The sequence below is a fragment of the Strix aluco genome, chromosome 4 (genome assembly GCF_031877795.1).
Source record: "Strix aluco isolate bStrAlu1 chromosome 4, bStrAlu1.hap1, whole genome shotgun sequence".
Classification (NCBI taxonomy): domain Eukaryota; kingdom Metazoa; phylum Chordata; class Aves; order Strigiformes; family Strigidae; genus Strix; species Strix aluco.
Genome location: NC_133934.1, coordinates 121,860,531 through 121,919,199, shown reverse-complemented (window position 1 = coordinate 121,919,199; position 58,669 = coordinate 121,860,531). Strand labels below are relative to the sequence as shown.

General features: G+C 39.6%; 1 protein-coding gene across 1 annotated transcript; it reads right to left on the bottom strand.

The window, feature by feature from the left end:
- Window positions 1-7,855: 7,855 nt before the first annotated feature.
- ADSS1 (adenylosuccinate synthase 1) lies at window positions 7,856-38,762 on the bottom strand. Its single transcript, XM_074820889.1, has 13 exons — window positions 38,515-38,762; window positions 24,142-24,244; window positions 22,646-22,708; window positions 21,819-21,869; window positions 21,412-21,478; window positions 20,145-20,252; window positions 19,707-19,788; window positions 18,623-18,749; window positions 17,273-17,427; window positions 15,953-16,077; window positions 13,880-13,977; window positions 12,602-12,751; window positions 7,856-11,202 (listed from the first exon to the last, which is right to left on the bottom strand). Exons 1-13 carry the CDS (start codon window positions 38,695-38,697, stop codon window positions 11,150-11,152), a joined length of 1,365 nt encoding a protein of 454 aa, XP_074676990.1. The 5' UTR covers window positions 38,698-38,762; the 3' UTR covers window positions 7,856-11,149.
- Between the last annotated feature and the right edge of the window lie 19,907 nt (window positions 38,763-58,669).

The window sequence follows — 58,669 nt, the reverse complement described above, 5'->3', positions numbered from 1 at the left end:
ATAAATCACAGACATTGCAAATCAAGACTGGATGCTTTCTTAAAAGGAAGAGAATTTACAAGCTTGGAAAAGAACAAATGGGTTAAATTTTGCCTTCTGCTTTAGGCAGCATCAGACAAAATATCCACGATGGCTGATTTGGCTTTGTGAATCTAAATATTCACCAGTCTTCTTCCCCTCTATGCCTTGTTTTGCAAGCAACCTTTATCCATTTACTGTAACAAGTTAAAGTGTTCCATTTTAGGAACAGATGGCAGATAAACAGCAATCCAGGAGGTGATTATATTAGCTTTTAAACAAATGCCTAATAGGTTCCTATAAGCATTGGAAGGGCCTTAAAAATACTTTGTCTTTCTCTCCAGCCTCACTTATACCAAAGCCCTTCCCTCCATGCACTTGTAGTAAAAAATTCCCATTTATTCTATTCTTTATTAGGCCATTAGAAATAAATTGAAACACAATACCTAGAGGTGGGACTCTGTCTCTTATACCACTTTAAATAAGGAGTTTCCTTAATGATTCCTCTCAGTTTGTATTGATATAAAAAGAGTGGATTTTGGCCAACAACTCACTGTTTTTTTTTCTAACGTTTTCATGCTAAAATAGTGAAAGGAATATTCTGGAAATTCTTTTAAGTGGAATATATATTATAGTGGCTGATGTAGTTGGCCGTGCGCCAGCATGCAGCCTGTGCTAAATCAGCTGGACCACCAGGATGCTCACACATCCTCGGCGTGGGACTGAAGTAAAGCACCGTGCCCCGTGCACTCAGCTCTGCAATATGGACTTGAAGATACAAAAAAACCCCCTTGAATAAACCTGTTTGTGCTAGAATGGCTCGGGGCCATTTCCTTTCTTCTGTCCTCTTTTCTTTTCATATAGTACTGTAGTCACAGCCAGCCTGAACAGACAACGTGTTTAAAACTCAGACCAAAGGGCTACACATGGTTCAGATGTTACCTATTCGCAAGCGCATGTCTTTTTACTATGACTTGTTAGCAACAGAGTTCATGCCCTCATCTTGATGAGTTGGTTTGCGCATCAAAAAACGTTTCATAAGCCAGTGATGTGCAGGATTAAGGGCTGGCTCTTGAAGTATACTGCTGTTAAACCAAAGTTCTGCCATCTTGGCACATCAGCCAGTATTCACTCTTAAATTAGCATGGCGTGGTTGAATTTCATAGCATGTTACTATTCTGTCAGCTATGAGCTACATCAGTTCTCCTCAGTAGATCAAAACACTCAGAGGTCTCACTTATATTAGAGGGCACTCTCAAGACTATAAATTCCTTTTGCTGTTGCAAAGATGTTATTGTTCTGGTGTGCAGGGTTTACAAAGGAGCTGCTTTGTCCAGGTTTTTTTTTTATGGCTCTTGTTCCTGCCCTTTCCAGTTGTGTGGCTTCATTTCTGCTGCACAGTTTCCTTTTATTTTTCCTCTTTCCAGATTATTTTAATCTATCAAGAAAAAAGGAAATTGAGCTCTGACAGTGATAACTGTCATCCTTGACCTAATGTGCTGCCACGGTGTTCTGGTTTCTCATTTAATACTAGGTGGTTGTCCAAAGAACTCCTTAAATCTGTGTCCAAATGATGCTATTCGATTATTCAATGTGGATTTACCTGGTAGAGGTTACAGGTAGCTCTGTCCTTTCACCAGCCCCACACAGTACAGGACATGTCCCTCACATGGCATGGGAAGGGCTGGGCAAAACCTTCCCCTCTTCGCGTTGCAGCTGCATCCAGCCCTGGTCTTGTTATTTTGTTGTGGAAATGAATCTTTGCTTCAAGACAGCTTTGTATGTTGTGCCTCACATGCTCGCCTTTATCCCCTCCCTGAAGCAGCCGTTTAGCTGGAATAGCTCAAGTTACATCCATTCAGCTGGCAAAGAACCTGGTTCTCTGCACTCACCATGTCTAACAAACGATTCCCCAGCAGCAGCCCACAATGTGTGTTTATTTTAAATATGTGGGGCTGTATTGTCAGTCCTGGATAGAGATCTCTGTCCAGAAAACAGAAGCTGCACAGACCCCATGCAAGTCCCTGAATGTTGCCAGGATAACATGCCACAGCTACAGGAACCATCACTAGGGCCAATGTGGAAATTTTGTTAGTACAAGTTTTTTTGATTGATATCTGTTTACACTGGGAAGTCTTGAAGGCACTCATTCTCTTTGCTCTCTGCTGAGCAGTTTGGACGAGTGGTGTGATATCAGCTATAAAAGTAGTGTTCAGTCCTAGGCCTGCCATCCAGGGTGTAAATTAATAGAATGAGACTTTTTTTTGTGCTGCTGGCGTGTTTCCCCGGGCTGGAAATCATCAATACATTTTGTGTAGGGCTCAGACTTCCATCAGTACCAGCTCTGGTATTTTAATTATGTAGTCTGGTGCAAATCAATCTCTAATAGACAAAATGTCTTATCCCATTTGTAATGCCTTAACTAGCTAACATCTTTTATTTCTCCCACTTGACCACTTTTTCATGTATATTAAAATGTGTTATAACTTATTCTATATATTCATGCTCAGTACATTCCTGCCATTTATATGCATTCATCTTTTTTCTTTTCTTTTTTTTTTTTTTTCCTGCTCTCCTGGTTTCAGTGGAATAGAGCTAATTTTCCTTCTTTGTAGCTAGAATAGTGCTGTGTTTTTGATTCAGTATGGGATTTGATATGAGAAGAATGGTGATAATACACTGATGTATTTAGTTGTTGCTAAGAAATCAAGGACTTTTCAACTTCCCACGTCCTGCTAGCGTGCAGGTGCACACAAAGCTGGGAGGGAGCACAGCCAGAGCAACAGACCCAAACTGGTCAATGAAATATTCCATATCATCTAACGTCATGCTCAGTATATAGCTGAGGGATGGCCGGGAAGCCCTGGCTCTTCTGGGACTCTGGTTTTGGGATTTTCTGTCCTCTGGGATCACTACCTGGGAACAGGCTGGGCATTGGTTGGTGGGTGGTGAGCACTTGCATTGTGCACCACTCATTTGTATATTTTATTATTACTATTATTATTATCATTATTATTTCAAATTTTATTTAATTTCAATTATTACGTTGTTTTTATCTCAACCTATGACTCTCCTTACCTTTACCCCTCCAATTCCCTTTCCCATCCCTCAAGCACGGGAGGGTGTCTGCCTGCCGTCCGGGTTTAAACCATGACACCCACATGAGAATTTCAGAGAAGATATTGGTGTGACATAATCATATCTTCTTTTCTTCTGTTTTATCTTTTCTGTCTGCAAGATCCGGAAGATCTCCAGATTGATGGTGAAGGTGTTCAGTATTGCCTGTTTCTCATACCGATTCTTTATTACTGCCCAAACTCTAGGAAGGACTACCTATATATACAAATACACCACCACTGAAACTGGTGCAAATATAAAACTGTAATATTGGCATTGAATAACTGAATGAATAATGGGGAGAGTAGCCTGACAATTCCTCCTAGCTATTCAAAATTCACGGCCCTCTAGTGTTTTTCCCAGACACCAGTCGTTCTTTTGGCCAAGTTCAGCACCCACCACATGAGTTTGCTGGTGTTTTTTTCCAACTTCAGTTCTTCTGGCAAAGTTGGGGATGCTTCTTTGTCCAGCCCCATATTTATTTCAGTACCCAATACAGGCAAGCAGACATCACTGAAAGTACATTCTTATTTTTTCTGCAGAATGTATACACTTAAGATCAGTGGACCACATCCTCAGGAAATGGGGTTGATGTCTTAGTTACCTTTTCCAGTAATCTTTAGAAGCTACAGATAGAAACTTAACACTGTTTCGGAATGGCAAGGCAAACCTTTTGTGAACTTACTCAGTAAATATCTTCAGACTATATTTTATCTCACATAGACATGATTATGGCCCTGGTGGTACAAACTGCATTCCTGAATTCTGAAAGAATGGCTCTATGCAATTGCAGGGCAGGAAGGAATGCTTCTAATAACCTTTCAAGTTGAGAGTGGTATTTTATTATCTGAGAAATGAAAAGGTAATACTTTTAAAGGAGGCAGTGAAAAAATTATGCTGACAACCAGAGGGTTAATAGTCTAGACTCAATAGTTTGCAAGACTTCAGCAACGTTTTCAAGGAAAGGCTCGCTGAAAACATGGAGGTAAATGCAAAATGGGATAAAATGCAAAATGGACTTAAAAATAGATGATCCCTGAGTAGCTTGGATAATGGCTGATTTTATGGACAAAGGAAATGCAGTGGTTATAATCTACTTAGACTTCATTAAGCTTTTGATATAGAACCATACAGGGAATAATTAGTAATTTGTTAGGGATTAGTATAAAGTGAACAAAGAACTGGATAAGGGGAGATGGAATGGCTGATGTTCAAAAGCTGTGTCTATATTAGCAAGCAGTGCAGCACTACAGGAACAAATACGCCAGGTAGTTGGTGCTCAGGACCCAGTATCACACTGTAGGTGGAGGGTTGCTTCTGACCAGCTCTTGTCTGGTCCCATGGACCAAACTCTGAGTAGCGTCTGGAGCACAGTGGGGGGCACTGCTGGAGAGCATCTCTTGCTTAGCTTCATCTGAACAGAAACCAGTTTCCACGCTGGCTGCACTACTTCGTAGTGCAAATCAAAGTGTGGAACAGTGGTAACAGTCACTGCAATCATGATGAAGCTACCACAAGGGCACAGCCTCAATCGCTGGAACAATTAAAGCAGAATAAAATTGAGTATGAAATGCAAAGTTCAAAATTTGAGCTGCATTGCCCATTTTTGATGCTATAGGATGCTAACTAATCAGTAAAGTTGTAACCGTAGTACTGACGTACACGTGACAGTGCACTGGGAGTGTAGCTAGTCTTATCTGTAGCAAGACAAATTCTTGAAACAAGAATGTCACATCATCTCCCCAGTTCTTTTCTTCTTCACCCATTCACTAAGAATACAAAACATGCCATTACAATGGATGCCAGTGGACATTTAGTACGAATCAGTGGTACTACTCACCAACACGAGTAATGGGAAATACCTTCCCTCCATCTCCTGGCCATCATCCTCCTTGTATAGCCCAGCAGGCCATCTGCTTTATTCAAGATGCAAGTGCATTGTTGGCTCATATTCACCCTGGCATCTGCTGTAAACCTCAGGTCCTTTTTGGAAGAGCTGCTCCTTAGTCAGGTGCTTCCCAATCTATTTTGAGACATGGGGAACCCTGTGCTTCTTCCTGAGCTTCATGAGCTTTCCGTTGCTCAGCCCTCACCTTACCAAGGTCTTTGACATTTGTTGTCAGCCAGTTCAGAATTCACAACTCAGAGGACAGGTTTCCATTCATGGTAGAGTGCTGCACTATTTTAAGAATCTCGGTGGAAACGTAACTCTAAATACAATAGTTTTGTAACTGGGAATTTCCTCTTCAAAAGCAAACACCACCACGAAACACCTTTTTATGATAGCGACTGGTAATACACTGTATTTACCAAGTTTGTAATTTTGTCAGACTCACCAAAGATTGACTCCAGCACCCCTTGCATGGGACCATCTCCATTTACAAGCCAGCCAGGCTTCCACAAACCTCAGCAGCAAACACCATTTCCACACATTTGAAGAATTAGGCCCAGTTAGCATTAGCAATTTTGTCTCATATAGGGGAAGATGAAGATGGATACAGCCACCTCTGCTGTAAGGGCACATATAGCTGACTGTATTCTGCAGTCCTTAAGTAAACATGTCTCCAGTGCTTCTGCCCAGGGTATTTTAAGAATTTCAGCAAACACCTAAACCATCTGAAGTGCTCTGCCACTTATCAAGCACTGTAAAGGTACCTCCTGAAACCTAACACTGTTGTGTGGGACACTATTTACAGGCCTGTAATGTAAACTCTGGTGTATGTACTTGAAGGTAATACCTGTCAAAGGAAGGGTATGTTATCTCAAGACTGCGAAAACATTCAAATACACTAGTGTTATTTTTTTCCTGACAAAGACATTTCCTTGCCAAAGACATTTTTGTAGACTGTTAAAATTTGTACTGTTTCCAATCACTGAAAAATGCAGCTCTGCTGCTGCCCAAAATTTTCTACATTAAAGGAAGCTATAAAGTGTGCTTACAGAAGACCTTCTTTCCTGGTTTTTTGTTGTTTTTTTTTTTTTTTTTTACAGTCTCATAGGGCTGATGGATAAATATTTGATGCACAGTCACTACTCCAGAAATGTACAGATATTAATGACACATGAAGATATCTTAGAACAACTAATTTCCTGTAAGTATATATAAGAGATTAAAAGGCAAAATCTTGAAATCCTTATTTCAACTTCACTTCTTTAATGACTCACTCTATGGCTGACATCTACGTGGATAATTTTTTACTTTAAATTTGAGCAATATGTAAGGGTTCAGCCAGCCCCATCCAAGAGTAAAAGGTGTCTTTTACTGAAGGTCCTTTGTGATGGACCTGTGATTTGGGAAGGAGAGAACCATTTCCTACCTCCCTGGAGCAGGCTGTACAATACCACTTCTCTCACACCACGAATCCCATGCAGCACTGCAATGGTCAGGCAGGCTCCATGCCTCAGGCATCCTCTTTTTCATTGGCAACACAGATCTAATAAAGAAACAAAACCAGCACTAACAAACTCATTTAAATTAGTAGCCAACAAAATCCACATGCTATTCCCCTAATAGAGTGTCTATACCACAAACAGGGACTTCTTCTAAAGATACAGATGGCTGGAGCTGATTTTTCTGTCTTGCCTGATGCCTAGTTAAAAGGGTGATGTCAGCTCATCCTTTTTGCAAACATCCAGCACTTGAAACCAGCTCTCTGATGGATATGTTACTGTAAAGGAAGCTGGGCCACTTCCACAAGGAATAAGGAGTGGGCTAGACCTTGACCTTCTAGTAAAGTATTACTAGAAGAGGGTAGGGGCAGGAAAGTCATCTATTAATTGCAGCTCTTCAAAGGCAAGACAAGTCACAGTCTTCCCATTTTTACCAGGCTATCTTCTTTCCTCCCTCTCAATCATAAGACTCAGATCTCCAGGGAACAGACAACAGATGGACCAGTAACAAACCAGTGTTTTCCCAGTGGGTAATTTCAGCAAAGAGAGACTCCCTCAGTTGTTTTGTTTTTTGTTTTTTTTTTTTTCCCCTTGAGCATTGCCAGCATCACATAGAGTTAGATGAAACTGCTTCAGATGCTTTGGCTACCAAAGACCATTCTACATAAATTTATATATATAACTGATACAAAGGAAATGAAGCAACACTAGTTGACTAGCAGAGCAGTTCTCATATGCTCTCAGACATTACCCTTAACTGTGTATTAACCTGCTGTCATTCAGTTCACTCACCTGCTGTTCCAGGCTCCTTTTCAAACATATGAGAAAAAGAGTGATTTCTATAAGGGCTTCTGAAAGCCCTAACAGTACTTATCTGAAGCCCACTCATGTTTTAGAGGTGGTATTTATCTGAGCCAGTATCTACTTTGCCTTTCTCACAGGGTGCTGTTGATAGAGAACTATATGAAGTTCACGGCAGTTGTTCTGAGCCAGCTGGTATAGCAAGAACATTTTTGCATATATTAGAAAATTCTTTTTTACTTCGTAAAACCATTGTTCACTCAGGTGAGCTAACTAAAGAGGACTACCCATGAATCCCCAGTGGTAAAGGTGGATTCTGCTCAGTTTGTAAGTGGGAAAGTGTGACAGTTTATAGAATATGTAAAAAAAGGTCAAACACTCAGAATTCATGGATTTAAAGAAAATATCCATTTATTCAATAATGCTGCTAATTATTTTTTTAAATCCATGAAATATGGAACCAGGTTTCTGTATGAAGTGTATTGTGTTAAAAAAAAAAAAAAGAGAGATAAATAGAGACCAAGCACTGTTACTTTAAATTGGTTTTAATGTGTCTTTCAGGACAAAATGAACAGGTGTGGATCCAAAATTCATCTGAAAAAAATCTGCATAAGGTGTAAGTATAGTTTGCACATTACTATGGAAATGCTTAATTTTCTTTCCTTTTATAAAGTGCATTATGCCAGAACTGTAAGACCATATATAGCCAAATTAAACATGACAAAAGCTTAAAAATCCTATACTGCATGTGTTAGGAAGCATACACCTGACTATGAAGGCCATATTGTAAGGGTGTGAGAAAATATCAAATACATTAATGTGCATGACTGAATCAGTAATTGCTACTTTTAAAAAACTATAATCTTTACCACAAATCATGCCATTTTGGTAGACATTCACTCTTATTCTTCCATCCAGATATCTAACAGGATGATGCATCAACCAGTTTGTCATTATTATTGCATTTGGCTGAGAAAGAAGAAATTAAATTCATCACAGTGATTGTTATTAAAATGAAATGCCAAACAATACAAAATAATACACATGGGAAACGGCCAAAATGAAAGCAAATTTACATAAAAACGTTCTTATTAAGTATTGTGTCAGTAGATTAAAGAGCTTTTTGATAAAAGCCTGAACTTAGCCACATTTAACTCAATGACAACACATATGAAATTCAATAGGAGCAGAACTTTAATTTAAAAAAATCCATGCTATGAAATGAAATGCATGATATTATTTTTACGGTAACAGAGTAAGTCACAGGATAATTGCCTGTTACATCATGCCCATTGACAACATCACTGGGTTTCTGATGAATCCTTGAATGCAAAGATGGGCAATGTGGATCTAACAGAGACTTAATGGAAAAATTACTTCATGGAAAATAAAAAGATTAGGTGAACAAGAGAAAGTAATCCTGTGAAAATTAAGGTATAAAACCTAATTTTTCAATATGCCAAATACTTCATTTAGAGTTGATCATTTAATCGTTATTCAGCACACCGAGTGGCTTGTTAGTCATTGTGGACTTTACTTATAAATCAACCAAAGCTTAAATATAGCGGCAACCTCCAAGCACAAACGCACTGATGAAGATGGGGCCAAGAAAAGGAACAGGTCTAGATCATCCAGTAGGCAAATGTCACAAGGTTAAGCCATGTGAAAACAAAACTTAATTACTGTACCTCCAAGGATCTGTTATGCTTAAATTACCTCATATAAATGAGGCACATTTCACAGTGCTTGTAATAATTAGCACTTACCAAGCACCTTTCAGAAGTGCTTTGCAAACATTAAATGAGGTCAGAAATCTCACTGCTCTTTCATTAGAACACCCATAAATACTATGGGTTGAGTTTCCTCATCAACGTCAGAGCAAGGACTGCAGGGCTCGACCCACAGACCTCCAAAAAACAGTGCAAAATTGGTGAGGGTGAATTCTTAATTGCCATTTTACAGATTGCAAAAACAGCAGCAGGGAGATTAAACAATTTGTCAAAGATCAACAAAAGAGTTGTAGGTGAATTAAGGATTCATGGCTTTGGGCTCTCTTTGTTTTTTTCTGTTTTAGAGATAAAGGGTATTTGCTTGTGGCATAAAGCCAAAGTCTGTGACGAACTGGGGTCCAAAGAGAATGCACTGCAGCTGGAGGGTGTAAGAATTCTGCCTTACAAGCAGCAATACCTCCATAAATAGCTAAATTTAGAGCTTGCTATGTGCTTGTACCAGTACTTCCGTAATTGCTTCCTGACACAAATGGGTTTGAACATTAGCCATTATTTAAAATTGAGCAAGAAAAAACAAAGGGGATTTGTATGACAAGATAGTCTGGCTAGGTTTTTCTTTTTCCCCATCTCTGATACAAAGAATGTCATCATTTTGTATCCTTGGAGTTATCTCAGAAAAGGGATATTTTCACACACTACATAATGGCATTACTGGGGTTGTGATGCCATTTCCACAGCCCCTGGGAATGATACAAAAATACCATTAGAGCTCTCTGAGACATATATAGAAAAGGAACATTTACTAGGAAAATTCCACAGTTAGGGAATAACTCAGTTTCTACAGTATTCTTTTTCCTCTACAAGAGGTAGGCCTTTTTTGAGAGCTCTTGATGTATAACCATTATAAATTAGAAGATCCACAAAGAAATCCAAGTGTATCCTTCAAGATTCTGGGACCTCTCCACGGCTTCTACATGTCCCAACCCTGGCTGCCACATGTCATCCCCGTCTATAAATAGGTATTACATTTTGCTGAGGAAGGTCAAAATGTGTGAGGGGTGTAAATACTGCAGCAGTCATCATTAAGTCATGCATTGATTTATTCTTGGAAACCTAGGAGCTGTGGAAGCGAGTGTGCCTTACAGGGCCGCAAGTCCCAAGTTCCTCAGCAGAGAACTACAGTAAAACTTTGGAAATTACAATCACTGCACTAGCAGGAAGAAATGTCTCAGGTTCACTGAGAAAACACAGCGTGCTGTCTCAGCTCCACTCTCCCCATGTGTTTTGTACCCTGAGGACTCTCTTCCTTCCACCTTCACTCACTCCTTCCCTACCGCATAAAATAAAGACTGCATGCTGGACAGTCTCCCCAGGGATTGTCTGTTAGTACACAGGGTGTTTGAAAAAATTATTAGACAGGTCAACTTTCTCCAGTTTGGCCCCTCTACAGATGTTATCTCAGTTATTAGAATAGGCTCTGTGATAAAAATATTTTAGCTGCTCTCCATTCATTTTAGTGGGCTATTAAAAAATAATTATATAAAAATTATAGATAATTGTGTTTGTTTTGTGCAGTCAAAAATACCTAACTTCACCATATTTTAGAAACTGAAAAGCTGTATAATCCAACCAATTTAAGTACACTGTATCTGTCTTATTAATGTCAACTCAGATACATAGACATCTTAACATTTGAAGTTGAAGAACAAATCCAAGCTTCACAATTCTAAAGTTACCCAGTAAGTACTGGAAAAGGCTTTAATACTGGTTTCAGCAAGAAGAAATAACTCTATATGGATGTAAAATACTTTCAAATAGTAACATGGCTCAAATTTAAAAAAATATTTTCTCCTTATTTTGTTAAGAATACTTTTATGAATTTTTTTTGATGATGACCACCAAGGAGATTTTACACTTGAATTTACTGAGAACTTAAAGATAAAGAAAATGTTATAATACAGAATATATGTTTTGTTTCTATTCAATTCCTAGAAGAACATGTTGGTTTTAAATAGCATCTCCATTTAAGAGGAAGCAGTAAGGAACAGATGAACACTAAATTGTGCTTCTCATCACTGAAGTTCTTCATTTGTTTAGAATAGCTGGATCATCGATTCTCTTGATTTTCCAACTCCGACCCATTTAACTAGGGAGGAAAACACATTTATTAGAACAATTACTGCGTGCAAATATCATAATCAATGAACTGGAATAACTTTCACCTTTCATCACACTTCACTACAAACTGGCCAACTTTGTGCTGAAACACAATGCTAGGCAGTTTTACTGTCAAAAATTGCTTTACTCCTGCTGCATTACCAGACTAGAAGTGCAATATATTGAAGTCTGAAAGCATGAAATAATTATACCATAAACACAAAGTATTGTAGATGGAAGGCCTAACAGAAGGTCAAGGATGCTTGTTACAGGTTTAACTGTTATTGTCTTGAGTGATAGGATGTCTAGCTAAACCCCTGCAGAGAGGAAGCGAGAGCTCTGCCAGACTGTGAAGTTTTCCTGCTGTGGACCAGGAGATAGCGATGCACACATGCTATAATATTATTAAATGTAAGGCTGCAATTAAAAACACTACCCAGTGTGAGCAGCCACCCAAATACCATATAATTGTTCCACTAGTTTTTGTTGCTCATGGATACATAGAGAATTGACTGTAGGTAGGTCTCCTTTAGCCAAACCCAGTAAGGCACCCTGCCTTCACACTGAGAAATAAAGTAAGGGGAGCTTTATTTACATATCCCATCACCCACATCTGTGTCCATGACCTCACACAGGACAGTCATTGAGTTTCAGGCTCTGTACGAGATGCTTCCTAATCCATGAACAATACTGAATTGCCACAGTTGTAACTAGCCCATACTCCCAAAATGTAACCTTTGAGGTGTTTTATGGAAAACAAAGCACACATGCCAGCTTTTTAAGTTTGCTGCTGTGGAAATTCCCTTCCAAACTCCACCACTGATGCCATACCTAGGTCTTGGCACCTCGAGAGCTCTAGCAACTAGATTTGAAGAAAACTGGAGGGCTTAATGTTTGGAGATTTATCATGTTAAGATTCTAATTTTCCCAAAGTGGCAGAACTGCGCTAAACAGTCTTGTCTCCATTATGCAATACATCTCCTTATATGGGTAAGTATGGAAGTGGGGGGTGAGAGGGGAAAATAAAAATTAAAAAAAAAAAAGAGAAGTCTATATTCAAACAGGGATGCAGTGCAAGAAGTGAAAGGAAGAGATTAGGACATTAGACTAACTATGCGCTGAAGCATGGTACACAGATCCCTAAGCCTTCATTGACGGGCAGCGGCCGTTTGCCCAGAACAATACACGTTTACCTCTCCTCTGGTTAAATCCTTGTCAGCAGCAGCTTGGAGCTCTCTGCAACACTACAGAGCTGCCTGCAAAAGACCACCCTTTGCAAGCTGTCATTTACCATCCTCAGTCCAACCACAGGTACCTTCATTGCCTCCTACCCAAATCAAGACGCCCTGCTGTGGCATCCTCATATGTACAGCTACAGAAAGATTTACCTGGCACTCCAACATGGTTTTCCACACAGCGGATGTAATTCTGGGCCTTGGGTGGGAGGTCCTCCCATTTTCGTGCACCAGTTGTGTCAGTCTTCCACCCAGGCATTGTTTCATACTCTACTTCCACCTTCTGTAGTATCTCCTGATTAGCTGTGGGAGAATAAGTTTTGTCACAGTTGATTTTAGCTGCTCCACCTTAAAAGAACACACCTATGGTTCCTGACCAAGAAAGTCTTCTGACAACATTTAAAATATGATATATGAAAAAAACAGTATTTCTACTGGTTGGTTCATTCATTCATTGTTAATTTAGATTAATTTCTGTTACTTAGGAAGATAACTCTGATTCAAGAGGATCCAGGAATGCAGTTTACTTTTCTAAAAACTGTAGATGCACTCATGTTGTCAGAAGACTACAGTAATATTTTTGAGGAAACAAATTATCTTAAGTTTACAGTAGTTCCACTTTTTGGTTCAGATTTGCACATAATCAAATAGAGGTCCTCTTGCAGACAAGGCACTACTGTCTCAAATGCTTTTATCTTTATGGAACAGGGTTAAATCAGGTTTGCTAAAAACTTAATAGTCTGCAAGCTTTCCCCCACTGGAATTCTCACCGTGTCCACAGCCAGGAACTACCATCAGTGGTGGGAAAGCTCCCACATCTCAACAGAACAAATCCCTCATCTTGGCACAGACTGTTACCAGTATCTTGAAAACATCATTAACATAAGAAAATTACATATTATTACATCTTAAAAGTTTTAACATGGATCATATTGAGAGGCAATATATATTTTTATTAACTACACCGATGCTGCTGTTACTTACAGTTATATGACAGTATACCGTAAGAAGCTTTATTCTGCTTGTATAAGTCTCATTTTCTCACTGCTAAGCACTGCTTTTATTTTTAGTTTACTTTATTAAAGGTTATTGCCAATGATACACAGTCACTGACTTGAGTCTTGCCGACTTTCAGATCCCCGGTGTTGCCAATAAAAAAAAAATAATTTAATGGGACAAGACAGAGAGGTCCTAACACCAGATTTCATTTGGTCTGAATTTGTCACCATACAGAGAGATGCAAGGTGAATGGAAAATGTTAATGTACTGATACAGCAGTCTTTATACTGATACTACAGTTCTGCAGATTTCTACAGAAGGTCTAGTGAAAAAGCAATTAAGCTTGATTTTAAAAAGCAAAGAGTCTTTCCCAACAGGTATGACTTAACAGGTAGGAAAGAGAAAAATGAATACAGATATTTAACAACATACCTGGGAAATACGGAATTCTTTTTCCACCCAATTTGTAAGCAACACCAATTTTAATTTCATCAAGGACGTCAAGAATATCCAGCTTTGTTAATGCCAAACTGTACAGAAAAACACCAGTTAGGAGTTACACACATGATGAATCTCCTCTTCAATACCTTCCACCCATCTCTTTTTATCCTTTCGAGTTTTGTATTCACAAATCCAGCTCAGGCAACCCAGCAAGCAGAACTACACAAATACGTTAAACTATGAACATTATTAATTGAATTCACACCTCTGGGATGATGAATACATGACTGAATTACTAAGACACATTTCCAAACGCTTGGCTACTCATACAGGTGCACAGTGTTCAGTTCAGTGCATGAAAATGCAGGCTGTGTAAAGTGGCACTTACTGGACCCTGTTTGGGTGTGTATGACAGGATATCACTTTGTCACTACTAGTGATTATTTCTGTTACTCTTACTGATTCACATCTATAAGACAAGACTTATTTACTAAATCGCACTTTTAAAACAGACTTCACAAGCGTAATATGGCTACTAAAATCATGTATACAGTTCAGTAGGAAAGGTCCCAGGCTGACTTTCAGTACCTGGGCTGTGCTATCAGGGTTGTCAGTTTAATGAACCTTTTTCATCTTTTGAATGACAACACTGGAACACAAAAATGGAACCTCAAGACAACACCATAGTATTCACTGATCAGAATAAAACTGCATTTTAAAACTAGTCAAATTCTCTAGAAAGAATATGCCAGACCTTACTCGGTAAAAAAAAAAAAAAGATTTAGACAGGTACGTGCATAAAAGCCCATGCTATATGTGCTCAGTAAGTATATGATGAACACAATGATTAAGTTAAAAGACCTTTTGTTAAAGAAGCGGCATAGAGCCAGTTCTTCAACTTCAAGTTTTTAGCTCCCCATGTTTTTTAACTGTCACTGTTACCAGAGATGAGAGTTTTGTTGACAGAAATGCAGTAATTGTACAGAACTGAAATGGAAGGAAACATAACGCCTTCCTAATACTATTTCCACATAAACTAGAGCTGTGTAAGTTGAAGCGAAATCTAAATCAAAGTAAAAAAATTTTTAAAACCCTTCTCATAAATTAATGAACGAAGCTCATTGTTCATTTTTAACATTAGTAGCATAAACAATATTAAGTCTCAGTTTATAATATATTAAAATGCCTGGGGTTACATGTTTGCATATATTAACAAGTTTGCATGAATCCATGAGCAAGTCTACACTTCATACGAACAAAACTGTAATGAAACTTTTGCAACTTTTTCTGAAAATACAGATTGATAGTTATAAATTAATGGCTTGTGACAGTTACTAGCATTTTAGCATCAGACATAAGCTAGCTTGATGGCATTATGGTCTTGAACAGTTCCTTTAAACAGCCACTTTTCCTTTAAAATGTCAATTTAATAAATATTTTGAATTATAAAATAATTTATCAACCAAGTAAGCTGCTCAGTCCCAAAGAAAATAAAATTCAGTCCATTAAAAGCAGATTTGATAATACAATATTAGGCTACACCTTTGTAAATAAATGAACCTGTCAGGACTGGAATGAAAGTTGTGCCAGTTGCTGTACCCTTTGTATCATCCCCCTTATTTCACTTCAAGAGGTAGTGGTTCCAAATGATGCAGAACTGGTCCTACAGATATGATCCCCTAGAGTCAACCAAAGGTCAGAACCAGTGGGTTTTAGATCCCAGTGTAATTCAGCGTGAAAGCACTGGATCAAGAACACTAGAACAAACTGTTAGAAAACTCATACGTTGATCCAATCTACATTGGCCATCTCATGTAAGCAAAGGGAAAACATATATAGAAAAATCACTGCTATGATGTTGTAAAATCACTTGATTTGAAAACAAAAAGTCAAAGGAATTAGATTATTATTAGCATTAAGACAATTCTCAGTTGCCTATTGTGAATTACTTTATTGCTTAAAACGTAACACTTTACTGGACTTATATTAATGTTACCTACATATTTATTCTGCGAAGCACAAAATTATCACTTCCAAATGTAGCGCAAAATCTGTGATGCTTACGCAGTGAATCCGTTGATCATATGAGCATATTTCAAAATGACAAGATCTAACCAGCCACAGCGTCTCTTTCTGCCTGTAGTTACTCCCCATTCATGGCCACGGGACTGTAAAAGATCTCCGATTTCCTACAAGAAGACAGAAAGAATCCTAATGGTATTTCACTGAAAAATAGTGGGAAAACAAATATAAACAAATACAGAGGAACAGCAAGAAAAACATAGTCGTTCAATTCCAAGACTTTTTGTAGGAGAAAAAGGAAAAACGTTGTTTTATTAGGAGGGGACTAATGTTTTATTAGGAAGAGAATAAAGCCCCTTGTGCACAGGATTTTTGTATTTCAATTGCCAGCATTTCTAAAATACTTATTTAACATGACTATTTCAAGTTCCAAGGAGACATTTTTCTTCCTCTGATAGGAAGATTTCCTTGATAATTCAGCCCTGTTTTTAATTTTGTTTGCATTTACTTTCTTCATTTGGTTTTTTGGCATCTACGGTTTTGGGGGGAAAGACTGTAAAGACTTAGGACAAGTTCAATGCTTGTACAATGTCTAGGTCAACCAACTCCTTGACCATGCCTAGGGCTCTTAGGTTCTATCATAATATGAGACTGCCAACTGTTCCCTTTGGGCTGGCAGTGTTTACGATGTGTTAAAAATAAAGACAAAAGAAATTTTACGCTTATGATTCATAAAACTAAAGGATATCACCAATTCACTTGAGCCATTAGAGAAAGGATTTTAGGGACTAAATCCTTAAATTAGATTCGGATCACTGACCTAGAGACTGCTGTGGGCATAGCTTATAATCAATACCCTGAGCTTTCTAGTTTCTTGATAATGAAAATACAACAGAGAGTTTAAAAGGATCAAAATGTCTCCCCTTCTTTTTATTGATCAATTTGTGCATGACTGGCTGATGCACACACCACATTTGTTCTAGAAATCACACACAACACAGGCTGTTGAGCTCAGAAGTTTTATCTTGTAATTGAAGCTTTCCTGTGATGCGCTGACAGTTCCAGTCTCACAAACACTCACCACTGAAAGGCACCTAACAGTATTAGATAAAAAAATGAAATCTGTTTTCACATCATTCATTACACAGAAGTGTTGTCACTGTAATACATCATCAGCACACTCATGTTTCTCTCTTCTGAAGAAAAATACATTAAGATTATAATGTAGTTCTCCCCTCCGTGAGTGCAATTGCTTGGCATTAGTATTATGGTGCTTATTTATCATAGGGTTACCCTTACTCCATTCCATTGACCTTCTTTTTTGGCAACTGTATATATTGTATTTCGTAACATTAAACCTACATTAATCTGCTCAGTGGGGAAGGCTCCAATTCCCACCCGAGTAGTATACGCCTTCACCACACCGTACACATCACCAACGTGCTGGGGAGGAACACCAAGTCCGGTGCATACACCACCTATGGTGCAGTTCGATGAAGTCACGAAAGGATACGTTCCTGTCAGAAAAACACAACAGCACAACCCTATTTCAGCAATGGTAAGAAACAAAAGCTGATTTTCCTTTATGAGTTGAAAGGAGATTTTCACCTGTGTGTTTGGCTTTAAAGCTAAACTGAAATAGCAGCCAAAGAGCAGGGAAAATTCTTCTTACTACATGACCCCATTTTGCTTTTAAGAGAACAAATTAAACTATTCTTCCACAAATTGCTTCCTCCAGTAGTGAATGTATTTGGATTTCTAAAGCTCCACAGAAACCCCCCAAAATGAAGCATTTTTTGCACTCAAATAGCTGACTCATCCTGGCAATTCGTATAAGCAAGTTATTAGTGAGCAAGAAGTTCACACAGACAAGAAAATACACTACTTTATTATACTTGAGAAGTTATCAAGCACGTGCTATCTGTTGCAATGTGTAAGATTTTCTGTATTCACCCTTTGCAACTTTCACTGAGGATTGCCCACAAGGGAGAAATTTAAAAGCATCTCAGCACTACTTCCATTAGGCACTGGATCTATTATAGGATGTTGCTGCTGGCTAAAGCTTTTTTCACTGTCCTGTGTAACACAAAGTCTTTCCACTACATCCACGGAGAGCCTGGTGTGAAGGTCACAGTCTGACATTCCCAGTGCTCTACACGAGTAGCTCTGAGTATCTGCAGCAAATGTTCCAACTCTTCAGAGGTTATACATGATTTCTACACTGTGACTCTGGATTGGAGAATCTCTCCAGTTCTTCATTTCATCTTCATGGACACCTAAGTGGTTTAATTAGACTTTTGGTAAGAGAGCAGAGCAGAGATCAACTGAAGAAGCTAGACTTACAAGTTATCCGCACCAGTTTAATCCTCCCTCCACTGCAGAGGAATTCTCAGCAGCACTGCAGTGGGTGCCTGAAATGTATGGCAATGTGCACACACATTTAGAAGCAATAAAGACAAGAATATCTGGAGTGAAATTTCAACTCCACTGGAATAAACTTCAGTAAAAATCAATATCTAAACTCTTAAGCACTTAATCCTGTTAATGATACAATCTCTGGCTTACTGTGCTTTACTTTAGGGAAATCTGTTCCTGTTAAAGGAAAGACTATTTTGTTTCGCTATTTTCCTGCTGTTTGCAAAGCTGATATAAACACAAATCAAAATAAAACTTATCTCTTGGGACTTAAATTGAGTTTAGAATTTAACTTACCAAAGTCAATATCAAGTAATGCTGCATTGGCTCCTTCAACAAGAATCTTCTTTGGGGAGCCATGAAGAGCTTCATACATAAAATACACACCATCTCGAACCATGGGTCTTATTTTTTCGGCATATCCCTGCAAATTTGAGTAGAAATGTCAGCTTCCCCAGACAATGGCTGGAAGCAGGGAACACTGTGTTCACTTTTGAAGCACAAAACATATGGATAACCCTAACGCATCAGCTTCAGTAACTGCATTTTACCTGAAAAATACAATCATTAGCTTATATTCCACTGAAAACAAATCAACGTACTGAACCACTCACATAAGAAAACATGACTTGTTATGGCATTCTAATGCCATAATTTCTGTACCATTTCTATTCACAGAGATGTTGTATACCTACTTATTTCGTTGATACAGTCTCTATATAGTGTGTCTATAGTCTAGACACACTGAGAGTAGGACTTAGAAATAGTGCAAGCTCCAAAAGAAAAAAAGTCACTACTCATGAATATTAAAAAGTATCTTTAAAGATAGGGTGTCAGCTCTGAACAAGTACCAGACAAAATGTGGGAAAGGTAAGAGATTTTTTTATCATCATCTTTTCTTACATATTCATGAAAAAAGATGTTTTACCAGTAGCTCTTCTGAATTTATTTATAAAAAGACATTTCTCTTGTAATACCAGGATCTTGAAACACAGCTTCCGCAAACAATTCTTTGGTAAGCATGGAAGTCTCTCAGACAGACTACATCAGTTATGACTGGAGACTGCTGTGTCACCTTGTATTCTCTTGGCTACTTTAACACAACAGTTATTTTACGTCAAAAAAGTAAAATATTATAGGAGAATTAAATAATCCACAAAATTTATTTTAATACAATAAGAAAACATTATATTACAAAGCATAGCTACTGCTTATTAAAAGGTTTTATAATAATGAAGAGATGCATTTTTAATTTAAAGTAGTTTAATAAGTAGTAGTTCTGGTATACTTAATTTTTACTTTTTTAACTAAAATAAAAATTACTGTTTTCTTCTATACCTCCCCTCAAACTGAACAAATATTACAAGTATTAAATACTTACCTTTAGCTTTTTCAATTGTCCTTCTATATCTATGTCCAGTGTGGGAAACATTGACTTGTATTGTTGTGCCAGATTCTTAAATCTATAAAATATTGAAATCATATCTATGAAGAACACCCTGAGTTACTGTTCACGGAACCTTTGGCAAGAACTCAGTTTATATTATACACAGGATATACTGAGAGCTATAGGGAGAAAATACTCAGCACTTCAATACCTCAACCAGTGCATTTCCCAATGTACAACATCACAATTTAAGTGATGAGAAACTCTGAAGTACAGGAAACATACACACACATTCTTTCCAGTTTTCTTTTCCTTCTAGACAATTTATATACAAAATTCAGACACATATTTAAAAACATCTCCCTTAAAAGCAAATCTGTCAGCCAAAATGTATCACTCTAACATAATATTTAGAAATGAAAATAGTTGTACCTTGAAGAAAATTCATCAAAGTCAGAAAGGAGGTCACAAATTCGAAGGCCTGTTCGTGCAGCTTTGGAAGAATATGTTGGTCCAATCCCTTTCTTTGTTGTGCCAATACTAAAAGAAACCCCCCAAACGTATAAACAGATGGAAAAATCTGCTTTATGCTAAGTAAGTTCGTTAAAGCTCTTCAATACACCATATACTGGGCTGAAGATCTGAGACAAAAAGAAGACTAAAGTTCTATAATAATAAATATATAGCAATTTTCATGTTTCAGTGGATTTGCATCAATATTGCTAAGATTCATGGTATGCAGTAAAGCATTAAGCCTTGAGTCTGACTGAGACAAGCTTGGCTGAAACTATGTGTGTTTATATACATATATGTGTGTGTATATACATATATTATACAGTAACAATGGTTACTATACTATCCTGTGGTGCTACCACATTCCTTACCACAATAGGAAACAAATGTCATTTTCACATTTTCACAGTTGCAGGACTGTCTATAGTTGTAAACAACAACCAGTTCTGTGAGTGATCAAACTGGTTTCCTATGGCTTTGGCATTGTTCATACTAGCTCTGTCCCTACAAACTGTCGCTGCAGCCTTTACCTTGATGACGATAAAAATGAAACTGTTTCCCTACCCACATGCCTATTTTCACGTGCATTTTAGAAATGCAGTAATTTTGAGATCTCTATTTGTATGTAAAGTTTGTCTGAAATTGTCCAATGGGATCAAAACCAAATAAACAGAGAGAAAATTACAGTGTATTCATATAAACCTTTGTTCTCTCAGAAACCAGAATAATGAAGTATGAATAGTTACATACTGTGCTAAAGTCTAAGACTGAAAATAAAATAGAAGCGAGTATGTCCATGAAGTGTAAGTGAATATACAATAAACAATTACAAGTGTGGAACCTAATTGTGCCAACATTTTGGGCTTGATTCAAAAGAGCATCACTAGTCCGATATCAAACTGGACTGGAAACAATAATTTTAATGAAAATGAGTTTTGAGGACTTGGTAGGAATTTCAAGATGTCTCTATACATTGCAGAGAACTGGAAAATAGAAATATGTAAGAATTCATACCCTGCCTTTTCAGTAATACCTCAGAGTTTGTTCACTGGAGCAGAACAGAGTCACAGAATTAGTAACATCAGCAAGGCCCTTTAGAGATACACTGCATTTCTGTTTTCCAAAATTACACCAATTTTTCAAATTTGCAAACTATTAATGAAATGAAGGTGCTGAAAATATTTACTTTTTTCCTTCTTGTGCTTGACGTTGCACTTCCTGGAGCCCATCTACTGCCTGGTGAAAGTCAAACACTGCAACGGAAAATCAAATTGACATAGTGGAAGACCAAAGGAGAAAAATATTCTTTAAATCACAGACATCCACAATTTCAAGACAAATTGCCTTTGTTATCATTGACAGTGCACAGGCTTCCTCATGTGAAAACAAAGCCAGCATTCCTTAAACACTGAAAACATGTAAAACATCACTTTAGCAGATACAAATTCCATTATTACGCTTCAGATACACAACATATAAAGAAGCTGTGTTAGATCAAATACATGACTGCTCTGTGCAGTAATTATGTAGTTCAGCACCATGAGCTAAGCAATCATTCGTGAGTTTTTTCCCTCTCCTTCAATCACCACTTACCTATATGTGCTCTATCTGATATAATCAGTCTTTTCTCCCAATCTTTTAAACCTATCAGAAGATATAAAGAAAGGTAGAATTTCAGCTGCACTGATTGGTCAAACTTTTGAGATTTGCTTTTGGTTTTTCTATGTCTTCTAGTTTATATAGCTTCTTGTTAAGAAGACTGTAGACAAAATGGATAAAACATAAGTGAATGTCAGATATCAGCACTGTTTTTGTTAACAAACTTCTGTCATTTTTTACTTTTTCAGCCTTCTCATTTTGGTATGGACAAAGGTATTCACTTCTTAATGCCAGAATGCTGTGACTTACATGCAATTCTTATTTTAAGAAAAGATTCTTGTTTAACCACTAGATGATAAATCACTTAAACTCCATTCGTGCCTCAGAAAATAGAGAATTTATATATACAGAATCATAAAACAATTTAAGATGTAAGAGACCTTAGGTCATCTGGTCCAAAGCCTTGCTCAAAGCAGAACCAACAGAGTTTATACTTGGGCACAGAAATAGGGACACAGAAACTCTGGGTTAAATCATCTCAGTTTGAGGTCAAAGGGAGTTTTGCCACATACTTTAGGATTTTATTTTCTACCTAATGTGGTATCAAATTCCATAAAACGTCCTGAAAACCCATGAAAAGATTGTTTTTGAAAATCTGTCTGAAGACTACACACAAGTCAACATCTTAAATGCTGTTTTCCTCATTATTTAAAATCCAGAATGCTATTGCACTGAATATTTACGGTCAGAAACAAAGGCTTAAAAAACCCCTCAACCTGGTTGCCCATATAAAGAAAGGTTAAAAATTACTTGATACAAACCTTTCTTTTCATTCTTTTCAGCTTCTTCAAACAGGCCTGGTAAATGTATAACCACTCCATTACCTTTGGGAATATAAATGATTTATTTTAAACCAAGAAATAAAATACTCATTCTTGGGATGTAAGGCATGTAAACACTTGCTGTCTGAAATTTTATTTAAAAAGTAAGACTAAGTTTCTCACATTTCTCACAAAGTGATCTGGAGAACTTTTTGGATAAATGCTGATTTTGGTTAAGCAGCTACAAGCCTGCAAAAATCAGAAAAACCAGAGCTTGCTTGTTTCAGATGTGAATGCTAGGCCTGCTCCGAAGCCAGCTGAGGTAAGCGGATTCTTGTCTTTGTTTGTGGCGGACTTTGTACCACGACTTCAGCCTCAATTGTTCACTGCTAAAAGCTCAAAGAAGTCCACGGCCTTACAATACTGACAAGCCTGTGTGACAATATTTAAATTTTCTTCAATATTCACATATATGTTTTAAACTCAGCTCAAACTAGTGCTATAATACATTAGCAATGCCTCCTCCCTGCTTTTGAGCTACAATATAGAATCTACAAGCAATACAGAGCATTACTGATGGGACGTGGAGGATTAGTGATGTAGTGGGCTGGAAACAGCTGCTGCTTCCTTCTTGGGAACATCAGAAATCTATGCAAGAGCCTGTCTCAACCTAAATTTAGGATAACTTAAGTTATAGTCTTTACTAACTAACAAGGGAGTGAATTGGAAAACCAGATAATCCACCATATTTAGTAGAGAGAAAAAAATGTTTCATGTATTTCAATCATCCATTCAGAAATTATCAAATGGAACAAAACTGAAACTCCATGACTCACTAAAACTTACACTCATTTCTTGCACATTCTGTAAGCATTTCTTCCTGTCAGAAAGAATAATAATTTTGGACAAGTAAAAGGCTTAAACTTGCCTACCACTTAAATACGAGCTTAATGTCCAATAAGCAACGCAAACTTTTTTAGGATGCCATCTGCATTGAATATCTTTACATCACCTTGAACAGCTGGTAATGTGAACAAAAAGGAGGCTGGATGATAACCTTCCAAGCAGACCCCTATATCCTAGGGCCTATTTCTGAAAACTCAGTAAAGAGATGCCTGAGATAGATTAAATAAATAATATAAGTGCTGGGGTTTATGTCCTCAAAGAAGAGCATATATATTTCTGAAACTATAAAAGAAGTGTACAAGTAGAGGGTGGGATCCAAACTTGTACCATAAAGTATAAGAAAGACCAACATGATAGAAAGAGTGGGTTCTTACTTTCAATTTCCTAGTAGTAGAAACTAAACTGATACTGAAAGTAGAATAACTCTTGATGTTAAAATAGGAGTGAAATAAAACTCAGAACAGGTGAAGCTAAAGCAAATTCGACTGACAGTCACCTGTATGTTTTTCTTTGCTTGCTACTATAAAATATAGTTGCAGCTACCCTCCATGTAATGTTATTTTATTTAATAAGTTCCAAAATTGTCTTACCAATAAAAGAAATTGCCTTTGGATTAATAATGCCACTAGGAAATAGGTGAAAATCATATTCTTTCCCATCAACAACCACCGTATGGCCTGCGTTATTCCCACCCTGCAACAGAAAGAAACACTGAAGATTAATGGTCTTATACCACCATCCTAAACTCTCAGCAGATGATTTGACAAGATCATCTTTTTTTATTTATACATTCATGTCTTAAGTCACCGCTTTCTCCACCTTACAGTTTCTTGAGATGCTGTATTATTGTAAAAAGGGCCAGACAAGACAATTGGGGGACTGAAGGATTGCAGCAGGACTGTGTGGAATTGCAAAGCAGAATGATACCACAGAGTTAAGGCAGGACTGGGGCAGAGCAAAGGTAAATGCAGGATGTCCTGGTTTAGCCAGGATAGGGTTAAGTTTCCCCAGCAGTGGGGGGGAAGCTCTAGTTGGGTTATTCATATGCCATGCTGAGGTTACATCCTGGCAAGAGCGCGGGAAGAATCGGTGATCGCGTGGGTTGGCGCAGCCGGTTCTCTCACTGCTGTATTGGTATATATTTTGCTCTGTTCATTGTTATCACTATTACTGTTATTCTTATTGTTATTGTTTGTTGTGTTGCTGTTGCACTGCTGTATTAAACCTGTCCTTATCTCAGTTCTGGGGCTTTGTATTTCACTCCCTTTGTGGGGGAGGGGCAGCGGCCGCGTGGTCTCAGACCCCGGCAGGGGCTAAACCATCACAAGGAGCGGTGGCAGAAGCTAAAAAAGAACTGAAGCTTTCTGTGAACAAAACTGGATTGAACTACCACCCACAGAGCCCCATCTCTGACATGCCTACACAAGCCTATCCTTTTTGAGCATCTTCTGTGCATGGTCATTTCTTCGGGTTTAAGCCTACAATGCCCAATATTTCCTTTTGAATGGAAGCTCTTCCTGCCTGCCCATCCATAAACAGCTACTACTTCTCTAGGTGTTCAAGATGGAAGGTCTGTACAACGTTGGGAGCACGTGCAGTCTTTGCAGCTTCACAGAATCTCCCTGTCAAGGGATGATCTTCCCAGTTAACACCACCACCACTTTATAGAGTCTGCCACAATTCATACCTTACACAACCATCTACGAAACCTGAAAAAACTGCTATTTTCCTCAATAAACTTATTTTTCACAAACAGCTTTAAAAGCTAATGATAAGACAACACATACTTGGGAAGAGGTGAGTAAATCAAGGTCACAAGTTGATCTGAAGAGAAACAGTAAGGAATTTTAAAAACTGAAGGCTTAATGTTTGTTGCTGTTCTGTCATGATGTAACTTTTTTTCCTACAAGGCTGGGAAGTCTGACTACTTGTCTGCTCTGGTGCTACAGGCCTTCCATTTTCCAAAATTATTACAAATCTTTGTGGATTTGATATGAGGTCTGAATGATGTAGAAGTGACTAGAGTGAGTGCAACTACTGGAAGGAAAACTATCACTGGTAATCTGCAAATAGTAAGTGGAGTTGTTGTATGAAAACTCTGAGAAAGGACAGTCATTTATAAAAATTAATAATATAATACATGTTCTTCCAGAGTTTAATTTACTCATTTCACCATTTGTTTGCATGTAATAGACAGGAAAATGGCAACTAACATTCCTTTCAAAATGTGGATATATGCTGAAACACAACATTAAGAAAAAAAAAGGTACAGGTTAAAAAAAAAAAATCAAGTTTTTTAAAGCAGTGGGATGGAGGAAAACATTAAGAAATATGCCTTTAAATGTGACAAAAGTAATTCTCATGTTTTGGAAGATGTGAGCTCAACTATAAAGTTTAAACATAACCTGCTAAGGGAGAGCTGAGCAGCTGTAACCAAAGAACTGGGGCATGCACAAATTTCATTTGATTTAGCTCATTCGGGTAGCTCATCTTTGAGCTGAAAAGGACTCCCGAGTGTCTTGCTAATGCAGAGTTATAACTTGTCCAGAGAATCCTGAAGAAAGCAGAACAGTCCTGGGTATTTAGCTTGCCTCCCAGATATAAGCAGCCAGTTGTAGGAACCTGGATCCAACAGGCTAATAAATAATTCAGGATATTCCTTTACATATTTAAGAGGTCTCAGACTAGATGGATTGGACTAGATGGTTGAAACACAAGTTTATTTTATTATAGCACTATTGGGCTTGAGAAAGAGGCCAGTAACTTCTGAGACAATCAGCTTTCCTCTTCTGCTTGCCTATAGACGATGGCAAGATGGAATAAACTCAATCATTTAACACTGATTTAATCTCCACTACAAACAATAACTTTCACATTTCCTGAGAAAATAGGGAACCAGGCTCCTTCAAAAGTATTTGTTATCACTAATGCTGTAATTATATTCTGCTTTTCTTAATCAACATGAACAAATGAAATCAGGCTTAAGGACTCACAGTTTGGGATAACAGCACTCCTAAATTATAGTCAGAAGTGTTTCTTGTATCCTAAAATTTTAAAAGGTGGGACAAACCAGTATTAGATTGTTTATGAAAGATAGTTTATGCTTTCAGAAATCTTCCTGAACAACTGATACCCAGACAAATGCTGTCTTCTTTAGCAAATGCTTAAAAAGAAACATTAATCAGCTGTGAAAGCTGGCATACATTAAAAAAATACTGAAGCACAGAAACATCACCAGATATGATACATCCTTTAATTTCCAAAATCTCTGAATCCACTTTCAGTCTCTCTGGACAGATAATATAAATCAAGAATTCAGTGACAGACCTTATAAAACAGCATTTCTCTAATTTAAAGCTAGTGTTGAGAGCATGCACTGCTCATGTTGGTCTGCGTTTCCTGAGTATATTTTTACAGCTCAATTACATTTTTACAAATATAATTAAAATAGTAGCAGAGCATTGAATTGCCCAACAGACATGACCAAACTTGCAAAATATACCACTGGTCTGATTAGATACTTGCTGTTTATTATCTGGTCATCTCATTCTCATGTTCAGTTTCATAGATATTCTAACAGCATATTGTCAGCTTTACTTGAGCTCTGAGAGTCAATATAGGATCTGTATGAGCCATGTCTTTCGTTAACAAAGTATAAGGGGAACCTAAAAGCTTGCACGGGCTTAATTTGAAGATTACAGGATTGAAGGTGCAGAGAATTACCTAGTACACTGCAACCATGTAAGCTCCCTTCTGTTCCTCAAATGGTATTTCATTAAATTGGTGTCACACTAACACACCTAGTGACAGCATTCTCTGGACACTCAGAATGCTTCCACTTGGACCAAGAGACCTTTGGTGTCTCTGCTTGGTCCTTGCTTCAAATGCAAATCTGCATAATGAGCTTCCATTTAACATCCAGACCCAGCTCAATCTCTGCTGAGCACCACTGATCTCACCTAAATTTTATTTATCTTTCATCATTTCCTAGGTCTCTAGAGATGGTATCTGCCTTCTTTTGTGGTTCTTCAAAAACTTCTCCAACAAAGGGAATGTTAAGGCAACAACTTCAGACAGATTAATCACCAGTGCCACTTTGGCATCCTCTGTGTTGCAAAACAACAGTATGACCAGAAATAACAATTAGCATTTGCTTCCAAATCTGGGAAGCCTGGGCATTCCCATTAAATTGCTCCCATGTGGGAGGTTCTGTTCCCAAGATGGAACCATTAGGGAAGCTGCTGAAGCTCCAAAAGGCTACAACTGGGATGACAGCAGTGTCTTGAACATTTGCATCCACTTCAATCTGAAACCCTCCTTACTGCTCCTGCACTGATTCAGACATGTTCAGTAGCACTTGTGTCCCTTCTGTTAGGCCACTTTAATCCCCAGTGACTCTAGTAAAACTGTATCAAATGCAGGAAACCTACCAGGTGCAGGTGATTTGGGCTATCAATTACAGCAAACCACAGCAATGAAGTGGGACTAGGGAACTAGAAAGTATTAAGCATACCAAAGACAACAGGATAGATATCTTAATATAGTAATAAAAAGACCTAAGTATTATTTAGGAAGTTCATCTCCAGAGAGCACACAAAACCCTTCCTTTGAGGCACTGCCTAGATACAGCAATACTTTCTGACTGTGCAGCCATGGTTGTTGTTCTTTGTATCAGCTATATTAAAGTTTCAGAGCAGATAAATGCTTGTTTCTAACAGTATTTGGTAGGTGTTAGAGTTCTTCACATTTAAATCAGGCATCTAAATAAAAATAACTTCCACTGAAGTCATGCATAGCCTGCAGTGGAAAGTTACTATTCAGCCATTTGAGAGTACCCACTTTGCTTAACAAATCAGTTTTTATTACCTTTGAAAGTGCTAGAAGTTGCAGGCTCTACTAACAGCATTAAATATGTATAATTCAAATACATTTTGCCTAAGGAATGCTCTATTACCTTGTGATGCTGCAAGCTATGCCTCCTTTCTTCTAAAATCCATCAGACACCAGCAATGTGGTTTAAATTCAACAACCTAAAATGCCTGTCATTCCAGGTTGGAAAACCGACTCTAAGTTAATAGAAAGAGCTGCTGTTTTCAAGAGTTAAACAAAAAGAAACATACTAGGCATCATTTTCAGAGCAGAGTAATTCTATATGATGAGGCTTGGGGTAGTTAAAAAATTACTTTTAAAGAATGTTTAAGTTGAACTCAGATAAAAATGGAATTTTTTCTGGAAGATTTTAATCTTTATTTTCAGACTTCTAATAATCAAAGTGTAAAGATACATATTGTCCCAGTAGCAGAAACAGCTACAGGAACTTAAGCTACCTCATAAAACATACTAATGTTTTTTTCAGTACATTAGTTTATTTAACAAGAAAATGTATTTCAAAGCTTTTTGTGCTCTACTTGCAATATTGGGTTCTTGCACCGAAGTGATGTACTTTACTATTCTATAGTTTGTGAACACAAGAACTGCATCAATACACTAAATCGAGAAGCTATTACATCTTACTAGCATTAACAACTGTATGCTGGTATAAACACTATCTTCCAGGGAATTAATAATTACTATGAACAGTTGGCAGAGGAGAACACAATCTTTATCTTTTTATAACTTACAATAAAGATGAAGAAACAAATCCACCGTTCAAAGCGCTCAGCCATTTAGAGGCTAGTGCTTTGTTCTGTATTGTTTTAAAAATCATCTCTTTATTCTCTGCAGTCGAAACATCCCAAGGTAGAAACAGAATTTCTATTCAGAGCAGCAGTGAGACTGTTCAGCAGGAACTCTTTCGTCTCAGCTAGCCTTATGTCTGAATAGGAATGCAATGTGTCCTGATGATCAGATGTGTTTCTGACTGGTCTTGCCAGCCAGGTAATATGCAGGAGACTGCATTCTGCATTTGTGGGAGGAATGTTTCCAGATGCTCTGCTGGTTTCCACTGTTCAGAGCACATCTTTCATTTGCTCAGTGCTCCCTACAATGCCCAAACATAACCTGATTTAGCTAGATTGATGTGAAAAGTCAGAGCACATACAAAATGCCTTAAAACCTGATGACAGTTTATATCTAGAGGATGAACACAAACCAGGTATGTTTCTGATGGGTCCCACAGTGATCAGTTCTCAACCTCTTCCAGTTAGCAATGTTAATCAATGCAATAGGGAAAAAATAGAAACTCATTATTGAAGATCTGCAGCTGACACAACTATCATTTGAATGGTACCAGCAGTACACAGCAGTCTGAGCTCCTGAGCCAACTGGTATATGCAGTGAATGTATAAAATGTCATGACCAGGTTTAGAATAAATTAGAAACAAAAAGGTAGGCCAAACTTTGGATTGGAGATATCTATGCTAGGAAGCATGTGGAGGTGTTTGAACACAGTTTCAGTACTGGGTGATATGCCTAAGGCAAACTTCACATGGATAAATGGGAATATCAAGTAGGAGTTGAGATTGTATTACCTCTCCTTTTGGCAGTGGTGCAACTGCTACTAGAATACTGTGTCCTTGGTACTCGGACAAGATTACAAGATGATCCCCTCTGGTATTATAATCTATGAATTGGAATACCAGCTACAAACCAGCAGTCTGGGAAGTCTGCATCTGAAAACAAATGCTATGATTCCTATCTGTTTTCATTTTAAGTGTCCCAGCTCTACTAATTCCATCCACTGATAAAAAAACATTTTCTGAAATTCAGCTGCATCTGCAAGCCAAATACCTTTCATCATACTATGAAATAGACTATAAAATACTTCAGTTTTCTTATCTGCATTGAGTAATTTTCTTCCATGTATAACATTTCCTATGCGATTCTGAATAAACAAGAAGCAGCACTGTTACAGAAATTGTTTCTTCTCTCTCTTTACAATTTAATTAACAATGGCTATTTCTACCTTACATTAGCAACTGCCTGGAACTAACTTGAATAAATGTAGCTAATAAGCATTACCAGCGTAACTGGCTTTGACATGAACTTTATAATAATATAAATCCATCGCCTTTCGTGGTATTTCTCTTGATTTGCACCACTGCAAATGAGTTTAGAACATCACTGGTTTCAAAAAAAATCCAACACAGACTAATGCAAGGCATTATGTGCTTTGAACACAAGACCCTCAGACATAATGTCACAGAATCACCTGTGTGTGAAAGCTTTTGTCAGACGACTGAAAGTGCTGTATATTCCGGTTGGGAGGTTACTGCCAGAGGTGCTTGTTACAGTTTCCTTTACTGGAGTGTTTTTCTTGCTAATTTTTCCAGTTAAACTATTTCCTGATAGCACCCAACTCACCCCAACTCAGTTCCAAGAAGTGGATCGTAACCGTTTTTTTTTAAACCCAAGCCATTGGAAAGAGTTGGGTTAGGGAATAATCAGAAGTATACTTAGACCAGAAGAACTGAGGGAGCAGTGATTTTTAAAGCTATGGTGGTGACAAAGAGCTGAAGTGAGCTGCAAGTATGTATCTCCTGACACCAATCACCATCAACTGAAACTAGTTTGCCTTGCTCTTCTTTCCACAGAATGTTTGCAATAACAGTTTCAAGTAAGAACAACTCTGCACAGAACTGCTACATCTCATTCCCGCATCTGTTCAAATGTGTTCCTGCTGCATCCCTTCTCAGTCTCATAGAATGAACAAAAGCCACAGGATCCCACCCTCCCAATTAAAAATGATCTCTTCAAAAACTCCTGAATTCCCATGGAAGGAGACCTTCTAAAGCCTAATGAGATAATTGTTATGATTATAAACACAGTCTTGAGAACAACTGAGCAAAACTCTTGACCTTTTAAAGAAATATATAAAATCTGTAGCACAAAAAACCTGAAGTTTATATCGTACTTTGCACTAATAGTGTAGTATTTTTCCTTTGCTACAAATGAAAAGTGACCCTAACTTATAGGGATACCTTGGTCTTCCTAAGTATCTGAAAAATGCAAATGGAAAAGCAAAGTCTAATTCAGCTCAGGTTTTAAACAGCAGTCAGTGTAGGCAAACTAGACACTTAAAACTCTAGTTATTTTCTCTCAAACTGAATTCAAAGTTTTGTCAAACCACAAAAACAATCGACTATGACAGACCATTACAACAGAACACACACTGAACTGCTGCTGATGTAAAGAAAATAATAAATTCAATGTATACTGATAGAAAATGCTGTACTAGGAAAAGCATTCTGACTAATGTTAGCAGAATCCTAAAACAAGGGAAATCAAACATGAAAAACCTAGGCATGTCTGCTCATCTTTAGTCCTCTCTTCTGAAGAAGTGTAGTCATGTCCCTGTGGGAAGTAATATGATCCAAGGATATGAACATAACTTTTCTTATATCTGTAAACAAGTTAACAACAGCTAGTGAGTTACAACAGGAATGAAATAGAACAGATGTCATTTCAGCTTAATTTTCAGCTGCTTTCTTTTGATGCTTCTAGAGGATAATAAATTCATCAGGCTTTATAGAAGGGATTCAGAATTAAGCTTGCTTTCTTATGGAGATTTGGAAACTTTAAACCTGACCTTCTCATACAGTATTTATAATCCTGGTGGTCCTGAGATGATCTCGCTGATGCCCAAAGGAGAGGCTAGTTTAAAATAGCAATGTCGCCATGCTGTTCTAAAGCCTAAAATGATACAGTGTAGCATGCAAGCATGTACAAGCGAAACAAAAAATAAAATTTGGATAAAATAACCAGTGACAGATTTCTATGAAAAAAGTTTCAATTTTGAAAGGGTGGACTTCTTTATTGTAGCTAAGGAAACCACTTGCACTTAATGAACCCTCTCCTGTGTTGAATAGCAAAACAAAACCTACTTGCTTTTTTGCAGGGAATCTTGCAAATAATTACTTAGAAAGAAATATGCCTGTATGAAGGTACATGTACGTGCAAATGGGATTATCAGCCTTCCCAAACATTAGAGAAATCAAAACTGACAGTCCTGCAGTCACTGCACGCTCACAACTCCAAGGTCATCAGTCTCTTCACTGAAGATCATCAAGCACTAAATCATTAGAAGATTAAAGTCTTTACATACTACTTTATCCTGTAGGGAAAAATTACACTAAATATCAGGGTTAAATCTCACTGAAAGGAGAGCAACACATGATAGATACACACAGAGAAAAACAGTAGCCAGCAACCCCCTCTAACTCCACGTAAGCATCACATAAAACTGTCCTAATTTAATCCCCATTGCAAACAGTTCCAGCAGCCCATTATCAATAGGGACAGTCACAACAACGTGTGGCTGCTTTGCCCTGCCACGTCAGCAGCACAACACAGGAACAAAGGAAACTGTCCGATCTCGCACCTAAACCACTGAGAAAAACTTCTCGTCTGGCATTTCTGCCACGTTTGGTTTTTATTATTCGATCGCTCTCCCACAGAATATTCTTTGGCATTCCTCAAAGTACCATTTCTAATATATATGGCATTTACTTTGCATTCATTAAAATACTAGAACAAGGAAATAAGGAAACTGTCAGTTATATGCAACATTTATTTGTATTGTTAACTGTTGGGCACATCCCTTCACCCTTTCCTAGACTGTTCTCTAATGTTACAATGGTATCTCAAACCCAAAATGTTGCTAGACTTTTCTTACTGGTCAATCCCTCTCAATCTTATTTGTAAACATCCACTAAATTGGGAAAACTAGTCACTCAACATCCTTGGTGTATGACTTGGTCCAAATGACTGAGAACTACTCAACCCCAAAAGACCTTAACAGCAAGGTTTTCTGTTACCTTTTTGAACCTCCTTAGCTTTTCTACAGTATTAATATCCACTATAATTTCTGTACATCTGTCTCGAAAGATCAGATGATCCCTTTTTTAAAGCCATTCCTAACTTGAAAGCATACTGACTTGGATAGAGGAAATGTCTTAAAAAGTGACTGTGTATTTAGCAAAAAGCACATTAATATGAGAAGCTCAACAAATCTAATAACAGCTCTTCTTATTGCAATTGCTTTTTTACAATTTGATGTTGTTTCTTCAATGCCAGTTCTTAAGGGAATGCTGATAACATCAGACAGATTGTTTCCAGACTTCCAGACGCTAGAAACATCATAGGTCTGACACATTCAGCATCAGCATGGGCAACACTGGAACAGCAGTGCTAAATGAAGGCTTGAAAAAAAACTTCAAAACTGCCCTGGACTAGTCACTGCTGCTGAATCACTGTCACTGGTTTTGGTATGAAGTGAAGGAAAGACATGCATTGTGCTGCAACTGTTTTACCAATCTATTCAGTAACCAAGATCAAAGCCACTGCAGGTAACAATTATTATCACAGGGGCTCTACTAATTTACTCATAACATTTTTTGTATCTTTCACATTGAGCTTCCCTTCAAACGGTTTACCAAATTGTTTATGAGGCATTTTCCTACAGTGCTTTTGGATGTTTTGTTGAAAAACAATTTATTGCACAAGGAAACTTCATGAGGAAATGCAGAATTGTTTACTCTCCGTTACAACAGGAATTCTTAAGACATTCTTGGCACGCACCTAAATTATAAAAGAGGAAGTGTCTCATGAGTAATTTACCATTATTGGCAAAGACGAATGGTACTTCTCTGCCATATATGACGATGCACGCTATTTCCTTTTCCATTCACACCCATACAGAACTGTACACAGTAAACATGTTCAGTGAAAAGTTATTACAAGCGTATCTTACATAGCCTGAGCTTAAGGAAAAAACTAGAACTGTGTGACCACCAGCTGTCCTCAGTTAACTCTGAACTTACTACAGCAGCTCTATATACAACTTCTTGAGAACAGATCTAGTTTAAGTGGTGCCTCTGCAGGCACATCACCTCAGCAGTTGTGACAGCTGACAATTTGTTTTTTCATGCTCCAAACCAGACCTGAGAAATTATCTAATTAAAACCCAGGTAGGTAAAACCAGCCACAAGCTCTAGCTTTGAAGGTAGCCACACAAGAACATATGAGGTGATGTGAGAAATGTACAGCTGGAATGAGAGCTGCCACTGAAAAAAACATGTTCTGAAGCCACATTTGGAACAAGGCCAAACCTCTCTTCATTAGTGTGTTATATGTACCCAAATTGCTTAAACTTACATTAAGACTTCTTTTCTATAACAACATGCTAAAAGGCTAGGTAAAAAGTGAACTTCCCACTTTATCTCTGATATTCTATCAGTTAAAAGCTTTAAACAAATGCACAAAACCTGTTTTTAAAGGAAACCTCAAAATGAAACATTTGCAGTTGAACTCTTCGATTGTACTCTTCCCTGAAAATGCACTGGGGATTAAAAGTATTGCGCAGCATAATGTGACTGTTCTATACCCCAGGAGACCACAATAAGAAAAAAATATTAGCCTCCATCGTTCTGGTTTGGAATGCCTTTGCTTGCTGAAAGAGCAATGCAGAGGAAAAATGTCCTTTATCTTCTCCATTAATAAACTGAATTTAGATAAACCTACTCAGTTCCTTAACAGCCCTAAACTGCCTGTTGTTATTATTTAGAAATACTTTTTCTGCTTGTTTATATGGGTACTTGTCTCTGCATATCTGGTATTTTAATGAAAGCAGCCTGTGGAAAGTTTTGTTCAGCATCATCTACAAGAATACCCAGAGATCTTTTACCTTTACCTACAAGGAATGCTTCAAGTACACAGGTGAAATTAAGTCAATTACTTCAGGTGAACTAAGATTTCATATCTAAATTACATCAAATATTTCAGTGTTGCTCCTGTGAAAAATTAAGTGAATTATGGTGCATACCTAATCCATTTGGATTTAGATAGTGTATAATCTAAGTACTGAGAAAGACAAACACCATGATCAACAAATTGAGACTCTTCAATTCATGTGAAATTAAATTCTGAAAGCTTGGGAAAATTAAAGAGGCCAGGGTTTTAATGCAGAATTTTGTTTATTTAACATATTTTGAAGTTTCCCTTGTGCCTGTGAAGAACTTCCTATTCCCATTTGCCTGCTTGCCTTTCTTTCCTGTATCCCAGGAAATACTTCATTTCCTCTGTAGCAATCTCACTGTCACAGAGTTTTCTCACAAAATCAACATACTAAAAATACTTGAAAACATTTAATGAAAATTATTTCCTTTCATAGAAATATTAGGAAGCTACTATTTTGAGAAAGCTCTACAAACTCAAATTTGGCCCTGAATTTAAATTCCTATTTGGGGGGGGTGGGGGTGGAGAACACACCTTTTTTTAAATGTTAGCTCAAAGAGTATCCTACTGTGATGAAGAATTAGTCTGAGACATTGTTTTAAAAGACATAAACATCCCCCTTTCAGATATTTGTTTTCTAGCTTTCCCTACTTTCATTTTGCTGAGGACTAAAACAAACTGTTGAACACCATTTCCATCGATGTCTCAGAAAATGGAGTGGACAGGACATCAGGAAATGTCAATCACCATATTGTAAACCACAAAAAATTCCTGATGGAACCTTTTCTGACATGTTCTCTGAAGTCTCTAATAAGCAAGACATTCAGTGGTTTTTTAAGCAATCTCTTCTAGTACACAAGTGCTATTGCACTTAAAGTTTTTCTTAGTTTCTAGAAAGAATGTGAAGCAAGCAAGATTCTGGTCCAAACACTGACATTTTCCATAGCAGTAGACATCATTAATGAAGTCCCTCTCAAACTGATTACACCTGTAAGTCAGGGACCTACCATTATCACACAGAGCACACATCACTACTGTTCACACGCTTAGATACGTGCATATCTTTACTAAACTTTAACAGTCCCATCTGAGTTCTAACTGGCAAAAAAAAATCATACACCATTATCTACTTGCATGATTGGCTTTGAAAGTATGAAATATTAAATTATTAAAATGACGTATTTTTTAAAAGCATCCTCAAAATTGCCAAATGCACAAAACCCCCACTAAAGTATTAAAAAAACACCCCACTCCTCACTTAAGTTGTATCATTTGTCCTACTCAAAAGTAAATCATTATTTTCTTCCAAATGTTTTATATTCTTCCCTAAACTAATCCTGAAACAGTTCCATTAAATCAGCGTATTAGTAATCCTATTGTAGTCTCATACACACGGTGTGTGTGCGCTCGTGTACCAGTAAACACTATTCTGAAAAGAGTCCAGAGCTCTTCTAGATCCACCTGTCTTCCATCCACCCCAGCCTCATCACCAGGCTACAGAAAGACAATCTAGATGTGCCCAGCAGCACATTAAACCATCTAAGCCACCCAGCCCGTTAACGCACTAACTCTTCCAGCATGCTCAGGGGAGAAGAGTCCCATATCCTTCAAAGGGTATTGCGAGGCTGCACCTGGGGCCATGCTTGCAAATTACTTCTCTGGATGGACAGCAAATCAATCCCTCCTGAAAGCAGCCTCAGGACATCCCTCAAAAGCAGGTCTATAAAGAACCAATATAACTTCTTGCAGTAGTAACAGTAAACCCATGAGAAAGCACTGTTTGACTGGGGCCTATATGGAATGCCCCTCCTCAGCTAAAACTTTTTTTTGTTTTCTCACCAAAGCACTTACGAGACCTGTGTTTAAATTCCAAGCAACACACTAATGGGGGAGGAGGAGGGGAAAATAAACATGGAAAAGTAGTTACAGTCCTGATAATACATATTCATTAGCTAACTTTTGCAGGGAAACTTCTCCCCAAGGTGATTCAAGATCTTGGGAGCTTTATGTCCCCACTGAAAATACTTCCTCCACCTTCTAAATATTTAACTTGCATGACAACATTTATTTACATAATATTCTTAACCACACAAACGTCCTTGGATTTATCATCTCAAATTCAAGGATATCTGTAGTTTTTCAATAGCTGTCTAGCATTTGAAAGCAGAATAAATTTCATAGTATGTATCAACTGAGCTGGACTAAGCTGACAACTTATTAATGCTGTCACATAGTATACAGGGACAACTGAACAGCTGTATTGGCCAAATATGTTCATAGTTAATGTTTGAAAACAGTTCTTTTAAAAGTTACTACTATTATTTGGGATCACCTTTGTGTCTAACTTGGTTCATACTGGGCAAATAGATGGTTTTATGAATCCTTGTATGATATTTGATTCAAAAATACATATAAGCAAAGGCATGTAAGATGTTCCCTGTTTTCATCAAACAGTTTAAATCTTGTATTTTTACTTGTTTTTTCCATTTTATTCACACTCCCTTTCAAAATATTTTTGCAGTAAACTTCCAGGCGTTTTACAGGGAACACAACCTGCCTTTCCAAAAATGTCCCTGCAGCAAAACTTTGCAAAACTCACGATGTTTATTAACAGCTAGTCTTCACGGCGGCTCGTAACGTGATGTGTTGGGTTTTTTTTTCCCGGAAGAGCACCAAGGCCGGAGACACCAACCCCCTGACCCGCAGCCTTACAGCCTGGCGAGCAACCGACCCCACCCCAGGCCCTGGGGCTTTGCTTCCCAAGACAACCCAGCGCCGGGAAGCACCCGGAGCGCGGCCCTCCGCGGGCAGCCTCAGCCCCCGCCCCCCCCCCGCTTCTGCCGGCACCTCGGGATCTTGTGTCGCTTATCGTGAAGGGTCAGCTATTTATATTTATAGTTCAGGGCTTTTTCTTTCCGAATGGCATTTCGAGGCGCAGCCGGGGAGGGTTGGGGGGGGGGGGGGGGGGCGGGGGGAGCACATGGGTGCCCGCCGGGGCACATTCGCGCCCAGCCGCTCGCTGCGGAAGAGGTGACGGGGAGGCGGCATAAGGAGCGGGGAGGGGACCAAGAACGGCAGCGAGGAGCGGCAGAAGATCAAGGCGGGCCGGCGGGGGGGGTGGGGTGGAGCAGAGGGGGAGCAGCACGGGAGAGGGAGCGGACCCGCAAGGGAAGGGGGCGCCGGGCTGAGGGGAGCGCGGGGTAAAGCGAGGGCCGAGGGGAGCACGAAGCGCGGGGCGGGGAAGCGCCGGAGGGGAGCGACGGGCAGAGCCGGCCCGGCCCGGCACCCACCTGGCACCGGCACACAATGTCCGACTCGGTGGCCAGCAGGTCGACCACCTTGCCCTTGCCTTCGTCCCCCCACTGCGCCCCCAGCACCACCGTCACTTTGTTACCGCCCGGCTCGCTGCGCGCCCGCTTGAGCCCGCCGCCGGGGTGGCCGCTGCGGTCGTTGGACGCCCGGGTGCCCGACATGGTGGGTCGGAAGGTGGCTGGAGCCGCCGCCTCACGCTGCCTCGCTCACCCCGCCGAGCCCAGCCCCCGCGCGCTGCCCGCGCCGCGCGCCCGCCGCCGGCCTTTAACGGCGCCGCGCCCCGCCCGCCCCGCCCCGCCCCCCCCGCGCGGCGCGCTGACGTCAGGCGCCGGCTGCCCCGCCCGTCACACAGACACACAGACACACAGACACACACACACACACACACACAGAGATATATATATATATATACACACACACAGAGACACAGACACACACAGACACACACACAGACACACACACACACACAGATATATATATATACACAGACACACAGAGACACAGACACACAGAGACACAGACACACAGAGACACAGACACACGCACAGACACACGCACAGACACACGCACAGACACACAGAGACACACACACAGACACAGACACACACCCCCCGTCTCCACACCCGCACAGTATCCTTACACACACAGAGTCACACACACAAACCGTCTCTACACGCTCACAGTCTCCTCACACAGAGTCACATAAACAGTCTCCACACATGCCCCCCCACCCGTCTCCACACACCCACCGTGTCCACACAGACACACGCGGTCTCGCACACCCCCACAATCTCCACACACCCATGCACACCCCCCCCCCCCCCCCCCCACACCCTGGCTCCTCACACAGGCACAAACACAGTCTCGCACACCCACACACAGACACTGTCTCCATACCCTCACAGTCTCTTCACACACACGCGTGGTCTCACACAGCTCCCCAGCCTCCACACACACGCACACCACCCTCCCACACACACCCCCACACACCGTCTCTACACCCTCACAATCTCCTCACAGTCTCCACACATGCACACGCACCCCCCAGTCTCCACACACCCACTCCCACACACACCCACCTGTCTCCACACCCTCACAGTCTCCTCACCGACACATGAAGTCTCACCCCCACAGTCTCCACACACACAGGTGCACACACCCCCACCGTCTCCACACCCTCACAGTTTCCTCATGCACACACACAGTCTCCTCCCAGGCACACACCGACCTCCGAGGCACTGGGGCTGTGGCACTGGGAGGCACCAGCAGTCCTGAGGCATGTGTGTGGCAGGGGCAGCTCAGAGGGACGTGGGTTATGTGCTTGTCTGAGGCAGCCAGGCCTGTGGCACAGGTGGACAGACAGACAGACATTGGGCTGGGTCACGTGGGGCTGTGTCACTGCAAGGCACGCTCACGCAAAGGTCTGAGGTGTGCGGCTGTGTCACTCTGACATGGGGCTGAGGCACGCGGCTGCGTGATGGAGACACGCAACACACGGGTCTGGGGTGTGTGGCTGTCACGGCGGCCTGAGGCCCATGGGGCTGGCTGTGTCACGGGGACGTATGGACATGTGGTGTCCTGAGGCGCGTGATTGTCCCTGTGAGACACATGAGCAGTGCTGAGGTGTGTGTGACAGTGACACAACGAGACAGACCCACACACTGGTCTTAGGCACAGGGGCTGTGTCACTGTGAGACGCACGCAGAGTGTGAGCCTGTGTCGCTGCCAGACAGACAGGCATTGGCCTGAGGAACACGGGCCTGTGTCACTGCCAGACAGACGTTGCTCTGAGGCACTTGAGACTGTCGCTGTCACACATGCAGAGAATTGCATGTGCAGAGTAGCTTGATGCAGGCACAGGTACACTCAGAGCACCCCGTGGCATCTAACAGTCGGAGGGAGAAGGACAGGCACACAAGCTACTCCAGCACACACGGGTCATGAGACACAAACATCCACCCGCTGGCCCGAGAAACACGGGCAGGCGCACTTGCAGTTTGACAGACACACACACTAGCCTAAAATACATACGACTGTTGTTACTCAACTGGCACATGCCCTGTTGACAGGCACATACATAACCTGTCCTGGTGGCCTGAGATACCCGAGACCGTTTTGGTGAGGCACACATGCACACCCACACATAGGCTCACACACTGACCTGAAAAAACACAGGACTGTCACTGTGAGACAAATAAACAAGCAAAGCGCGTGGAGCTGTGCCACAGGGACAGACTTACGCTCCCGCTTTCCCTGGTGTGACTGGTGAACAGACAGTGCCTGCCACCCATAACCGCTTCCCCATGCATGAGCTGTATGCTGGGCTTGACTTTTTCTGTAACACGCATCCTCTAGCTCCAGGCAAGTGGCACCACGTCCTTGAAAAAAGCAACTTGGAAAGTGTAAGCTTACCGACTAGGCTGAGGCACATGCAGCTGTGTTGTACGAGGCATATATACACACATGCCTGCACACAGGCGCATGCACAGAAGCAAAACACCAGCAGAACACACCAGGTTGCAGCTTCAGACAGGGGGAACTGCACCAGCCGCTGCTTGCGCGCTCCTCCTGGCAAATGCACGCGGGTGATTCCTACCAAGTGAGCAAGTGACAGAAATTCAGCTTTTCCAAGTGACACGTCCTCTTTCTTACACTGTGGCTCAGATGAGATGCCATGATATGCATGAGATCGCACAAACACGTCGTGTATGCGGTGGTCAAAATGCAGAAAGGTACTCAAACAACATGGTACTCTGGTGTAAGGATGAAAAGAAAGTACTGGAATTCTTGAATGAGCTCCTTTGAAATGAAAATACAGCAGGATGTACAGCCCATTTCAAATGGGCCTATGTGGGCTCTGTATGGGTGCGTGTATCCATATACACAAGCCTCTACCCATGCCTGTGCACACATACATGTATGCATTTATGTATGGGCATGTATAGAAATAGTATAGAACATATTCCAGACTCCAGCACCTTGTAAGCATGCACGGTGGCAAACGGAGCAGACATTTGCTCGACTTCATTTTTAGCATTTGCAATACTTCCTCTAGGAAAAGGAGGTAGGGAAGATTTAACACTCTGTGTGCTCCAGCTGAGTATTTGGCGTCGATCAGTGGAGGTGATAAATATGGAAGAGAAAACTGGAAGGGAGCTCCTGATGTTTGAGCCTAGTTTCCCCTGCTACTGCAGTCAACAAAATCATACACCATCTCACTGTTCCTACTGAATAACTGTTCTAGAGCTGTTCTAGTTAGAAACCTTCACTAGTTTCTAGCCTTCTGGCCAACTTATAGCCATATGTTCTGTGCTGACATTGCCATTTAGTTTACTTCTTCCTCTCCCTTTCCTGTGTGTATATTTATAGAAGGAATTAAATCCAGCCCCTGGCTTTGTTTTGCTCGGGAGGTAAAAACAAGATCTTTTCCTCTTCTTCTCTAGAGACAAGCTTTCAATTCACTGGTCAGTCTCATCTGCCTGCCCTGCCTGTTCTGAATTTGGTTCATGTTATTTGAATATGAGCAGCTACATCATGGTCCACACCAAGTTCCCTACTACCCTCTACATGGGAATTAATGCCTTCTCCTTTCAGCTGGAAATATCTCACCTAAGACATTCCTGGACTTGTCAAGTTTCACATACGTGATGAAGGTCAGCTCCTCTCCCACCCTTCTTCACTGCATTGCTGGTATCTCACACACCAAAATACTGCTATGCCTTTCTGCCATCTGCACTTCACGCGCACAGTGCAGCTACTTGTCATTTCATGTATATATGCACAGCCAGGTGCCGCGTGCGAGCTAATGTGGCCTGAAAGACAAGCCTCCAGCTCTGGTTTCAGAAGTTTGCATTATAGAATTTTAACCTTTACTTTTATTTTGACCATAATTTCAGTTGTAAGGCTGGAAGGTTACTGTGAAGTCTTTTAAGACATTTGGTTCCTGTAGGCTAATACACACCAAGTGTCTGGCCCCAACTCCTTGAGCATATGCTTTACGCCAGACTCTTGGGCTTCTTGGCCTGGTACCAGCCAGTCTAGAGCTGCCCAGCGTCCCAGACCAGTCAAGCTTGAACTTGTTCCACCTCACATGGGAACAGCCAGCACTGGCCATGTTTCTCTTCACAGCCACACACTGACAGCTCATGGACCTCATCTGAAAAACTTCTGCACTGGTCTACTATTTCCTCAATCATTTCCTGCCAGCCTGCTCCTACTATGCAACAGAAATTCTTGTTAATGACTTAAACCTCTCTTTACCTGATACCTTAGTCCCCTTTGTAATTGTACTGACCCCAAATTCCGCACTACATTGTCTAAATGAAGTCCATGTCCACTGCATTTTGTCTACCTTGATATACAGCGAAGGAAGCCGGTGCCAGAGTGATGTGTTTCTGCTTTAGCTCATCCCTTTTGTACTTTATCCCAGTTTCATTCCCCTCTAGGCTTTTATTTTCTTTCAAAATTTCCTCTAAAGCTTTCCTTACTGTTCCATCAAATCTTTCAGATCTTTTTGCCACTTAGGAACAAAATAATTTTGTCCATTAAATAATAAAAATTGTGTCATCTCATTTTGGAATAAGTATTTGTCAGGCATTTATTGTTGTTTTTACAATTTGAACACATGAGCACCAAGGACAGCAAAATGTAGCAGTGGTGTCACTCAGTTCCATCGCGCACACACACGCACTAATTCTCCTCAAAACTGACAGCTTGTGAGTCAACTCCACACAGCTAGAATATAAAAATACCCTTTGCTGCAAGAAATACATTTTCCTGGTGCTGTTCCTCTGCAGGAGAAGCTGTATACAGCTACATTTCAAAGTCAGAGAGGATCCCAGAGTTATATTTATTATTATTTTTATGGCATTTAGCAGTGCCGTTCTTGCATTTTTTTCTCTCTTTACAGTACTCTACACCTATTAGTGTAGGAACTCAGATATTCTGCCAGAGTAATGTTATTGCTGTTCTTTTGTTTGGCTGGTTGTTTTTTGGTTATGTGATGCCTGTTAGCTGATGCCTGCAAGCAGTTGGTGCTAGTTGCTGTAAGGGGCCTCAGACAAGAATACACGCAAGGACATAATTTTTGCAACTGTGATGGGTACATCCCAGGGAGGGCAGAGAATCCAACAGACGCCTGTGGTAGTCAAAGATAAGAAAGCTGAGAAACTTTACAGACAGAGCAATGAGCCAAGACAAGGCCTTATATGAAAAAAAGCTCAGAGTTCATGGAAAGGACACTAAGAGACACCTCTTCAACAACCACTAGGGACCACCACAGACCACCGAAAACCCCCTTGGAAGCCCCTCAGAGACCCTTCCCCATATTTTAGTACGCTTGCGCAATGTATTAACATATGCATTAGATCCTCTGAAAATAGGTGTGTACTTCTCGGAAATAACATGAATATTCCTTTCTTCTATTGTATACAATAAGTGTGCTTTTGTCTTTCGGCATGCACGTTGGGTGGAATGATCCCCTGTGCATCCAGCGCTGCAATAAAGAATGTCTGCCTGATAAAACTTCAAACTAAGTCTTAGAGGGTTCTTTTGAGACCAAATTTATGGTAACATATGCTCTATCTTTTTTTTTTAAAAACGAATCATCCTGGCATGGCTACATGTAAATTGCCCTGCTTAAGGACAGAATCTAAACTTTTTAACAGGAGACTAGGGTGTTTTCAGCTGTTTGTTCTTTGTGGCTTTCAGCCAGTTATATGTTAATAGCTTCCATATATCTTCAAAGTGACTGGCTTGGTGGAAATTTCTGCGTTTTTTTGTACAAAGAAACATGCAATTTCTCTGCTCTAATAGCCAGAAAGTTTTCTACAGTATTCTGGGGTTTTCTTTTTATGTTAGTTCAGATGTAGCAAATTTGAAATTTTTTTTATGTTCTCTTCAGCATTTCTGTAATCAGATCCACTGTCATTCTGAGATGGTCAGAAACTCCAGTTGCGTTTTCTTTTCAGTGCCAGCAATGTCAAACCTTCCATTTCTGTAAACTGTTTTATATGAAAAAATTACTAGACACTTTGCAAGTAAACTAATCGGCCAGGGGAACACTTCTCTTTATAAAAGTTCAAACCACGTAACTCAGCACAGAAATAATATGAAGCAGTTCATTACTTGAGGTGATTTATTATTCTTCTTACACCAATTTAAAAACAAACTCAATTCCACCGAAATCAGTGTATTTAAATCCATTTTGATGTGCAAGATGAAAAAAATCGAATCTTCATGGTAGATTTTGCTCAGTTAAAAGCCGATGTTTGACTTTTAAATTGAGTAATACATGAACTTAACAGTGAGGTCACGCAGAGTGACATGCGACTTGTAAGGGCTGCAGGTATGCAGCGTCCCCGTCCCCTGTGAGTCACCTGGTGCTGGGTACTGACAAAGACAGGAGTGAACCATTAGCTCAGTGTCTCAGAGGAGCTCCCTGTTCCTCAGAGCTCTTCCATTAAAACCAGTTCACCTGACAACACTTGACCTTTGCAATTTCACAGAAAAACTTGCGAGCATTTGCCTTCTCAGAGAAAAAAACGCAGTGCTTTTTACTTTAGGGCAACTAATAAGAGCAAAATGTGTCCACATGATTAAAGCAGTGCACTTTAGATTTACTGCAGAATAAAATAACCAAAACTATAGTTTTGTTTCAGAACTACTACTACTAGCAAGCACTTATTTGTTCACAGTCCTGATAAAAATAGTAAAATGGTGCAAAAGCATGTGAAGAACTATACTTGGAGAGCAGTAAAAAATGTTTTATTTGGACAAAACACGCATCAAATTGTAAAGGCTCTGTTTGTGGTTCAGAATTTTTTCTGTTTCCATGAAAGACTTCGAGTGTGCAATAGAATGCATTTATTGAATGTGCAGATGGCTCGAAGCTGGAAGCAACAAGAATCATGCTGGAGACCAGGATGTTTCTCTGAATAGGAGTCAAAATGATACATGTTTGTAAAAGAAGTCAAACATCCTGCTGAGCTGGAAGAACAACATGTAAAATGCAGGAAGATGTCCTTTCATTCTCCTCAGCCCTGATGAACCACCCAGCAGGAGATCCAGTACTGTGCTGTGAGCAAGATGAGATCCTGTTGAGGAAAGTCTAGAAGAGTGCCGTAAGTGCATGAACATAAAGTTGGAAAACTCTAGGATGAAAAAATTAGGAAAGCCCCAGAATGAAAAACTGAAAGGGCTGGGGCTGTTTAGTCTAGGAAGAAAAAGACCAGAGGTGACATGATAACAGCCTCCAAAAAATGTAAAAGTCTGCTGCAAATTAAAATGGGGTGGTACCATGTTTTCTCTGTGGTGGATGGTATGAAATGAAAAGAATTTGCATCTTTTCTTAAGCTAAATCAACTGATCTGACAAACATGGACAAACTTGAAGGCATATAAAGCTCTATTAAGCTGTGAATAAGACCAGCTTTGCTCCAACACTACTCCTAAGGATGGCATTTTAGCACAGCAGCACTGCCTTAGCACCGCAGCAGCTTGTCCAGGGTGCAGGGTTCCTGTGTCCTTGGATGTTTTTTGAGAAGAGATTTGGCAAAAATTACTCAGCATGAACAGCTTGGAGTTAGGCTAACTTTATTAACTCTATAAGTCCCAGTGCCGTAGGTCTTTTCTGTAGACTTTGGCCCAAACCCTCAAAAAGTTTAGATGCCCACGTCAAATACTTAAGCAACACTTAAAAAGCTGCTCAGCTGCCACCTAATTCTGTAATCACCTACATGTCTGCGCGTGGGCACAGGCAATTTATCCCACAGTTCAGCTTGCTGTGTCAAGCTGTGAGAGGGGTCTCACATCGGGTATTCTGCTTTGCTGCCAGGTCCCTTCCTCATGAACAGTAAATGTATAAACTAGAGCGGACGCCCCCCAGAATTGTATTTGGACTATCACCACAGACTGGCTGAGGGGTTAAGCGTCTCAGCTGTGATGTGACAGACACTGTCTGGTTCAAATCTGTGTTCTTCCCCTGACTAGAGACATGAACAGGAATTTTAGTCTCTGGCATCCTGGGATGAGCCCTTTAATAGCTGAATTATGTGGCATCTTTCTCTTCCTAAAAAATAATCAAGCTGATACCAAAACTGGAGGCTTCTTCACATTATTTCAGTTGGTTGAGAAAATAATATGCACAGAAATAAGACTACATAAAACCTATGGAAAGATTTAAAAACACATCTTAATGAAATAAACTCAATTTGAGTCACCTCTTCAGCCAATATAATGAGTTGGAGATCCTGCAGGGCAATTTATATTTTTAAAAAGAGATTAAAGGAGCACTGCAATATGGTAATGCTCCTTTTTGCCTGTGAAAGCATGGCCTGAAGTCTGCTGGGCTCCCAGTAAAAGAACTGTGGCAAACTCTTTGAACTCCAGGGCACAGGGTCAGGCTTTTTAAAACAATATCTTTGCAGTTTTCTAGAATTCATGTGGAATTAATTTAACTGCTTAACAGTTTTACATAGCCAGATGCAATTAAGAAGCTTTTTCTCATTTATTCACCATCTTATTTAGGAGATTAAGATCCAGATAGTTTGTCCTTGCAGTTGTGCTTAAAAATAAACAAAAATACCACAACACTTCACAATCAGCACAGGAAAAGTAGTGGCTTGGGATTTTATTTGCTAGTATGCGATTTAAAACCACAACTAATATGCCTCACAGATTCAGGTACATTTCTTTGGCTCTGCTTACTAAAATGAACATACACAAAAGTGAAATACATCCTGGATTACAAATACATACTAGAGTACAATGCAGCTGTGAGTAAACTCTGCATTGAAAGTTGGACTTGTCCTTAATACACAGTTTTAAAACTATCATTACATGCTTTAAAAAAGCAAAGCCAAGCAATACAACAGTAACCCAGTAAGCAGTAAGCTTTTAGCAGCTGAACATTTGTTTATTTCCCTAACTCTTGAAGACTTGATGCTTTTACTATTGCAAGACCAATTTATGCTGATGACATTTATTATATATCAGTTTGTTACTTACAGCCACATGGATAAGTCCTGTGTAAGTAGAGACAATAAGAATTTTGCCAGAGAAAAGCTCTTGTATTTGACGCTGAATATATCAACCTAAGAAATTGGACTGGAGGTCTGTTTTTGCAGTTGGTTTCCATATGTAACGATGGTAGTTATGCTGTGGAACTTCTGTACTGTTCATCAAAATTTACTTCCTCTTCATCTTTTAATAGCATTTCATTTTCTGCTGCAGTTACAGTATTAGAGCTACATACATAAATTTTCACCAGATATTTACCTGCACATTTTAACTTTCTATTCTTAAGTGGTTTTGTTCTGTTGCTTACTCTAGTCATTAGCTGTGTCCCCAAATTTGCATTAGAAGCAGCTCATTTTTCCACTTGGTTAGCTAAAGAAACTTCTATATGGTATTTCTCTTGAAATACCATATAGAATTGGTCTTTGCAAGTATCTGATACAAATCTCCTGAAGAATTTAAATGCTCAGTAATGGAAGCTGCTGCAAGAGAGTCTGAAGAAAATAAAGCAGGATAGTTTTTAGTCCAATATCAAGTACTGAAGGAACCCCCTTAATGTAAATACATATGTAAACACATTCAGAGGAGTTAAAAAAGACCCCAGATGTCCAAGTCCCTGAAATCAAGAGGAACCTGTCACCAAATTATTTTGGAAATCCTGTCTTAAACTTTATTCACAGAAAAGCTGTTTTTAATATGTGGAATCAAGTAGGATATTGCTCTGTTCTCTTAATCGTGCCATACATTTGAATTTTGGTAACAAGTTCTGACTTGGCTTAGTTCTCAGCAGTTTTCAGTACCTGCAAGCCCTCCCTTAATCTGTTAATAATACATCAGTGATGGGTGCTTCTGCCTTCACCTCTTCTGTTTGAATGCAGGAGAGTGAGATTATTGCCTGCCCTGAAGAGACTTTGCCACTGTGTGCTCTCTGTGGCAGATCTGTCAACTGCAGAGAAATGATCCTCAGACAACTGGATAAACCAGATATTGACACTGACAGAGCATGTGACTGGAGTTAAGGTCAGAGATTCAAAGACTGTAGGATTGGGGCCTTAAAGATTTATGCACAGGATTACCCTGTGTGCTGTATATTGCTGGCTTCAAGGGAGATACCTGCCAAGTTAAAGGTGTACTTAATCCTTTGTGGAACCAGGCCTTGATAATCCTGTAAGCACATGCTAATAGGTTTTCACCAGATTTACTGTCTTTTCATTCCCTCCTTCAGAAAATACATACAGAAAATAATTACTTAACTTGCTAATTATATGATAAAAAAACCCGAACAGTTTTTACATAGGCTGAAGATTGTTAAGATGATCTCCAACATCCTGCCAGGCCAAATCTGATACTCTCTATAATTCATATCACCATAGCCTGATGGAGATTAAAATAGATTAAAAAAATGACTGATTCTTCTTGTCACCAGTGCTACCCATAGTTTTCTAAAATAAGTACTGAAAAATAATACAGAGTCTAAATGCTCTCTCATGTTTAAGTTTATATCCCAACAATTAAATCCACCTTCTCACAAAGGACCAAAAATAACGACAGTTCCATTTAAACTGCATGTTGAAAGTGCAAAAGGTTCTTCTGGTCTGGTGCTTCTTCTCTTCACAGGGTTGAAGCACACCTTTAATCCTTACAGCTACTGAATGTCACTTTATAATTGTATTTTACTGTATACTAAGTTACTATTCTGTATTTAAGGCAAAAAGGTTTATTGTTTTAATCTGCAGCTTTACATGAAGCATGTTACGACTGCAAAATATGTAAAACATTTGCAGTACAGCTTGTCAAGACAATATTAAAAATTTTGTCTTGGTCAGATTCAATTAATTTTATGTATTTTTAAAACATATATCTAAAGATGAGTAACTGTGAAAGAGAAGCAAGAAGAAGGCCATTTATTTAGACACCAGATACAAGGAAAAACACAGTCTTCCAAACGGTGAGAATCTAGTGTAATATTTACATGAACTCCACTCAGATTTATTAATGTCATTTTTGCAGTGGTTCTCTGAAGAATCAAGAATTGTAACCAATGTTATTGGCAGAAATCTTCATGAAAAGTGAATGTCAAGTATTTGCCAAAATAAAATTTTAAAATATACGCATGCCAATGTTAGCACCAGAAACGCTTCACACCCAGGTAGGCCCAGCACAGCAAACGCTTTTCTGCATTTATGTCAATCAGCTGTTCTTCAGCAAAGCACAAATGCTCCTTTAAGCACATATATAACAGCTTTAAGGAATCAGGCCCTTAATCAGAAAAAAAGCAAATGTAGTAACAGTAACATGTGACACAACTTGCCTACCACAGTGACACAGCGCAGCTTGAAATTCAAGTATGAGCAACTTCTATACCCCTAAAAGTCTTCCAACAACTATTCAGATAGCTGGATATCACGCACCTCTAAGCAAAATGGTAGTAATTAGCTCATCGGGAGTGATATTTTTTCTAACATCCCTATCATGTTTTCTTCCAAGCACTCATATGCACCTGAAAATTGATTTTTTACTATACTATCTGCTTGACAGCTACATCATCTGTGGCTAAATCACTCTCACTGTATTAGATCAGCCACAGCTAAACACAGATAATAAAACCAGAATTAATTTTTCTTAAATGTACTGCTGTTTTCATGCCCTCCCTTTAGCCTCTTCGCATCTTCTCCTTTAAGCTGTTTTTTCCTTTTCTCAGTCTTTGCAGCTTGCGCCTTCCTTTCTTGGTTTTCCTGCATTCAGACAGAATGACAAATAAAAAAATAAGAAGAGTTACTGAAGGAAAAGCTGGTTAAGAAACTCTCAATTTGCAATCAGTAGCTACTCTGAATATGCTCTGTGCACACTTAAAACTCTCAGCTGCTGGGCTTTGAGGGTAAATAGCAGAACAGAGCTTCCTGGTCAATCCCTTTGGCCTTCTCCATGTGACGATGTTACCAGCAAATCATTTCACTAGCTTTAACTGCAACATTTGACTATGGACTGAAATGCATTCTTCCGAGTTAGTCCCTTTGTCCACAAAACAGAACATTAGTCTAACTTAATTAATTCTAGAGATTTATCCCATAGCAACCTTGATTTTATATTGTTTGTATTCAGGGATTTCTATCAGAAATTTCAGGAACTCTTCAACTGTGTTAAACAACAATTCACAGTTTCTCTTCAGGCTCCCATTAACTTTGCCAGCTGTATTTCTGCACTAGTGTTCAGTGGCAGAGTCCAGGCTGGATGTCTGTGGATACCAGTCATACAGCTGCCAAGATGACATAAATCCTGTTTGGATTTGCACACACAGGCAGGACTCTGGTTTCCACAGAGCTGCTGGTACTGGGATGATATGATTAATGGAGGAAGAGAAAGAAATTGAATGATTACTCCTCATAAAGGAAGACCTTTACTCAGTGGAAAAGTATTTCTGGCATTTGATAAGTAGCACAATTGTAGGAAAGGGTAGTTCTGAACAACTGGGATAACTGTAGCAGAACATCAGGATGACAAAAGCCATTTTCTTAAAAGCTTATGCAGTTCTTGTTCCAGAGCTGCAATCATCATCAGAACATTGCCACCACCACCTGGAAGCTTGCCTGCTTTTGACTGCAGCCAGTCAGTAGCTAATCTACATATTGTAGGTAGATCCGTAATCATTGGGCCTGCTGTCATAGAGATTTGTGATGCTAAGAGGAGGGTGCTGCTCTGTCATATTACAAAATTTAATAATGTCCAGGAAGATGTTGATGATTTGGTGTAGATAGGATTCTTGAAGAGACACACCTGGTCTCCTTTGCAGAAAGGTTGGCAGCAGAAAAGAATTTTCCCATGATAGTGGTAGGTTTGGTTGATTGGTGTGGATCATCTGCCACTATTGCCATCAGATGAGCGGAATAAGTCCCAGGAAACATGCACAAGTTTCTTAGAGCCTTTATAGAAAGTAAAAGCCTAGGATCCTTCAGTCCAAAGAAATTTCCAGACAAATAAAGAAAACTTGTGAACATTAATAGAATTAGTCTCTCTGAACTATAGGAGCATTATAGGCTCAAGGTTATGGGCACCCTCACTGGATGCCCAGAAAAGGAGAGAAAAATGGTGTGCTCTTAACAAAGAAGGAAAAGGATATGTTTCCCCTGAATGGAGGGTGCTTCTAAAGAATGAGGTACAGGTGGTTAAGTCTTATGGAGAGACTAAAAACCTTTCATCACTGTATGCCTCCTATGTGCTTGCCTGATAAATTCCTGCTGTGTCTTAGTGTAAAGTCTTTGAGATATTATGGCTGTTGAGAGATTTGCAGATCTGCGGGCCCTGGGAGAATGTCTCTATGTAACATGCCACAAGAAATAAAGGAGGTGAATTCAGGGATACATTGTCCTGCTACTCGAGCAGCACACACACAGTACTGAGAACAAAGTAAAACACATTAGGAATAAATTTATGGATTGAGCAAGTCTGAACTGTATTGTTCAGAGAAATAAAAAAAAATATACGTAATGATTCAATGCAAACACACTGTTAACAGAGTTTCTTCAACACAAGAAAACAACAAGGTAAAGAGGTAGCAAGGCAGAGGAATGAATATTCACAATCACTTCTCCATCTCCTGGACTACTGAAAGCAGCTGTATGGATGAGATTAAATGAAAGAGGGGTGTCACTTTGGATTTGCAATTGTGGGACTTCAGATACTTGCTTGATCTTTGAATTAATAGATGCTCCATGACAACTGTTTATCCCTACACTATCTAAAGCACATCCTGTTCCAACACCATATGCACCCTACTGAGGAGCAGCTGCTCCAGCTCGGTTATCTTAGGGGAGCACTCAGAGGAACTATCCCTGCACAGAGCTGTCTGTATAACCTCTGTCATCAACTGAGCACTTCCTAGTGCAGATTTTGTTTAACGTTTTTTCTTCTTTTCCTGAGATTAGACAGCCTCTTTGTTGGGAGCTCCCCTCTTTGAACAGCTGCAAGTGCTAAGGGAAATCAAATGTTTCTCCCAATCCCCTATAATCACACAGTGTTTCTTTTCCCAGCAATTTTACAACTCAGTTCTTAGTGTATCTCCAATTCTGTTTTTTTATCTTTAAGCTGGGAAGCTATTTTCTCTCCGTCTCCTTCCTCCTGCCATCTGCTTCTTTTATTTTTTGAGAGTTGGTAAAACAGTCATCAGCCCTGGGTGACGAACCAGCTCCTTTTCACTGTGTCAGTTTTAGGGATCATTTGGGTGTTTGAAAAGCTCTTTTTTTTTTTTTTTTTTTTCCCCAACTCTTCAAGTAGATGGAGAGGAAGAGGGCAGATTCTTATTATAGTAATTTCATTTGTATAGCTCATTTTTTGTTACCTGAAGGATAAGGGAGCAGAAAGAACCCTCAGGGAATGAAGAAGGATTTTGTTTAAACAAAGAAGTAACAAAACCAAAATATCTCTAGGTAAGCTTAGGAGCCGTGAAGGATCACTATTTATCAAAATTATTTCCCTTCTTATTTGATGTGAGATTGGAAATGGAATGGAATACTAATGATTTTGGTAGTGCTAAGAGACCTGCTTTACACAGAAGACTCATCTCAAAATAAAAGTCACACCTTAGTCTTAAAGCTTATGTCAAATGGCACTGGAAAGAGATGATGCATGTGGCTGACTCTGGTGTAAAAATCAAAATTGCAGAACAAAAAGATACTTTAAAAATGAAAACCTTCAACTTTTCAGCATGATGCTGTTTCAAGCACAGACAGTGTCTTTACTACAGTGATAGGGAGATAGCAAGACAGAAAGGAGAGGAGACTACAAGTCTGCAATGGAGGTAACAGAGATGCACACAGTGTGGCTCACAGCTGTGGTACCTTTGAAGTGAGGTGCTGCTGAGAAATGAAACCAAAAATAGGATGAAAGGGAGTTTACGTGGTGGGTAGATAAAAAGAAGCTTCTTTCTAGTTGCTCCAACCTGGCTGTGAACAAGCAGCACCCAAAAAAGTAGTTTAAAACTTCTGCAGCTGTACTAGGACACTACATAACCTTTCTTTGGGACAGTTTCTTAAAAGAACTGCAGTTGCTGGACTTAGCCTTCACAGCAATTTTCCAGTATAGCTCTCCACAGATGCTGAGCCATTATGTTCTAGACTCTCTTAATTCTTTCCTTCCTGCGTAAATTTTAGGAACTCTAAGGATCAAGTGTATTGCCAAAGGATCTGTGGTTTGTAGAGTTTATTTTCCAGACTGTTTGTGGTGCTATTGCATTGTTTCGGAGCCTGGGTAGCTGTATTGCTTGCAAAATTGAAGCCTGGTGCCTCACAGGAGAAGGTGGTAATGGGAACATTACAGGATATATTTTTCATCTTTCATCTTCTAACACTTTCTGAGAAGCTTCTTTGTTTTCATTTTAAACTATGATCTGCCGTAAAGCACTCCTTCAGCCTCTCTTGCCTTGACACTGCCCAGCATAGTTTTCTGTATTACAATGCTTCTTGCAATGTAGATGATCCTCTCTGTAGAAGGCAAATCCAGCCTGGGGGTCTCCTGGAGTCAGCACAGGAGTGGGTGACTGTGGCTGTTAAAATATATAAATGTGAAGCCACTATCACCTGGCATTAAGAAAACCCTAGAGGAAGTACATCAGGTGTGAAGTATGTAGTAGGGGATTCGAAATGGAGGTTTACTGGAGGCTTACTAATTGGAAGATGCTCTACACAGCTTTTTGTCTTGAAGTTGCTGTTTTCTTACTCATAATTACAAGGAGTAAATTCTTATAAAGTGCCAAATATAATCTCTTGGGAGATTCATAGTTTTGTAGGGGATACAAAATACACTATTTTGACCTAACTAGTACAATGAAATACCTACATGTAAACATATCTTCCAATTAGGCTTTGTCTGTTGGCAAATTTACCTTTTGCCCATTGGCAAAGCCTATAAGACATGTCTGGTTGTTCATTCTTTCACGTGCCACTAAGCTCCTATTGCATTGAAGCCTGATTAATAATTTTTACAGAAGGAACAACTTGGAGGGTTCTTAGTTCTCCATAACAAAAATAAAAAATAAAACCCCCACATTTTATATTTGCCCACATGCTCATTTCTTGCTGCAGGTTGCAAGCAAATAAGCAGTTACTTTAATTTATTTCTGTGGACAGGGTTTAGGTAGCCCAGCTTGGAGTAGAAGGAAAAATAAATCCTTGCTTGCTTAAAAAAAAAAGTTCTTAATATATTTCTAAACAGTCACAAATTCAAACCACCTGTAAGGCCTTGAGGAAGTGTTCTCTGAAGGTTTTCATTGTGCTAAATAAATCTTCCAAAGACAAATTTTTTCGGTCTTCACAAAAATAACCAGCAAGTTCTTCCTTTTTCTTTTCAATGGTGGCAAACTCCTTCTGCAGGTCCTTTGAAGCATTGATACTGTCCTGAACCACACAGAATCACAGAATCATCCAGGTTGGAAAAGACCTTGAAGAACATCCAGTCCAACCATTAACCTCACACTGACAGTTCCCAACTACACCACATCCCTAAGTGCTATGTCAACCCGCCTCTTAAACACCTCCAGGGATGGGGACTCCACCACCTCCCTGGGCAGCCCATTCCAATGCCTGACAACCCGTTCTGTAAAGAAATGCTTCCTAATATCCAGTCCAAACCTTCCTTGGCACAACTTGAGGCCATTACCTCTTATCCTATCGCTTGTTACTTCGTTAAAGAGACTCATTCCCACAGTTTTCAACACAATTTATGCATAGTAAGAAGTAGCATATTCTTAGATGCCCAGCCAACACAGAGCAGTCAGTTTTTAAAAAACTGACAATTAAGATTGGTTCTCCATGTGTGATATTTTCTTCTTAACTGAACCATCTGCATTTCCCTTGATTTCATTTAGCCCGAAGCAGCTCATTGTATATTGCCACTTTCATCATACAACCACGTGGAAATCTGGCACAACCTGGGATGACTGATCAAGGGAGATAACAGCACCATGATTTCTGCCTTTCACCTTTAGTTAAGTGACCCTGTTTTGAGAACATGAAGGGGTAGGATGTTTGGAAATATGTACCAAAAAACCCCCATACTGTAAGTCTGTTAACTTTTTTTCCCCAAAGAACAACATGTTTCTGTACTGCACTGCATGCATTTATAGTTGCATCCTACATTTAATTTTTAGGGCCTTTCTTTCTTTTGCCCACACACAAAGCTGACTGGTTCTCATCTGTTTCCTTATCACAATATGACATTACAGAAGTGGAGGAAAATCTGGGATGCTCCTTCCAGGAGTGCAGGAGGGTGTAGTTATGATCCCTTTCCCATAGAGCTCTATGTCCAGTTGCAACTTGAATTACATTGCCTTTGAGAAAAGATTTAAAGTGTTTAGGTAGAAGGATGAGAAGTGTGTCACACCCACATTACCTACTTGAACAAATTTTGCGTGCTGCATTCTTGTATTGTCTGTCGACAGAAATAAATGCTTCTCTATTTCCAACAGTGTCTTCAAATTGGCACCTGCCTCAGTTTTCATAACGTTAAAGTGGATTCTGAAAGGTCCACAGAAGGAACAGTACATTGAAGGGGCGAGTCTTCTGTTTTCATTAAGTTAAAAGGTTATTATAAACAGTATCATCTCTGCAAATGAATGTAGAATTAGTCATCCAACCCAGACCCTGCTTTTGCAGGTAGTTCTCCTCTACATAAATCATTTTCTATGTGCTCAAACCCTCAGAATCACAGAATCATCTAGGTTGGAAAAGACCTTGAAGATCACCTAGTCCAACCATTAACTTAACACTGACTGTTCTCAACTACACCATATCCCTCAGCACTATGTCAACCTGACTCTTAAACCCCTCCGGGGATGGGGACTCCACCACTGCCCTGGGCAGCCCATTCCAACACCTAACAACCTGTTCTGGAAAGAAATACTTCCTAATATCCAGTCTAAACCTTCCCTCATCTAAGAAAGAATCTGTGCTTTTGCCCTCACTACCTCCCTGGACAGACTGTGGAAGAACCTCACTGTTCTAGTATTCAAAAAGCTCCTCCAAAATTTCCAGCCTATTTTTATTCATAGACAACACACGCTCACCTCCCTTGTGCCAATACTGTCCTTATTTAGCTGGTTATTTTCCCTCCTTGCCTCTTCTCCCTGCCCTATTTATAGTCCAAAATTGTATCTCTTCTCAGAGTTCATTTAGCTCACGTGGAGACCCAGACATGTTACACTGCTGAACTAACATCTTCTATGGTTCTGACCTACTCCTCGTGCCAGACAAAAAATACTGAATCAGCAAAACCTGACGCAGTGTTTCACGCTGCATCCAGATGTGAGCAGCATTAGAAGAGTCCCTTGCAGGATCTGCATTGTAAACAGTTCTCCACAAGTTGATAAGCAAATCCGTTTTCTAAGTTTGAGAGTTTGACTAAAGTAGAGGGCAATTACTTTATAAAAAAGAGCACATTTATATCATTGACCAGCAAGATTTAGTTTCAGGTAACAAAATTATTTCTAGTATGACACAACCCAAACAGAAATTCATGTTTCAAAACAACATCCAACTTAAATTCTGCACAGATAACTTGCAAAAGCCATATTTTCTGTTGCACTACTGGATAAAAATATTTGAAAAAAATTATTTAGGAGCTGCTTAATGAATGTCAATCCCTCTCCAGACTTAAAAGTTACCCCTGTTTCTAGTTACAAGGAAATGTAAACCACCTCAAGGTTCCTATGAATTCATAACAGGATTAAAAAAATGTTAATCCTGGTCCTATAAATGTGGATTCTGATTAATGTAATTTAACATATCTCTATGTGATTCTTCTGAGCTAAACAGAAAAAGCTGGCATTAGACTCATGAAGCTTTCAGGCACATGGGGAAAAGTGCAGAAACAGATTTTTTCTTTCTACCTACATATATTAGAAACTTGTACTAATACTCAAGGACTCCTGAGGTCCCCCAATTGCCAGTAAATCACCCCAATCATTCCCTCCTTACACCAGCTCTGTGCATGTACCTCCTGATGGGCTTGCACATGCCTATGACTGAGAAATTTCAGGGAAGATATGTTTCTATTGCAATACATGGAAGAAGAATCTTATCCTTGAAAATGAGGGAGTTCACTATTTACACAGTTTTATTTCTAAGATAGTACTGGATTGTTCGAAAGAAAAATCACACCGAGCTTCACATAAAAAGTCTTAGCAGTGTTGATTTATACGTCTTAACACTGGTGTTAGAAGGGAACCTGTCTCTCCCACAGCAGAGAAGTCCTGTGACCTTATTACACCACCATGAAATGACTCAGCTCCTTATTGGCTTTAAAGAGGTTGGCAATTCATACATGACAAAAACAAATAATGTCCTACCCTGCTGCCTTGGAAACAAAGTCAAGATCTCTGGGAAGCTGCAGCAGATCTGCGCAGTTTTTTTCAGCCTCCTAAAATTGAAATGAAAAATGGTTACCTCGCACAGTCAGTCAAAGAGGTTGAAAGTTTACCAGCTGCACAACATCTGGACTGAAAAATTAACACTTCAGTTTTCATTCTTATAAGCGTAGGGGTGAATTTACTCTCATTCATTCTTTTTCTCATGTTGGCATCCATAGGGATTTGTTTTAAAAAGAAAGCAAAAGGCTCTTTGAACTGCTCAGGCTTACATCCCATGTGCTTCCACAGCACGCAAGCTGACCTGAGATTTTGTCTTCATAGCACTAAAATTAATTTCATTTGACAGATGCATTTGGGAGACATGTCAGCACAAGAGAGCAGTTGGAGAAGAAGAGGAAGAAAACAGCAAGCAGACATGTTAAGCGAATTTGAGAAAAGAAAGCTATCGTTAACTCTCTAAGCATTACTGCATATGGATTTGATCCTGTCTCCACAGAGAGCAGTGGAAAAGTTTTCATCATATGTCAGGCACAGAGGCTCACCCTCCAGATACCTATGGTGGGGTGCTACTGAGGTCAAAGCCCATTAGTTTCTGGAGAATGAATATTTGAGAATAATGCATGCAGGAATAATTTCACAGTTTTGTTGTACCTCCAAAATATGGTGAAGCAGAGTAATGTGGTTTTGGTTTCCTTTAGTTTCTGCTAGCCTGAGCAAGTCACTAATTTTAAAACCTCCAGCATTTCCAGTGTGATGCCCCTA

Coding starts and splice junctions, on each gene's coding strand:
- ADSS1 (XM_074820889.1), bottom strand. CDS start 38,697: ATGTCGGGCACCCGGGCGTCCAACGACCGCAGCGGCCACCCCGGCGGC. Junction 21,479..21,818: donor ATCAGATAGAGCACATATAG/GTAAGTGGTGAT, acceptor TTTCCGTTGCAG/TGTTTGACTTTCACCAGGCA. Junction 20,253..21,411: donor CAAGCACAAGAAGGAAAAAA/GTAAATATTTTC, acceptor GGTTTCTTTTAG/TATTGGCACAACAAAGAAAG.